The sequence below is a fragment of the Chlorocebus sabaeus genome, chromosome X (assembly GCF_047675955.1).
Source record: "Chlorocebus sabaeus isolate Y175 chromosome X, mChlSab1.0.hap1, whole genome shotgun sequence".
Taxonomy (NCBI): domain Eukaryota; kingdom Metazoa; phylum Chordata; class Mammalia; order Primates; family Cercopithecidae; genus Chlorocebus; species Chlorocebus sabaeus.
This window is the reverse complement of record NC_132933.1, coordinates 129,966,654-130,038,742: the sequence shown is the minus strand read 5'-3', so window position 1 is coordinate 130,038,742 and position 72,089 is coordinate 129,966,654.

Sequence of the window (72,089 nt, the reverse complement as noted above, 5' to 3'; positions counted from 1 at the left end):
TATATAGTATATATAGCACATATTGTTTATTTGAAAACAGGGTAGGTACTCTATGTGCTTCAAACACTTCAGTTGAAATCTTATTTACATAAATAATTTATCTTTAATGATCAGGGCAATTTCAGCCTAGCTCGTCTCAATTTATCACAAACTCTACATTAATGAATAGCATGCTAATTACTGATTATGTACAGTCATGTCTTGTTGAGTCAGAGCTACAGTTTAATATTCATTATTTCATGACACTCTGGTTTTGAGACTTTTAGACATTATTTTTCAGATCAGAAAAAAAATACATCTTGCCTAAAAAGAAAATTAAATTTAAATAAATAGACTTCATCTAATTATTCCATTATTCCTGAGTGATTTTTTTCTCAGTGTTAGAGACATCAGTTTGTTCACACATATTTTATTAGATCTGAACAATACATTTAATCTCTCTTTTCTGGATCCACGCAAACTCAAAATTAAGAGTTCATTTAGAAAATATATTTGAGTACCTACAAGAAACTGTGCAAGGTAAAGCAAATATGGTAGTCAACCGACAGTCATGGTTCCTGAATTTAGGGACTTCCTCTTTAGGGTTCATACTTACAAACAATACTAAGCAATGAGTGCTAATAACAAAAATACAAAGAGTTTTATGAGAGTGTATACCAGAGCAAACTAATCTAGCATGAGGACTAAAAGAAATCCTTCCCGAGAAAGGGGCATTTAAGCTTGACCCTGAAGGATCAGTGAGAGTTACTCAAGAAAAGAGTAGTGTGAGGGGTATGCCAAGGATAGACAGCAAAATGTGCAAAAGACCTATAGGGCAGGAAGAAACTTAGAAGATCAGTGTAGCTGCAGCATAAGGAAGGATGAAATAGAGAAGTATGAAAGAGACAGGTCATGTATTGTTCGTTTGTTTTTTATAAATTTTTTTAAATTTAATAATTTATTTTATTTCTTTTAACAGGTCATGTATTGTAAGTCATTTGGAGGATTATGTTCTTTGTTCTAAGGATAATGGGTATACACTGGAGAATTTAAAGAGAAGAATGAAACTATCATATTTTCAATTTAATAATATCATTGCTATTCTGTGGGGAGTTAATTTGAGAGGAACAAGACAAGAAATGGGGAGAAAATTGGATTTGGGGAGAGAAAATAAGACACTACTGTACTGGTTCAAGAGAGATATGATGGGAGTGGAGAGATTGAATTTGAGTCATAATTTGGAAGTAGCAGCAACAGAACATGAGGATAAATTTTATGGGGAAAGGGGAAAAACAGGTTGCTTCAAGAATGGCTTTTGGATTTTTGGCCTCCAAAAATGAGGAGACACTAGTACAATTTACAGATATTGGGGAGAGTAGAGAAGAAGCAGATTGATTGGCTAGAAGTGAGAATAAGGAGTGCAGTTTTGTATATGTTTAGATACCTATGAGATAGCCAAATAAAGATGTCAAGTAGTCAGTTGGATACATCGGCTTAGACTTCAGAAATTAATTTGTTTGACAGTCATCAGAATACAGAAGATATATAAAGATATGTGACTTGATTCTTAGAGAGAGAGTCAAGACTGAGACCTGAGAACAACCAGTATTTCAAGTTTGCTTCAAGAAGACAGTAGCCCATGAAGAGATGAAGAGGTAGCCAGAGAGGTAGGGAAAAAACAGAGTATGATGTCACAAAAGTAAAGGGAAAATAATGTTTTTATGAAGGAGGAGGAAGTCAATTGATCTATGCTCCTGACAAGTTAAATGAAGGGTGAAATAAACCATGTTTATAAGATCTAACCATGTGTAGGGTATTGTGACCTCAAAAAAAGTCACTGTAGCTAAGTGTGTGGACAGAAACTTGACTAGAGTAAGGAGAAAAATAAATAAAACCCCAATAAGACAACATGTACATCTAATAAATTCACCATATTATTTTGGTTGATTTGCTTTATGACCCCATTTTCTTTAATAATGGGAGACTCTAGAGTATGTCTGAATGGTGGTAGAAAGATCCGATAGAGAACATGAGTTTGAAGTTGCAGGAGAGAAAATGGAAAGCTGATGGAATCATGACTTTGAGGAGGAGAAAAAGTTAGAGTACACATGTAAGGACTGCTATTCACAGAAGAAAAAAAACTCTATTGTAACAGAAGAGGAACAGATGGGCCGCAAACATTTGCTTGTAGTAAAAATTATTTGACTTCCTAAACTAAGACATTAGTTTTTCTAAAAATGTAAAAAACTGAAAAGAAAATGCTTTAGCACCACTTTTACCTAAGTTACTTCATTAGGAGAAATTTCATTACCAGGTATGAAAGTCAAGCTTGTTCTCTGGCTTCACATGTCCCCAACCAGTTTCTACCTTGAGTTGTCAATTCTCTGAAAGATTTTTAGCCTCTCTACTTGCAAAGAAGGGATTTAAATAGATTGCATCTACTCTGTATGAATTATCTGAATGATATTCCCATTTCTTTTCATCAGGAACGTGGACAATGGTATTTAGGGACCCATTTCTCATTCCTCCTCCTACTACTATGAAAATAAGCCTGCAACACTAATATTTCCCTATGCATTTAAAAAAATTTCTTAAGAAGAGTAGAAAACTATAATAGAAACATTTTAAGGACTTCTCCCCTTGATTCCGACATAGCAACTTCATTTCATATCAAGCCCTGACCCACAACTTTGACATATCAATTGAAGCTAATGCAGCTACATTTATTCTTTCACTTCTTTTTGTTTCATTCTATAAAGCTCCCTCTTCAAGGCCCACTTGCCACTGCAGGTCCTACAATAACTCTTTTGATGAGCAAGCTCCATGCTAAGGTTTCCCACCAGACAATTCCATATCCTTGCATATTTCACAGTATAAATATAGAAGTTCCCTTTTGTTCCTTGCCATTAATAACAAAAATGTGAAAAACAGATTTCTTCTTAAGAACAATCTCAAGATATAAGTGGCTTCTATCCAATAACTTGGATTTCAGGGCACGTATTCTGCCACAGTGACTCATATATATCCTTAAGCTGGTACAGTTTCACTGTGATTGGGTTGGTTACATTTGTTATGACAGGGCCAAACCTTGAGTATGGTCTTTAGACATTTATTTTGGACTTGAGTATTTCCCAATATTTTTATGGATAAATGTATAAAAACTCCTAGCATTGATAAAATATAAATTTTAAAGAAGGGTGTAATCATGATTCTCACACAAACATGGGGTAAATATGTGTCAAAGATTGTATTTAACTCTTTACTTAATGCAGGAATCAGTAAGATGGTACAACCAGTTCAAAGTAAAATCCAAAGAAAAGACAAATATGTATGCTGTTTCCACTCATTTGGGTTGCCATAACAAAATACCATAAACTGGGTAGCTTATAAACAACAGATATTTATTTCTCACAGATCTGGGGGCTGGGAATTTCAAAATCAAGGTACCAGTACATTTGGAGTCTGCTGAGGGCACTCTTCCTGGTTTAAAAATAGTAACTTCTTGCTGCATCCTCACATGAACACCCTTGGGCCAACTCTATAATGATGGTAATAGCCATTATGGGGGTTCTGCCCTCATGATTTAATCACCTCCCAAAGACCCCACCTTCTAATACCATCACCTTGAGGGTTAAGATTTCAATATATGAATTTGGAAGAGATACAAACATTCGGACCACAGCATACACCAACCAAGATTGATGAATTGAATTTGCTTAATTGATACATACTTAGTCCATAATCACAGAGCAGTAATCAATTACATTACTCAATGTACAATTTGCATTTCTATGGACATGCATTATTTGCCTTATTATTAGCTTTCTACACTTTATAATGTTGGAAAAAAGCTCAAAGTAAATGAAAGACTGATATAACCACGTAGGGTGCTCTAGAAAGGACATTCAATAAATTACTTTCCCCCATTTCAAAGTCCTCTACAATTTTTTATGACAGGATAGTGGGTCTTATAACACTTTCTTATGTGCTCTTCTTACATTTTTTTAAACCTTGTCTCCAACTTTTAGGAGGATTTTTCAAAATCTTTTATACCAGCTAGAGAAAGCAGAAAAAAGAGAGTATTATTTTTAATTAAATATTTCATTTTGAAAACACTGCAGATTCACATGCAAGTGTTCAGGAAAAATAACTAATGGGTACTAGGCTTAATACCTGGGTGATGAAATAATCTGTACAACAAACTCCCATGACAAAACTTTACCTACATAACAAAGCTGTACTTGTAACCCTGAACTTAAAAGTTAAAAAAGTAACACGGAGATACTTTGTGTATTATTTACTCTTTTATCCATTGTAACATCTTTCAAAACTACAACACAATATCACAAACAGGATATTGACATTGATATAGTCAAGATACAGAACATTTCCATCATGACAACGATCCCTCCTGTAGCCCTTCTGTAGTATAGCCATGTTCACTTTCCTCCCACCGCCAGTACCTCCTTAAGACCTGGAAATCAATAATCTGTTCTCCATCTCTCTAATTTGTCATTATAATAATGTTATATACATATAATTGTGCAGTATATAACCTTTCAGGATTGTGTTTTTTGACTCAGCAAAATTCTTCAAGAATTGTAGAAAGAGGCACATTCCTACATGGATCAATAGTTTGCTCCTTTTTATTGTTTAACATCATTCCTTGGTATGAATGCACCCTGTTTATTTAAGCATTCACTCATTCAAAAACATCTAGGTTATTCTTGTCTACTACAAATAAAGCCACTATAAACATTCCTGTACAGGTTTTTGTGTGAACTAAGTCTTCATTTCTTTGGGATAAATGCCCAGGAGTACAATTGCTGGGCCATATGATAGTTGCAAGTTTAGTTCTTCAAGAAAATTCTAAACGTTTTCTGGAGTAATTATAGCATTTCACATTCCCAGCATCAATGCATGAGTGATCCAGTTTCTCCACATCTTTGCCAGCATTTGGTGCTATGACTATATATTTTTTAAATTTTAGCCATTCTCATAGGAGTGTAACAATATTTTATTGTGGTTTTAATTTACATTTCCAGAATGGATGCAGATGTTCAATATCTTTTTATATGGTTATTTGCCATGTGTATACCTTCTTTGGTGAAAAGTGTCATGTGTTTTCCTCACATTCTCATTGGATTGTTTGCTTCTTTACTGTTGAGTTTTGTGAGTTCTCTATATATTCTACATGCTAGTCCTTTGTCAGATATGTAATTTTCAAATGTTTTCTCCCACTCTGTAACTTACCTTTTCATCAAATTAACAGACTATTGCACAAAGATAAAACTTTAATTTTTACAAATTATGATTTGTCAATTTTTCCTTTTATGAATTATGCTTTTGGTACCCAGTCAAATAATACTTTTCTTAGCCCTAGATCCTGATAATTTTTACCTATGATTATTTTCCAGAGGTTTGAGAGTTGTTTCTTTTATCTTTATAGTTAAGTCTGTGCTCAATTTTGAGTTATTTTTTCTATAAGGTATGAAACTTATGGAAGACCAATTATTCCAGTACCGTTTGTTCAAAAGGTTATCTTTCCTCCATTAAATATACAACTATATTTTTCAATATCTAATAAAACAAAATAAAACAAATTTTTTTAAAACAGCTTGGCATATATGTGTTGGTCTATTTCGGAATTCTTATGTTCCATTGATTTATGTGACCTATACCACACAATCTTGACTACTATAGCAATATAGTCTTGAAATAGAATAGACTAATCCCTCTTACAACATTATTTTTTTTCAAAATGGTTTTAGCTATTATAGTACTTTTCCTTCCCAGATACGTTTTAGAATAATGTTATCTATATTTACAAAAAAATTTCCTGTATTTTCATAGACATTACATTCAATCTATGTATTAATTTTGAGAGAACTGACATGTCTCTCCATTTATTTAGATCTTTTCCTTCCTTAATCAGCACTGTGTAATTTTAAGCATCAACTCCTGTCAATGTTTAGTCATATTTTCACTAAAGTATTTCTTTTGGGAGTACTTACACATAGTATTATATTTTTAATTTCAATGTCCAAGTGTTCATTGCTACAATATAGAAATAAAATTGGCATTTGTATGTTTATCTTGTATCCTGTGACACTGCTGAACTCACTTATTGGTTCTAGTAAGTTTAAGCGATTTTCTATGTAATCATGTCATTTGCAAACGTAAATCATTTTATTTATTCATTCATTTCATATCTTTATGCCTTTTGTTGTCATTGCATGCCTTGTTGCACTGGCTAGAACTTTCATCACTCTCTTGAACAAAAGGGTGATAATAAACAAACTTGTCTTTATACCAATCTTAAGAGAAAAGCCTGTAGTCCTTGGCATCAAGTATAATGTTAGATGCAGGGTTTTGGTAGAAGCTCATTAACAAGTTGAAAAAGTTCTTTATTCCTAGTTTGTTAAGAGTTTTTAAAATCATAAATGGGTGTTGACTTTTGTCAAATGTTCTTTCGTATTGATATAATCATGCAATTTTTCTTCTTTAGCCTAAATTACATTATTGATTTTTGAATACTGAACCAGCATTGCATCTCTGGAATAAATCCCACTTGGTTATAGGATATAATACTCTTTATACACTTTGAATTCTATTCACTGATATTTTGTTAAGAATTTTCACGTCTACGGTAATGAGGGATATTTGTCTGTAGTGATATTTTGGTACTGTGCTTGTCTTCTTTTGTTGTCAGGCAGTATTAGTCTCATAACATTAATTGTAAAGTGTTTCCTACTTTTCTGTGTTTGGAAATCGATTGTAAAGAATTGTTCTTAATTCTTTAAACGCAAGGTAGAATTCTTCATTAAAGCCATACAGTCCTTGGATTCTCTTTGTAGTAAGTTATTTGACTACCAATTCTGTTTCCTTATTAGTTGTGACAGTTTGCGTTTTTTTGAGAAAGAGGTCTATTCTGTGTAATTTCTCAAATTTGTGTTTGCATACTTATCTGTAGTATTCCTTTGTAATCCTTTTGATGTTTTCAGTCTATAGAATTATCTGGTATCACTCCTGATATTGGTAATTGATGCCTTCTCTATTTTTTTCCTTGCTAGTCTTGTTAGATGTTTGTAAATTGTATCTTTCTTAAAAACTTAAATTTTGTTTCCTTTATTTTATCTATTGATTTTCTGTTTTAGATTCCATTGTTTTCTTCTAATTCCCTTATAAGGACCAATTGTGATTATATTGGGCTTACCCAGAAAGTCCAGAACATTCTCATCTCAAACGTCTTACTTTAACCACCTCTGCAAGTCCCTTTTGCCATGTAACGTGACATATTAACAGGTTCTTGGCATTAGAACATGGAAATTTTTGTGGGGTCATTATTTTGCCTACCATAGTCCACACTCTGGCCGACAAAAATGCATTTCCCTTAGCATGCAAAATGCATTTACCCTATTTCAAGGTTTCTAAAAATCTCAACTCATTACAGCATCAACTCAAGTTCAAAATTTCATCTAAGTCTTCTCAGCTTAAAAGTTCAATATTTCATCATATAAATCATCTAAATCAGTTATGAGTGAGTCTATGGGAATAATCCAACCCGGTATTTTTTTTTATCTGTACCCATGGGTGCTTCTAGGTTGCCAGGTTTTTCAGCTCCAACTCTGGGGTATATCAGTCAAAAAGAAAAGCAAAAGAACTCACTACTATGCCATTCCTGAGACTATGAGACTCCCAGAAGATCATCCTCCTTTCATTCTTTTAGATTCTTGGTATGTTTGTTTTACATATCATGTTTAGGGTTTTTAGTTGAATTTAATGGGAGGAAAAGAAAAAGTAGATCTACTTGATATTCTTGGAATTGTAATCCAAAGAAAGCATATTTCTAAAATCTATCTAAGATACTTTACGTATGATTATCTATTCTTGTGATTTTGCTGTCAAATTCTATGTAGCAATAATTTTCCCCAACAAGGAGTTCCAATTTTTTTCCATTAGTCATCAGTTTCTAAGTATATTTGAAAATTTTGATCAACAGGATAAAAAGACACTTATCCTGCTGCAAGTACACTTCAGAGTATTTTGAAAAGGATTCTGTAGATGGTAAGGAAATCATATTTAATTAATCTAGGTCTTTTAAGCATCTTGGTTAATGAAGATAAAATTAAATGTTTAGAAATCTATGTTATCTTTCAAATTTATCTGAAATTTATTCGGTAAATTTAATTTAAAAATAATTATGGTCAACGCCAACTAAAAGCTTCTCTAATCATTCATCACTAATTGAAAAGATGTAATAAATCTAAAATTACTGACCAAAGTAAGTTCCCCAATTTGGAGAAAGGTGTATTTTTTTTTTAATTTGACACACGTTATGCTCATAGGGTTGAGGAATAACCCTTAGTTGAGCACATATTCCAAGAATGTTATTCATGAGCCACAAAATTTAGCCAATTAGCGTATATTGGGTGCAAATTATTTTTCTAGTTCTTTAGAGACATGGAGTATGTGCCAATTATTGCAGAATATATTAAGTCTCAGGCATAGTGTTCTGTTATGCTTCAAAAAGCACTGGAAAAATTTATGGAAAAAGCATTTTAAATGTTAAATTACAGATAAATATGTATTACTGAAGCATTTTCTTTTAATTTTTATTTTGAAAACAACTTCAAATTTACATAAATGTTGCAAGAGTAAGATGATGAATTTTCAAATATAATTCATCTATATTTATTAATCATTAATATTTTGGAACATTTGTTCCCCCTTGTCTCTCACTCACTCTGTCTATATATTATATAATAAAGTAATAAACACCATATTTCACATTATAAATCATATACTATATATACCATATTTTGTAATATTATAAATGTACTGTATGTATTAAATATTTTATGTCATGAATAGTACTATTATTAGTTTTGCTGAGTTATTGAGTTTAATTATGTGCCAGGAACATAACCCTTTACTCCTAAATACTTTCGCATGTATACCCAAAGAATAAGAACATTCTCTTAAAAGTACTATCATAAATTCTGACACTTTAATGAAATATTATCTAATATATCATGCATATTCAATTATTATCGACCATACTAATAGCATTCTTTATGGTCCAGAAGTTGTCTAGGATCACCACTGCATTTAGTGGTCATATCTCTTTAGTCACTCTATATGGAAGAGCTCCTCACAGTATACACCAGTTGTTTGGTAAAATGATCCCCAACTTATGTCTGTCTGATGATTTCTCATTTTTTTTACTAATTATTATTTGTTATAGTAAAAACATTTTTTATACTATATTTGATTTTTAATTGACAAAACTATATATTTACAGCATATAATATGATGTTTGGAAATATGTATACATTGTGACATAATTAAATCAAGTCAATTAACATATGCATTATCTGACATACTTATTCCTTATTTGTGGTGAGAACACTTAAAATCTTCATTCTTTTTTATAGCTTCATAGTACTCCATTGTGTAGATGTGCTACACATAGTTTATTCAGCCATCTCACATAAATGAGCAGTCATTTCCCATACGTGCAGTTGTAAATCACGCTGCAATAATTAATCTATAACATATTTATTAATATATTGTTGGAAGTATAAAACATTTTAAGTTGTTTAGTTACAAAGTCTATAACAATAAGAAACCTTCAGTTGCGACCAATGGAATTTTAAGAAATTCAAACAAAATAACACCACCATCACGTACCCACCTGTGATCCTAAATCAAATCAAAAATAGACAAGGAGGAGTAAGGTCTGTGAAGATCAAAATAATCAGTATAACCATGTCACAAGTCGGTTCTCAAAAAATAGATTCTAACACAGAGATTAGCATGCAAAGGGTTTATTAGAGAGTGCCCTTGGGAATCAACATCTGTGGAAGGAAACAGAAGGCAAGAAGGCATCAATGGGCAAAGAGAAGTTGGACTGCAAGCCAGCCTCAAGGGAAAACCTCGATGACCTTACTGGAAATTCTGAAACAAGAATGACCCTTCAGAATTTTTACAAACTGGCAAGGGGGCCAGGTCCTTACATTTTCCCATCAATTGGTCATTGGATGTAGGCCACCTGCAAAGGAGGCTCTACCTTGGACAAACTAACTCTCTTTAGCAGAGGCATCTTTGTAAGGAGGTGACAGACGTGGATTTTCTGCAGGCAGCACTCTCAGCAGCTGCAGGATTAGTGTTTGATTTCTAAACCAGAATCTTAGTAGTACATCACAGTACCCACCACAGACCAGATACACTTGGATCAATGAAATTTAAAAAAATAACTATTTATTCCTTTTTGCCTTAGCTCTTTCTTGAGATTTTAAAACTTTTTACACTTCTCTATCATAACAAATACCATATTAGATTCATCTTCTTTACTTCTCTGGTCTCTCTGAATCCTTGAGCAGGCAAAAGACATTTTATTAGTTGTTGTATCCCTAAGAGTTACCAAGGTTCCTGGCTAAGCACAAGTATTCAATTATTATTTGATAAAAGAATAAACTCCAATCTGTAATGATTTGAATGATCTTACTAAATGATTAATGATTATAAACACCTGTCTGAATGGAGATTTTAGGGTCTAGCTAGAGGCTCTGACATGCCTATTCAAAACTACAGTTTTATCAGTGGTGAGGAGGAAGGTACAGCAAGTAAATGGGCCATTTGTGAAAGGCATGAAACTAAGGACAGCAGCTTCACTGGATGATAGTTAGGATTCAGAAAGAATGAAAACAGGCTAAGATAATGGTCTGAATATAATGAGATGAAATTTGAGGAACTAATATGAGGGACTGTCAGTGAATTCAACAAACCACCCAGAAAAGTTTTCAGCTGGCTATGCAGAAGTTTGTGAGAAAGACTAGGGGCTTTTGATGATTGCAAGACCAACAAAAGTCAACACCATTATGTAGCTATGTGTCTTCCTAGCCATTATCAGTATGTGTGTGTGTGTGTGTGTATATATATATAGAGAGAGAGCTTGTGTCATCTTAGCCACTATCAGTATATGTATGTTTTTATATATACATATATATATATATATATATATATATATATAATTTAAAGCGTGGAAGCAATGGCCCTCTTCTAGGTCAGATTGCCATGACATCCAAGATATCAATTCCAAGCACTGCCCTGGAGTATAAGGACCACACAATTTAGAATGCATTCGGAGGAATGCAAGTAGGGTCGTGGAAGGACTCTTAAATTTGCACGATGACTAATGGCTAAGGGGAGGTTGGGGGAAGTTTTGCCAAACCTTTTAGGCACAAAAATTAGCTTAAAGAAAACCTAAAAAATATAAAGAAAATGAGTTAATGAACATCCCTAATGAATGCAGCTAAGAAAATCTTAAAAGATATTCACAAACTGAATCCAGCAACATGTTGAAAGAAATACCATTACATGTTATTGCCTTATTGTAATGTGGTTCAATATTAGAAAGGCTATGGATCACATCACAATGTCAGATAAAATATATAATAATTCAATAGGAAGTTTAAAAGGCAACTGATGAAATGTAAGTTCATTCATGTTCCAAAAATTAAACAACAAAAACCCCTAAAGCTGATTAAATTAGAAATACAGGAGCAGATTTTTATCTGGGGGCCAGTGGCGCAATGGATAATGCATGTGACTACGGATCAGAAATACATGAGCAGATTTTAAACACGATGGTTTATATATTTGTCATATTGATGGCATAATGCTAACTGGTAAAGCAATACACTTTTTCCCACTCGAGTCAGGAATACGAGAAATATGATGATTCTCATTACTTTTATTTAACATTACTCAAGATAGAAGACCAGAGAAATGAATAGGTTATAAATACAGAAAAGAAATAGGCAACATTAACATTGATTAACAATGACAGCATTGCTTGTCCTATAACAGTAACAAAAAAAATTGAAAAATACTTGAATTATTAAAATATTGGTAAGGAAGTTAGTTTCACAATAAATATACAAATAAAATACAAACAACAGAAAATCTAGTGAGAAGGTAAAATCAAAAATATATTGTTTTCAGATTTAACAATGAAGCATAAAGTACCCCAGAGTAAACTGCATAAAAAATGTGCAGGGTACATAGGAAGAAAACTATACAACTTCACTAAAGGCCATAAAGAACGCTTAAATAAATCGAAAAAAGACAAATTATGTTATTGGTCAGAAAGACTAAATACTTTGAAGATACCAGCTACATCCAAAGTATTCTCTAAATCAAACGTAACATCAAAAAGCCAGGGATTTTTACTTCAAACTTTGGAAGATGTTCATTTTGACCAATAAAAAAGTAGGAATAAGAAAGAAAAGAAACATTTTAAAAGAAGGATATGTCTAACCAGATATCATAACGTGCTCTAGAGTACTTAAAATACTGTAGTAATATTTTGGGAATCTACAAACCAGAAAAAGAGCACAAAAATTCCAGGGGAAATAAATATTTAAGACTCAGTTATACTAATGTAAACTGAAACAATAAAGAAAAAAGACACTGTAATGATGTTCTAAAGAAGAACTGTTACAGAAAAGCAAGTTAACCTTCACTTAACCCCAAAATAATTTACAAGTGGGTAATTTGCATTTTAAATAGAGCCTTATAATTTCTAGAAAATCATATTATATTATCTTAGGTCTAGGGGATCTTTCTAACCATAAAAACAGAGAATCTATTTTTTAAAAGATATAAATTTAATTTTACAATATTCATGTTTAAAAGTTGCAAGAAATAATTAAATTAACTAAAAAGCAAAATTGAAGCCAGAGGACTATCTGAAAAAAATGTAAAGGATAAACAGTTTTATATATAAACAATTCCGAAAAAAGAAAAAAAATAAATAAACCCCCAGTAGAAAAAAAGGGACAAATGACATTAGTGGGCAAAGGAAAACTGTGAATGGTCAATAAACATACAAATTTGTTTCAATCTCTCTAACATTGAAAGTAATGCAAAAATATTTTACCTACATTCCTTAATTCATTCAAAATATATTTATTTATGACCAACTTTATGCCAGGTATTGTTGTGGGTCACCAAGAACAGGGAGCAGAATGAGACAATATCCCTGCCCTCATGAAAAAGGAGGAGATAGTAATCAAATTAAAAATAAATAAATAAAAAACAGGCCGGGCATGGTGGCTCACATCTGTAATTCTAGCAATTTGGGAGGCCGAGGTGGGTGGATCACTTGAGGCCAGAAGTTCAAGACCATCCTGGGCAACATGGTGAAACCCCGTCTCTACTAAAAATACAAAAATTAGCCAAGCATGGTGGTGCACACCTGCAATCCCAGCTACTTGGGAGGCTGAAGCAGGAGAATCGCTTGAACCCGGGAGGTGGAGGTTGCAGTGAGCCAAGATTGCACCACAGCATTCCTGCGTGGGTGACAGAGGGAGACTCTACATCAAAAGCAACAACACCAACACAAACAACAAACAAAAAACAGCAGCACATATAAAGTTAGTTATACAAGATGAATTAGTTCCAGTGATCTGCTAAGATAGTGCCTATAGTTATGAATAAGATATTCTATACTTAACCATGAGCTAAGAAGATAGGTTTCATGTTATATGCTCTCACCATCCACAAAAGAAAAAAAAAAGTAACCAAAACAGGAACTCAAGAAAACTTATGAAGGTGCTGGATATGTTTGTTAATTAGATTGTGCTGATGGTAACATGAGTGTGTGTGTGTGTGTGTGTGTGTATGTGTATATATATATACACATACACATATACACATGTGCAAACTTTCCAAATTATGTATTTTAATTATACATACTTTTTGCATACCAGTTATCTCTCAATGAGGCTGAATAAAAAATACAAAGGAGCATACAGGCAAAATAAGTAACAGTATGATTTCAAAGGATGATACTTACACGAAGAATATAAAATAGGATAAATGGATAGAAAGCAATTGGGAGAACTATTTAAATGGGAGAAACTGAACACAGTATTTTGAAGGCTAATCTGGCAGTGTGCATCAATAGTTTTACAAATGTCCATACCTTTAAAAAAAATTTACCTTAAAACAATTTAAGACTCACAAGAAACTGCAAAATTAGACATGTGGGACTACAACAAAGTAAAAAGCTTCTGCACAGCCAAAACAATCAACAAAGTAAAAACACAATTTACTGAATGTGAGAAAATATTCTCAAAAAATATATATTTAATAAGTGGTTAATTTCCAAAATATATAAGGAACTACTACAACTCAAATAGTTAGAAAATGAATAACTTAGGTAACAATACTGTATTGTATGCTTAAAAATCTGTTAAGAAGGTAGACCTCATGTTAAGTGTTCCTACATAAAATAAACTATTTTTTTAATTAAACAAGAAGTTGCAAATACAGTCGAACATTAATATGATTGCTTTGCCTGCTTTTTCTTAATGACAACATCTTACATAGTCATAGTAAAATACTGAAACCAGGATATTGACATAGGTATAATATTATTATAGTTATACATAGTAATATATAGTAATACTAAAAACTATATACCTTATTTCAGTAATATATAGTATATATAGTAATATTATAAACTACATACCTTATTTCAATTTCACAGTTTTCACATGGACTCATCTCTGTTTTGGGTGTGTACTACTATGAAATTTTATCACATGTATAGATTCATATAATGGTCATCACAATCAGGATATAGAAGTGTTCCATCACCACAAAAACTCAGTCATCATACCCCTTTATAGTGTATATTACCAACTGGATTTCCTGACCAGCACTGATCTGTTCTCTATCACCATAATTTTGTCACTTTGAAAGTATTATATAAATGGAATAGAGTATGTAACCTTATGAGATCGACTTTGTTTCCCCACTCAGCATAATACTCTAGAGATCCATCTAAGTTTTTGTGGGTATCAATAATTCATTTACCTTCATGACTGAGAAGTATTCCCATTACATGAATGAACAAGTTTCTTTGGATAAACTTCACCCGTTGAAGGACATGTGGGTTATTTGAAGTTTAGGGGATATTACAAATAAAGCTGCTATGAATATTTGTGTCCAGGTGTTTGTATGCATATATGTTTTCAAGTCAGTAGGATAAACATCCAGGATTGTGTTTGCTGGTTCCCATGGCAAGTATATGGTATAAATTTGTAAGAAACTGCCACACTGTTCTCTGAGGATTGTACCATTTTACTTTTCTACCAGCAATATATGGCAGAGCCAGATGTTCCACATGCTGTCAATATTTAGTGTTGCCACTATCTTCTATTTTAGCCATTCTGATAGATGCATACTGTTATCATGGTTTTAATTTGCATTTATCTAATGGCTAATAATGTTGAACATATTTTTATGTATTTATTTGTCCTCCACATATCCTCTTTGTTTAAGGGTATGATCAAGTCTTTTGCCACTTTCTAATGGGATTGCTATCTTACCTTTGAGTTTAGAGAGTTCTTCATATACTCCGGTTACAAGCTTTATGTTGAATATGTGATTTGTAGAAATTTTTCTTATAGCCATTGGCTTGTCTTCTCTTCCTCTTAATACTCTCACAGGGTGAAAGTATAAATTTTTTAATAAAGACAAATTTATCCTGTTTTCTTTTATGGATTATGCTTTAGTATTGTGACGAAAGACTCTGCTTAAATCATGAAGGTTTTCTCCTGTGTATTCTTACAAAAGTTTTATATATTTACTGTTTACATTAAATCTCTGATCCATTACAGTTAATGTTTGTATAAAGGTATGAGGTTTAAATTTAGGATTATTTTTGGTCCCTGGATAACCAATTTTCCAACATGATTTACTGAAAATATCATTCTTCCTCCATTGAATTGCTTTTTCACTATGACAAACATAAGCTGGGTGTACTTACGGTAAGTCACTTTCTAGACTCTTCATTCTGTTCCACTGACCTATGTGTTCACTCATTTTTCTATAAGATGTTGTCTTGTGTTCCCATCTTCCTTTTTCTTCCCGCACCCCCCCCCCCCCACCTTTTTTTTTTTTTTCAGAGACAGAGGTCTCACTATGTTGCCCAGGCTGGTTTTGAACTCCTGGCCTCAAGCCATCCTTCTGCCTCAGTCTCCCAAAATGCTAGGATTACAGATATGAACCACCACATCTGGCCTGTCTTTTGATTCTACAATTTCCAGGAATTTATCCAACAGAGATAAAAATAAGAATTCTCCATAAGACCTAGACATATGTGAAAAAATACACATGTAAGGATGTTCACTGCAGCATTTTTTTCACATTGAACTAGAAACAATATAGTGTCTAACAACAGGAAATTAAAGATTTCAGATTCTAGCAAAAATGGTTTACTCAGCTAATGCATAAACTCTCTCCCTATAAAATGTAGTGATGTTGAATAAACATTTAATATAACATATTCAAAACATAATATTCAAATTTTGAATATTCAAAACATATTCAAAACATAATACATTTAATACATAGTTCAACTATATATATTTTAATATATAGTTCTCAGGAATTGATGAGGTCCCTGAGAGCTAGAATCCAGGAGTATATGCTGATTTTGTTGTAGCCTTGAACATGTTACTAGCCCAATAGTAGGAGAGTTATTATTTTAATGCACACAAAGGCATGGATGACAACAGCTTTATGCACTCAAGACTGGACATAGGAACTAAGACCAGGGAATGAAGTTGAGAACTTTGAAAGACTTTGATCCCAGTGAAGAGAAAATACAAATGCTCCATGCACCTACCCATTGGGTTGACAATAAATCTTCAGAGGGAAATTAAATCCCTGTGACTGGGCCTCACATAGGTAGAGTCTGTGTATTCTAAACTCAGAGGCTAGAATCCACCAAGCCAATAAAGGAGCATTAACATTTGTTTTGGGCCTTGGATACCTAAACAGCCCAATAGGAACAATCGCAAACTCTCTGGAGAAATAACCGAGGCTACAAGGGATTCCTCCTAAAAAAAACAAGCTTCCCATTAGATGAGCTAACAACAAAAGTTAAAAATTATAGATGGAATCATCGACCATGGCAAAGACGTCAGGCACTACAAACAAACGAATTCACATTCCAGTAATTTCAGGAAAGGCCTATAGATTTTTCTGTTATGATTCTATAACCACATTGTTCAATATAAACATAATGTAAGTGAGCCCCAAGTATCAGTCGCCTATGTAATTTTAAAATAAATTAAGTTTTCACATTAAAAAAGTAAAAGCGCCAGGCACGGTGACTCACACCTGCAATCCCAGCACTTTGGGAGTCTGAGTCGGGCAGATCATTTGAGCCCAGGAGTCTGACACCAGTCTGGGCAACAGGGAAAAACCCTGTCTCTACAAAAAACGCAAAAATTAGCCAGGTATGGTGGCCTGCACCTGAAGTCCCAGTTACTCAGGAGGCTGAGGTGGGAGGATCCCTTAAGCCCAGGAGGCGGGGGTTGCAGTAAGCCTAGATCCTGCCACTGCACTCCAGCCTTGGAGACAGAGCCAGATCCTGTCTTCAGGAAAAAAAAAAAAAGAAAAGAAAAGAAAAAGTAGGTGAAACTAATTTTAATAATATAGTTTAACTTAATTTTTATTTTTGATTTTACCTTTATTTAACATGTTTCAAAATATCAAGTCTTTGATATCTAGTGGCTATGGGCTATCATATTGGACAGTGCAAGTCATGACATAAGTATAAAATGAGTAATATGATTCATTCATTCAATCATGATCCATCAAGCACGCACTATACGCCAGACACCAGGAGACTTTGGTGCACTAAATAAATAAAGTGCTTGCCTTCATTGGGTTTAAGTAATAATATAAGCTCAAAAGGAGAAAGAGGGAACATGGAGGAACAGATAATTAACGAGAAAATATATATTATGCTAGATGGTGATATGTGTAACAGAGAAAAATCAAGTAGGGTAAAACTCACAAAGAAGATGTCGGCCGGGCGAGGTGGCTCACGCCTGTAATTCCAGCACTTTTGGAGGCCAAGGCGGGTGGATCATGAGGTCAGGAGATCGAGACCATCCTGGCTAACACGGTGAAACCCTGTCTCTACTAAAAATACAAAAAAGTAGCCGGGCGTGGTGGCGGGCGCCTGTAGTCCCAGCTACTTGGGAGGCTGAGGCAGGAGAATGGCGTAAACCTGGGAGGCGGAGCTTGCAGTGAGCCGAGATCGCGCCACTGCACTCCAGTCTAGGAGACACAGTGAGACTCCTTCTCAAAACAAAAACAAAAACAAAAACAAAAAAAAGATGTCTCTGTGTGTGTGTGTGTGTCTGTGCATGTGTATGTGTGTGTGGTGCGATGGTTTGTGGAGGTATTATTTTATATCAAGTGATCAGTAAAAGTCTCAAAAGTAAGGTTATATTTGAGCAGGGTCTTGTAAATCAAGAACCAAATACTGTAGAATGTCTTAAAAATATACAGTCACCGAGATTTTTCAAAAGAGCTCAATGCATGGATTAAACAGAGGATTAGACAGAGCAGAAGGAAGGATTAGATCTCAATTCAGAAAATATAGCATGATAAATATTTTGAAAACTTTCCACTTCCAAAATAACTACATTTTATACAATTGACCAGAAACAGCTTTTTAAATTTATGACTCTATTTATAAAATATACCACCTCAATCAGCACTGTCTAATCTAAATATAATGCAAGCCACATATATAATTTTGTGTTTTCTAGTAGCCACATTAGAAAAGTGAAAACGAATAGGTACAATTAATTTTAATAATATACTTTCGCAATTGAATAATATATTTAACCCAAAATATCCAAAATATTATTTTAACATGTGGCACTAGCCACATTTTCTGTGCTTAGTAACCTTATGTACTAGTAGCTACCATATTACACATTGCAGTCTTAGATACTTCATAAATTCTTGCAGACAGCCTTTTAAATGCTTAGCTAAAAATGAGGTGGATTATACCAAAAAATGGAAAAAAAAAAAAAAAAAAAAAAGAAAAAAAACAACCTTGTGGGCATTCTAGGGAATTTTGCCTTTCTCAGAGATTATGGCAGTGCTGGGATCGAATTATATACCCTTTGACTAACCCAGTCAATGGGAGGATTACTATTTCTATCCTGAAGACAGATATACAGAAAGAAACAGACATAAAAGGAAACACAGTTGAAACACCAAGAGAGTAAGAGGGACAGACCCTGTCTCTCCTTGAAGCATAGGGCCCTCCACTTCAAGTTGTGCCTCCAGAAGCACTACTTAGTGGTAGAAGATACCATTGACTGCAGTGACTGAAACTCACAAACATGAATTCATCAATTTCAACCTTACTCAAGCCTCCACTTGTCCGGAGACAGCAGACTTGAAATCAATGACTCTAGAAAGTAAATGAAGGAGCTGAGCTCAGCAGAAGCATAGAGGCGGCTGCAGAGGTACGCTCTCCGAGAATTTTAAAAATATAAAGTGTAAATAACTATTTTTTCCTCAAAACTCTCTAAATATACACTGCATGTACACTAAATATATACTACATGTACAGTAAAATAATGGACATGAACATTGTACAGACCTGTTTTTAAACTCAGTTACATTTGACAACTATTGATTTAATTGGCAAGTACATGTCTCTGATATAATTCTAAACTGTGATGTGGGTCTGTTTGGTAACCCTAAAATGCTTTAACTCTAAGCAGGGACCTTGTTTGAAGGGGAAAAGTAACACTATAATAAAAGCCCCATGGACTGTGAATCTAAAGTGTGTATCCTGAGTCTCGTTATATTTTTAAATAGCAACACGACCCTATCAATTATCTTCTCAGTTTACTTGCATGTAAAATTTTCACATTGGATGATAAGACTTGCTCTGGTTTTATAAACTATGATTCCACTTTCTATACAGAAAATAATGATGAACCAAAATGTTTATATATTTTATTTCACATAGAATGAAATAGAATAAGAAAGGTTTGATTCATAAGGCCATTCTAGATCTTTCTAGGTCTGTCCTCTACAAGGTAACTAGACAATTTCACAATAAATAAATTCTCAAGAAACAAAATGAACTCCAATTTCCCCACTTCAATCCACCAATTTCCACATGAGTGTAGAGTCTGTATATGTTGAAATTGTAAAAATGGCAGTTATTAAACAATGTATAAATTTTAAAAATTACACTTTACCTTTGAAATACCAGTGGTCAAGTAACTTCATAATTAACCTCAAGAAAATTAAAACATATGTATGTTCAGAAACAGTTTACCAACAGTTCTTTCTCAGGTTTCCAACACCATTCACAGTGGCTATTCACCCTCATTTCTAATGTCACTTTTTCAGAAACCACTTGCCAGCAGGTCATGCCTTGCAGATAAGTTATTCCCAGCTTCTTCCTTACATCTGACAAGTTTTGTACCTCAATGTCTCTAACTTGTATTGATGGATACTTGATCATAGAGGGGCTTTGTTTGCCACCTTCCTAGGTTACAAAATCTGTGATGCATATTTCATATATATTATTTTGTTTGTGCAGCTGCTCAACACAAGTACAATGATGTATACAATTTGGTGGCTTGTTTCAATGTGCAAACTTCACAGAAGCCTCTGCCCAGAACCAGCAATCAGCAGGACCAGCACAACACTGCCAAAAATTTTACAAAGGCAATTCAAACAACCCTATAATTTAACTTTTATTTTTATGTAATAATGTTTGTATACTATTTCAAATTGAAATGTAATCAGTTTAGAGTCTTATAATGAAGATTTTTGAGTAAGCATCACTAATTTTACAAAGACAGGCAAAGGCCACCTAATATTGTCCAGTACAATTAGTTTTCTGATTGACAGCTAAACCTTCCCATTTATTCAAGTTATTGACACTTTCACGTGTCAAGCTGAAATACTATTATTCTCTGAACTGTGAAATTTCAAAGAGATTGTTCCATTCTGGAAACAAATAACCATATGAGGGGAGAACACTTGAAGACTAATACTATTAATTCTAATACTCACAAATTCTTAAGTTTGATTCAAATAAATGTCCTGATAATGGGAAATAATATCGAAAATATTGTGACTTTCCACTGTTGAAAACCAGTATGATATATATGAGTTTTGAATTAGGCAGCTGAATTTGAAGTTTGGCTCCAACCCCACCCTGCACAATGCCTCATAAAGAGTAGATGCTCATTAAATATTACTTTCCTTTTCTCATTGGTTTTCCCTAAAGTCAAGTAGAAAAATGAATTTTGATGTAAATCTATGGGCAATGAGGAGTTACTGAAAATGTTATTTTAACGTGAAAAAATCAATATGATATTTTAGATAAGAGATAAAGAGTGGAGTCAAGGAGATTGATTAATATAATCTGGACTGGGATGGGAGCAGAAAGCTTTGCCTACCTACCTACCTACCTAGTTATTTATCTATCTATAACCATTTGTTTGTTTAGAAAGAACATTCCCATCTCCAACAAGAAACTTGTGAAAGAGGTATTATTATTCTGTTTTCCTAGATGAGAAAAGTCATGTTCAGAGGTCATTTGTTTTTCCCAAGACCAATATAACTATGTAACTAAGTGTTGGATTCAGAGCTTTTAGACAAAAGATATCTATGCTTATTCCTATAATATACTCCATGTCATGAGAATATCAAAAAGCATGAGGCTGACCCCAGATATGGATGGGGAGTTGAGGGATAAATCAAATCATATTCAAAGTTTTGTAGTAATAACAACAAGGGAAAAATTAAAGTCAAAGAAATAATTAGGATGATATGGGGAATGTGACAAGGAGATCAGTGAATAGTTACTTGGGATACACTGTTTTTAAAGTGGGGTTGGGCATCCAAATGGAGCTTCCACTAGGCATTTGGACATGTGGGGTTGGCAGAGTATCAGGCTTGGCTCTGTAGAGGGATCCAGTGAGACAGAATGCTATAAAAATGGACATAAACTGTGAGAGAGACACGCTCAAGTAGAGGGCAACCAACAGTACCTACATAACACCCATATTTAGGCAAAAAGAAGAAGTAAAGGAATTATCCAGAAGGATGGTGATGAAGCAAGAATAGATATGAAAAAGCATGTTCAGCACAGAAACCAAGAGATTAATAGGAGGATTGTTACTTTTTGAGCATTCACGAAGTGCCAGGCACTTCACCTATAGGTTAATTCAATTCTAAAACAACTCACTCAATTCATGTGCTGCATTATCTATATTATTTAGAAGTAGAAACTATGGTCAAAGAGGAAATCTGTCCTGTTCAACAACACACAAAAGAAAATCCTGACAAATGTCAGGATTTCAACTTAGTACTCTGAGATTCCAAATCTCATGTTTTTTCCAATTTGCAGAGGAGGGAATAGTCACTAGTGATTAAGTGCTGCTGTTTATCAAGAAGCAATGTCACAATGAGTTCCCAGTTACGGGTATGTCTTTATCAGCAGTGTGAAAACGGACTAATACAGTCTCCAAGCAGCTTCCTATGTTAGGCCAGGGGCCCATGATTCTTGAGGAGACATTCCATTGGATGGGCAATTAGAGTATTGGGGATGGGACTGAAATTTCAAGTAGATAGGGTTTAGTAGGGTATAAAAAAGTGAAAATATGTTGGAAATCACTCTCTGAAAAAGTTAGACAATGAAGGCAAGAAGAAAGAGATAATAAATACAGGAGAGCTCTGATCTGAAGATACCACCTCTCTCTTTACTTTCTATACTTGTGATTCCAGTCCTTTTGTAATTTCATCGCTGAATGAAAGTGCTAAAACTACAAGGTCCCTGCCAATCATCTGGTCCCTTTGGTTGATAGATAAGGAAACAGTTTTATAGAGGTTAAATGGCAGGCCCGGACAGTCAGGTCCCATGCAAAGCTGGGTAGACAAACCCAAGTCTCTTGACTCCTAGTTTAATGCTTTCGTGGAAAGTATTGACTATAGCACAATACTTCATCCATGCTTCTTTCTCAATCTAGCTCACACTTAGATAGCATGGACTTTACCTAACAATATTCTAACCCATATCTCCATCAACCTGTAGTCCAGATAGAATTTGGAAGATTTCCTGCAGGGAGAAGTAGCAAGGGAAATGATTAAAAATATATACCATTAACAATGCATAGAACATGTATTAGTTCATTCTCACATTGCTACAAATAAATACCTGAGACTGGAAAATTTATAAAGAAAAGAGGTTTAATTGGCTCACAGTTCTGCCAGCTGTAAAGGAAGCATAGCAGCACTGGCTTCTGAGGAGGCCTCAAGAAGTCTCCAATTATGGCAGAAGGCAGAAGGGAAGCAGGAGTCTCACATGGTAAGAGAAGAAGCAAGAAAGAGTGTGGGGAGGTGCCACATACTTTTAAACGACGAGATCTCATGAGAACTCATTCACTATGACGAGGACAGTACCAAAGGAATGGCACTAAGCCATACATGAAAATCCACCCCGACCCCTACCATGATCCAATCACGTCCCACCAGGTCCTACCTCCAACACTGGGGATTACAATTGGATTAAAATTCAACATAAGATTTAGGTGGGGACATAGATCCAAACCATATCAGTACATATTTTAGTTAACTTTCAGAATTTCAGTTTTCTTTTTGTATTATCCACCACTTGTTTTACTTATCAGTTTTTTTCCTTCTTCCTTAGAATTTGAACTTCCTTGAAAGTAGCAACTGTTTTATGTGTTTATATATATTTTTTACAAGAGCTAGGACAATACAGGATACAAGTTGGACAATGAATACATACATTTTGAAAGACTAATATTAATACATAGATACATGAACTCCTTGGAACAATTTTCCAAAGGCATGTTTTTAAGCAGTCATGAATCAATTGTCCCATGAAAAATATGTGAAATCCAATTATTGTCACATTTAGGTACCTGGTTCTTACTTGATGATACAAATGGCCAATTCTGAATACAGTGAGACAGGGTTAAAGAGAAATTCAGGTAAAATTCTAAGTATGATATCTATTTCTTTAGTTTGTCATTTTTCACTAGTAAAAAATAAAACATTCATTACAAATAACACAAGCAATGCAAAGCTGAAACAAAGAAGAAAATAAAAATCACAAATAGACCCACTATCCATGGATAAATGCAGCTTGTATTTTCTTTCCTTTTATTCTTTTAATACCTATAAACACACATGTACTTTTATAGAGGAGGACAAAAAACATATAACCATCTCAATAAACTAATAAAAAGCATTTCACAAAATTCAGCATTCCTTCATCATAAAAACTCAACAAACTAGGCATAGAAAGAACATACTTTAACATAATAAAGGAATAAAGACCACATATGACAAGCTCAACTTAACCTCATATTTAATGAGAAAAAATTGAAAGCCTTTCCCCTAAGAACTGAAACAAGACAAGGATGCCCACTTCCACTATTCCTATTCCACAGAGTACTGAAAGTCCTAGCCACAGCAATTAGTCTAGAGAAGGGAATCAAAGGTATCCAAATTGGAAAAGAAGGCAAATTGTCCCTCCTTGCTGATAATATGATCTTATATCTGGAAAAATCTAAAGACTCTAACAAAAAACTCTTAAGTCTGATAAATAGATTCAGTAAAGTTGTAGAATAAAAAATCATCATACAAAGATCAGTCATACTTCTATATAACAATAAACTAGCCGAGAAAGAAATCAAGAAGGCAATCCTATTTACAATAGCAACACCAAAAAAAAAAAATCAGGAAAAAGTTTGACCATGAAAGTTAAAGAATTCTACAAAGAAAACTACAAAACACTGATGAAAGAAATTGAAGACACAAACAAATGGAAAGACATCCCATGCTCATGGATCAGAATTATTAATATCTTTAAAACAACCATATTACCCAAAACAATCTACAAATTTAATGTAATCCATATCAAAATACCAAGATCATTTCTGAAAAATAGAACAATCCTAAAATGTGTATGAAACCAAAAAAAAGCCCAGATAGCCAAAGCAATTCTGAGCAAACAGAACACAGCTACAGGTATCACACTCCTTAACATCAAAATATATTACAAGGCTATAGTAACCAAAACAACACGGTATTGTTTAAAAAAAAAAAAAAAAAAAAAAAAAGACCACAGACCAATGGAAAAGAATAGAGAATCCAGAAAGAAATCCACATATTTACAGACAACTGTCATCTTTGACACTGACTCTCCATCTACTGAGGCTCTCCTTCTTCTATCCCTTTCAGAGCAACATAGATCTAATATTAGTCACCTATACAAAGCACGATTATGTTTCAAAGCCAGAGCTGAACTGGCTGAGAGATACCTGTTTCCAAGGTCATGGGTCTTCTCCAAATTCAGTGCTAGTTCAGAGAACTCTTTGGGAATAGCTTCCCAGTCTCCTCTCTGTTTTGGGAATCACCACTCCTTCTCCACTAATATGGTTACTATATAAGGGATCCCAGCACACATCTGTTCACACAATGAAGACACAGCTAAGAGAATGTTAAATTGCGTCCCCCTCAAAAAAAATGCATGTAAGTTCCAACCTGCAATATTTGTGAATATGAACTTATTTGGAATTAGAATCTTTGAAGATATAATTAAGGATCTTGGGATGAGATCATCCTAGGTGGATCTTAACACCAATAATTAGTATATTTACATGAGAAAGTACAGGGATACTGTATTTGAGACACAGAGACACAGAGAGAAGGTGCCCAGGGAGAAAAGGAGAAACTGGAGTTACACAGCCACAAGTCAAGGAATTCCAAGGGTTGCTAGCAGCCACCAGAAGGTACTGGAGACACACAGAACAGATTGTCCAACAGAGCCTTCATAAGGAACAAATCATGCTGACAACTTTGTGGACTTCTGGTTTCCAGAATTGTGAAAGAATAAATTTTTCTTGTCTTAAGCCACCAAGTCTATGGTCATTTGTTACAGCAGTCTTAAAAAACTAACACACAGCCCCTGGCAGAGCTCACTGATCTAGCTCCAGATGCTACCATTGGAAATCTGTAATGGTGGCCAAGAAATTCCAATTACAGTCTGGCTATCTCTTATACGTAAGAAATATTAACTCAGCCCTACAAACTAGGAAGCAGATAAAGTCATTCTATAGCAAGAGAGAAAAACACATACAGCCTGTATCCCATTGGTGTCTGAGGCCCAGATGCACACTTATTCTTGGGTCTTATGAGACATCCCTTTATCAAAAAAACTGAAAATCATCCCTTTATGTTCAAACTAGCACAAGTGGATTTCTGTAAGTAGTAGCCCAAAGGGTCCTAGTGCACTCAGGAAACTGCTGCCAAAAGTCCTCCAACAAAGATCAACTAGAGCAATTTTTTCTTTGGTGGGCGTGGTGCCAGGAAAAGCTGAATTTACTCAAGAACCCATTAAGGGAAATCAAAGGAAACTTCAGAACTTAGACACAACCACAATAGCCAGAGACAATGCAAAAAAATAACCTCCATTTTCACTGGGCGTAACAGCTGAGACCCAGATCTCATACAGGTTGAACATTCCTTTACCAAAAATCCAAAATCCAAAATGCTCCAAAATCTGAAACTTTTTGAGTGACAATATGATGTCACAAGTGGAACATTCCACACCTAACCTCAAGTGATGGGTCACAGTTAAAATGCATTCAAAATTTGTTTCAGGAACAAAATTATTAAAAGTATATACAATAAAAATGAATAATATAGCATATATGATGTCATTTAAAGTATTTTGCAATTATTGATTATTTAGGTTGTTATGAAGTTTACATTGGTAAAAACACTTACATGAATAAAATATCTCTGTATAAGTCTCTTGCTAACATTTCTGGCCATTTCTTCAGACCAGATTCTGAAAAATTGAATTACTAACTACTAGGTCATTGAAGCTTAAATCTATTTGCTCTGTTTGTGTACAAATCTAAAAACTGAGTTTATATGTTCAAACACTTCCTACACAGATGAAAGGTCAAACACAATTATGTCAACAATATTCCCCCAATTAACATGACAAACCTGGTAGTTCATTTAGCACTTAAACATAGAGTAGTATTTCCAAACTCATTTTCTTTTTAATTATAAAACAATGATGATAATAACAAATGACTAATCCATTTTCTTTCAGCTGTTTTGCTGTCAGCAATGGGAAGGGCATATGTAAGGTGATGGATTTCGGTTGGTTCACTCTTTTCATATGTATATTATAGGACTATGAAGTTAGGGAGCTAGGCTGTGACTATGAAACTGTCTCTCCATATACTTCATGTCAGATTCCACAAACTTCACCACTCTACTTTCTTCAGAGCCATTCTTAATAATTTATTACTGTCTATAGTGTTTGCAGTACTGAGATGAGCTAACATAAGAAATAGCATATGCTGCATACAAACAGGTCAATAACCCACTTGTTTTGATATATGTCAGAAGCCTATTTTATGCAGGGACACAGTTTATCGGCCTTCAAAAATCCATTTTCAGGGGAATCCTACAGACTAAATCACAACATCATTCTGGTTAGGCAGAGAAAATAACTTTAGCTACAATCTGTCTTCTTGCATTCTAAGCACATACATGTTTGCAATCAAGTCCTCCCAAAGATTATACATATTTCTACTCTGTCTGAGGAAAAGAAATGTGAGATACTCTTGGTGTAATTGCTAGATTTAGAATCTAACTTGCAATTACACATAAAGAAGCAATGGGTTTTCAGGTTTGAAAATGTCAATATTAAAAAACGTTAATTTTGTTTTAAAATTGCACCTAATGATCTTTCTGGTTATAAAAATAACATTTATTGCAGAACATTTAGAAAGGAATCAATAAAAAATTAAATTGCATCTAATCCTAAAACCTAGTGACAACTAGTGTTAATTATTTTATATAATATTTCAGCCATTTTTCATTGCCTCTGTGTATGTGAGTGTTTAATTGGGCTTATACAGAATATACTCTTTGACAACTGTTGTATCCTTATTAATACATCACAAATATTCTACATATGTTGCACATATTATATATGCTCTTAATTATTCATAATTATGTTTTCGATTGGCTGCATTATAGTACATTATAAGAATATATGAAACTTATTTAACCAATAACATATTTTTAGAATTAGGTTGTTCTCTATTTTCTACAATTATAAATAACACGGCAAGCTAGCATTTTGCCTATCTCTATTTCCTTAAGATAAATTTCTAGAAATAAAATTGTAAGGTGAAAAGAATATAACCTGTTTAAAGGATTTTGAAAGATATTCCTATATTGCCATTTCAATGTATATTAGATTGTCACTCAAACTATGTAGCAGTCAGCTGTAGCAGATGGTATTGGCACCCCACTCATAACCTGTGGCGTACACCAGAGACAGTTTCCATACTTAGCTTCTTATATCTCTCTGCCCAGGGCTTTCTCCTGCCTCAGAATTCTGATTAATCCACTGGTGGGAAAGGCAAAAAATGTGTAGATGGTAATGCCCCAAGAAGTACTCTCAACAATTAAGGGGCAGGGGTAAGGATTTAATAAATACCCTAGATCTCTATTTCTGACTTCTCTGTGGGACAACTTCGAGTTGTAGTCCACAGTCTCTTAATGGCTCCCCAGCAGGACTGTGCTCCAGTTGTCCACAGAAAACTACTTATTAGCATTCCCAATATTGTCTTTATTCTCTTCCCTGTAACATTTTCTCATTCCCTCATAGTGCTTCCTGGAAACACTTTCCAAATAAACTACTTGTATACAAATCTCTGTCTGTCTCACAGTCTGCTTCTGATGAAATCCAAACTAGAATAACCTCCTATTCCCTTTTACTTCAGGCTTATTTTGAAACTGGAAAAAGATTAAGATAGAATTGATAATAGCTGCAGAATATATAAAAAGACTTGATTGTAAATTTCTAGAGAACTATTTGGTGATGAAGATGGGAGAGGCTTGAAAGACAATAAATAGGCCAGGCATGGTGGCTCACACCTATAATCCCAGCACTTTGGGAGGCCGAGGAGGGCGGATCATCAGGTCAGGAGTTCGAGACCAGCCTGGCCAACATGGCGAAACCCCAGCTCTACTAAAAATACAAAAAATAGCCAGATGTGGTGGCGGGCACCTATACTCCCAGCTACTCAAGAGGCTGAGGCAGAAGAATTGCTTGAACCCAGGAGGTGGAGATTGCAGTGAGCCGAGATAGCTCCACTGCGCTCCAGCCTGGGTGACAGAGCAAGACTCTGTCTCGGAGGAAAAAAAAAATTGAAAGAAAATAAATAGTATAATTTAAAAAATAACTCCAATTAGCCTAAACCTGAACAAAAATTGCCCTTTATTTTCAAACCAAAAATTGAATTCAAGTATTTATATCATAATTCTCTGTTTTTTAGAAAATAGAAAATCTAACACCTTGAATATCTAGGCAATATTATAAGAAATATCAGGGCCCTTTCTTTGCTTGGAAGAGGGGTTAAGAGAGTCCAATTCAAAAAGAAGATATCTTGCTTATGTTCAGCAAACAGATGTCTTTATCATGTGAGTAATTCTTAAATGACTAATATGTTGTGAATTGAAATGAAAAAGAATTGCAGGGGAGGAAGGTGGGAACAACTAGGGATGCTCCTTGACTAGATATGATAAGGTAGATAGAACTGAGTGGCACTGTTTGTTGTATGAGAGGAAAGAACACAAAGTAGAGCATCAGATTTTGATCATTAGTGCTGTCAAAAATAACTTTCTGTGTTGATGGAAATATTCTATATCCGTACTGCCCAATGTGGTAACCACCTGCCATATGTGACTATTGAGCAGTTGAAATGTGATTAGTGGGACTCATGCAACCAAGGAACTAACCTTTTAATTTTGATGAGTTTAAATTTAAATAACCACATTTAGCTAGCAGATACTCTATTGGATAGCACAAATTCCGGCTCTACACTGACTGCATTATACTACAGTTACTTTCCAAAGGTTTAATGTGGGTTGTGAACTTCATTATCCTAAACTACTAAAAAGAAAGAAAAAATCTTTATATTTTTAAAGTTCTGGTCTACAAAGGGCTACTTTAAACTCTTTTATTGTGTGAGTGGGAAACAAAGGAGCTAAGATGGCGAGTCAATCAAAGAGAAGACATCAATAATATCAAATATTTACATGGTGCTATGTATCAGCTACTCTTCCATGCATTTGATGTATTTTAACTAGTTTAAACCTATTACAACTTTATGAAGTATACGTCATTATTATTTCCATTTTACAGTTGATGAAACTGAAGTATGGAGACTTTAGGTGATTTGCCCACAGAGCTAGGAAATTGCAGAGCTGGGAAATAAGCTAGAGTCTGGGCTCTCAAGCACTAGCCCGTACTTGCTGTTAGGACTTCAGAATTATTAGAGAGACTATTTCTTGTCATCCAACGTGCACTAAAAAGTCACTGGTAAATCATGTCTCGTTATAAGAAAAGGAAGTATTTATGAGTCTTTTCTGGTGTAAAAAAAGAAAAAAAAATCTGGGAAACACTGGGTCCTTTGGTATTCTAAATACACCAGTTCTACCTAAAAATATTCTCCAGCATCAAATGTGAAAGAAGTCTTTCTTTCTGATCCCAAGTGATGTGTTCCTGGATGAATTATAACTATTTTTATTACTCTAGTTGAAAAAACATAACTTTGACATGAAGTTCTCTCTCTGGTCTCTGCTCTGTTCCTCTATCACACACTTTTTGTTTGAACTTTGATTAAATGAGTACAGAATTAGCAATGGAAATCCATGAAGAGATAAACAAAGAGGAAAATCTTACATTTCTTAGTGGGAGTGAGAGAATGGTGACGTGGTAGGAAAAGTATATTCCAATTTACAAGAAAATATAATGTCAGAGGTGGAATACTAGATGAGCAGAATTGCAACAGACGTGTAAAATTTTCCATTTTACTGTTGAAGACATTATGGATTTTAGTGTTTGAACCCCGACAATATTTGTCTTAACTAGGTTAAGAGAGAGAAAAAATACTTTCACATAAGTGTAATGAACTTGTTAGCTATAGACACTCAGGCAATCCTACTGATTAGCTGTATTTTCAACCTGGAGGTGTGAGTATGCAGTGATGAGGCACAGAATGATTTCACTTCGAAATGTTAATTCTGTGAGAATCAGTCAATTTTTGAAAAATTTAAAACATGATATCCTGGATTTTTAAGCAGTCACTCAGCTTGACATTAGCAAGAGAATGTGGATCCATGATTTGACTTTGATCTCCAGACCAATCTTTCCAAGAATTTTGATAGTACCTGCTCTTTGGAATATAACGTTAGACCTGCTTTCAAGCCTGAGCATTTGTTGATCATGAAAAGAAAAATCACAGGACCACTGATACACTAGATTTTCTTCAGTATCCTAGTGTTTGAGAATATTTACCAACCCATACCAAATTCATTATTTTTAAAAAAGTATGACTAACCAAGTTCTAGTTTGTTGATAACAAAATATTCTTGACAAGCAGATGAGATAAAGAGAGGAGGAGAAATAGCATAATGATATGACTGGACTTTAGAGTGTGAGATTGGGGCCATGTGGCTACAGTTGATACTGGAAGATGTAGACTGAGGCCACTTGATGGAAGTTGTTCAGACCCATATTTAAAGGTTTTCATCTTTACCCTGAAGATGGAGAAAACACATCAAAAGGTGTAAACAGGATTAAGTTTATTCAGATTCACAGTTTGGAACATATTTCTGGTAGAATTGTGAAGAGTAAATTTGGAGAGCTTGCAGATCTGATTTGGGGAAATGAATTTTAAGAGTTTTGCAAATGAGAGTTGTTTAAATACAGTGTTCTGCTATTAAACTACTAAAATTGAAAGCCCTTGTCTCAAATGAATACATTTGGGTCGAGGTGATACACTTGAGCTTAATTTCTAAATAAGCTTTACCATCAAACTCATTTTTCAAATACAAGAATCAATTCTTTTAAGTCAATTAAATATACAAAATATTGGTCTAATATAATTGTTAAGTTAGATAACAGATTCATTTAGGAAAAAAACTTAAAAGGTCTCAAATATAAGAGGCATTTTATCTAGATTATATGTGTTTGCTGTATTTACTGTGAAAACAAAAATTCTGACCAAGTATATATAAGACACTAAGAAAACCTTGGCACTAAAAGGACCTGCCATTTACTCTCAGCCTCTTCATTTAGGGTAACATAAGGAATTTCTGTACAAAGCTGCCAGCTGCCATGAACAAGGATTAAGAAGGTGATTTACAGGAGTTAATAGAAGATAAACTCTGCATTAGATGAAGAGAATTGTAAAAAGGTTCTAGGACACAGTGTATGACTGATCAAAATGGATTTTTAAAACTTTAAAAGAAATATCACTATATTGAGAGGCAAGTTAATATATATTCATGTATGTCAGTGAGAAAGTAGGACAAGAGAAAAAGGAACGTGGTCAGTCACGGGAGGTGGTCTGGTGGAGGAGATTTGGCATAAAGAGTGAGCAATAAATAGTAGGAGAAGACTTTTTAAAAATATATTATACAACTTACAGGATGCTTTATTTTTGTCAAATTGAGGGCAGGCCATAACCCTTCCCATCTACTACAGCCCAGATGAGAACATGTAAAGACAGAGAACAAGCAGCAGGCAAGAAATATAGAGAGGAAAGAGCCCCTCCTGGGGTAACAAACAATAGATGTACTGTCAAGGACACAATGGAAGATCCAGCAGTGAATGAAAGATCTGTAGATTAGGAAATTCAGAGCAGCAGTAGCTGGAGCTACAGAAAATGAGTAGAAGATATGTGTTAAACAGTAAGCTTTGAGAACAAATTAGATTTGGATATTGAGAAGTTTTGCAGTTAGTACAAACACCTGATAAAAGGAAGTAGCAATGTGATGCAGACCAGTGTGGATACCAGAATGGCAAAGAGAAGAGAATCGGTACAGCACTAGATCAAAGACATTTCCCTTCAACTACTTCATTAAGGATTTTTCCCAGAGCTTGGTGGGATTGATTTAAAGGGAATGCCAGAACTAAAAGGTATGCTGTCTTTGGTTTGTATTATATTTTAATATAATCATGTGGTTATATTCATTAGACATACATACATGCATACATACACACACTATTTAAGTCACCGTTTCATGGACTGTCTCATTCTCATTCCACATTATAGACATTCTCATTTGAAATTAACCCTCTCTGTTGTCTTTACCTGGTCCTGCATCAAAAGAATATGACTAAGGGTTGTTCAAGGCAGATATTCAAACTAAATTCCTTCATTAATTGTTGCCTTCAAGATTCTATTGTCCAAAGAGGACATACAAGTTGAGCAGTAAACTTTTACTTCATTGACGTTTCTCGAGTGTCTCTCACATGGTAGGTTCTAAAGATAAGTTCTCAATTAATGAATGAAACTGCTAATGAATGGCATTTTAAAAACCTTATACTTGGATGATCATGCCACATCTGTTATTTATGCATGTTTCATTACAACCAGCCCTAGGGGGAGTTCCAGAGATTATTTTATTCCTCATTTAAATGAAATTCATTATTTTTATCTTCTTAAGGGACATGCAAGTATTCAAGTCTTAGACGTCATATGAACGTTACTGCAATGTCTAATCCGAACTTATACCATTATGCTCTTTGACCTGGAAAGTGTATTTTCTTCTGTTTATCATAAGACATCACAAGGGTCAAGACCACTGAAATCTTCAGCGTGAATTTTTCATCAGGGATGTAGGATCTTCCTGGGGCAGTATAAAGCAAGAGTGTGAAATGGCTTCCAAGAAGATAATGATACTTTAAATTCTATTAATAAACATAGTGTCTGTATCAACATTGTCTCCACTTCTGAGTAACACACTTTAAATGGGAAAATGGTAAACTGGAATATTCAGGAAAAATGCAACCAGATTGTCAAGGTGATTTTAGATATTGTCATACATGGAAAACTTGGAGGAACTGATTATTTGACTCCCTCCGCTCAAAAATGTTTTATCAGTTATCCAAATTTCAGTGACTGACACAACTATTCACCCAAATGTCAAAAAGCCTAAGAGTCTATCAGGATCTCTTTCCTTTCTTCACCTCTCTGAATTAAATATAAATATTAATACCAATTATAATATTAATGCTAATTGTAGGGACATGGATGCAGCTGGAAACCATCATTCTTAGCAAACTATCACAAGAACAGAAAACCAAACACCTCATGTTCTCACTCATAGGTGGGAACTGAACAATGAGATCACTTGGACTCGGGAAGGGGAACATCACACACCGGGGCCTATCATGGGGAGGGGGGAGGGGGGAGGGATTGCATTGGGAGTTATACCTGATGTAAATGACGAGTTGATGGGTGCAGCACACCAACATGGCACAAGTATACATATGTAACAAACGTGCACGTTATGCACATGTACCCTACAACTTAAAGTATAATAATAATAAATTAAAAAAAAATTATTGCTAATAGTAGCTAAAATTCACCAAGTATTTATGCTCTGTCAGACTCTATGCTAGGAGCTTCACATTCTCTCAGTCTCCATAACAATTATTTATACCTTCTATCTTTCAGTTGATGAATTTGAGACCTAGAGCTATTAATGTAGTTGCACATAGTCATGAACGGTAAAGTCAGGATTTACACCCAAGTTTGTCAGATTTCACAACCTGATTCAAGTCCTGTCATGCCTGTCTCTAAAAATGTCTTATCTCTGTCCACTTCTCCTCTTCTATGATACTACTAATCTCACTAAAACCAGCATCATCTCTTACCTAGACTATTCCAGTAGTCTCCTAATTGAAGTTAGGTGTTTATATATATTATATGAACTAAGTCTGTCCACAGGTCCATGAGATAAATACCGTATCATGCAAAGGTGAAGAAATTTAGACCAGAGAGGTTAAGTGAGACGCCCAAAGTAACACAGTAAATAGAAGAAGGATCAAATTTGTTATATAATACTCAATAACATAAATTTACATTAAAGAAGGTCAACTGGATCAGCAGAGTGGAATGAAACTAAATCAAAAGTATTCCCCTCTAACATTAATAAAATTAATGAAAATAGTAATAACAGCAGCAGAAAATAATACTTAATATTTGAAATCAAACATACAACAGAACATGACTCAAAGAACTAAACTTCAACAACTGACACCCTAAGGAAAAAGGCACTATCTATCAGAGTGGTACTGAAAGTTTCCAGACTATAGACCTAATCACGAACCAGACTGATGAACTGGCAAAATCATAGGAACTCTAACAAATATCCATAATCTGGGATAGAAAACAAACTTAGTCAATGTTTCTATCTTATTCCTCTTCTGACTTGGAATGAGTGGTAAAATGCAGAAAATGTAAAATAAAATGAAAAATTCTTTCTAAGGGAACTAAAGGCTCTACTGTCTACACAATTGGGAAAATGATTTAAAGCCAGACTATATCCCTCCACAGAAACAGGACACATCCTGACTGGAGAGAATTAACCCTGACTCAAGAAATTTAAGGTTTTCTCAAGAAATGGAAACAAACCACATATTGTAACAGAAGCTACAAAAAGCCCCAATTGAATTTTCCTGCCATCCCGGATACCACACACTTTCAGTATCTATTCCCAAAACTTATGCTCAGATGTTATGAAAATACTTGAGGATAGTCAGGCAAAGAAAAAATAGAAGTGCTCACTACATGCTAACATATGGGCAAGATAAATTAAAACACACAAAAATTCCAGATATGTAAACATATTACAACGATACCGAAAAAGGAAGACCAAAAAAAGTAAAGACAGATGAAATATCCACTCTTAGAGAAAACATAAAACAATAAAACAGAAAGAAAACCCCTACAAGTATTTTACATTGTAGAACAACTTAATAAGGACTTGGATTCATGAAAGCAAAAACAAAAACTTAAGATCACAAAAAAGTAGAATTATATGAAAATAGAGATAGCAGATCTAAGGAACTAAATTAAAAACAAAGAGAACATAATTTCGCAATTAATAGAAATCAGAAATACCAAAAAACATTAAAGAAAGATGGATAAAAGTTGAATTACCAACATCCACCATGAAGGGATATTTGAGATAATCAGGATGAGAGTTATGGATAAAACAGTAAAGAATAACACAATCATGGAGAAAAAAAATTAAGTATTGAAATTATACAGCTCTTTTAAAAATGAATGAGAAAACTTGGAAGCAACCAAAATGACCTTCAGTAGGTGAAAGGATAATTAAACTATGACAATCCAGATAATGGCATATTATTAAGCTCTAAAAAGAAATGAGCTATCAAGCCATGAAAAGAAATGGAGGAAACTTAAATGCATATTATGGAGTGAAAGAAGCCAATCTGAAAAGGCTGTGCAGTGTATGATTCCAGCTACATGACATTACAGAAAGGCAAAACTGTGGAGACAGTAAAAAGATCAGTGATTTCCAGGAGTTAAGGAAGAGGGAGGGATGAATAAGCAGGGCACAGGACTTTTAGGGCAGTGAAATTATTCTGTATAATACTACAATGATGCATACATGTCATTATACATTTGTCAAAATCAATGTAATGTACAACACCAAGAGTGAACATTAATGGACTTTGAAAGATAATGACGTACCAACGTGGGGTTCATCAGTTGTAACGTATATACCACTATGATATCGGACGCTGATAGCAGGGGAGGCTCTATGTATTGGGAGGAGGGGGGTTTACAGTTACTCTCTGTACTCCTTGCCCAATGATGCAATTAACTTAAAACTAGCCTAAAATAGAATCTATTTTTAAAAATATAATAAAACTCAACAAATGGGGTAGATACGATTATTTGTTAAGATAATAATATTTCTCTTAATTATAGAAACAATTGAATCGGTAGATTGAAGGTGTAATAAATGCTCTAGGAAAATACCAAATGATCTTACCTTGTATCTTAGTCCATTTTCTGTTGCTATAACAGAATACCTAAAACTGGGAAATTTATAAAGAAAATAGGTTTATATGGCTCATGATTCTGGAGGCTGGGAAGTCCAAGAAGCATTGTGCCAGCATTTGCTTGACTTCTGGTGAGGGCCTCTTGCTATGTCAAAACATGGCAAAGAAACAGAGGGAGAATTGTGTGCGCACAAAGACAGCAAAACATGAGAGGCAATTTCACTTTATAACAACTCGTTCTTGTGGGAATGAATCCATTCCCCCGAGAGGGAGAACTCACTCATTCCCAAGAGTGACCTTTCATGACCCAAATGCCTCTTGATGGTCTAATCAGTTCTCAACACCATTACATTGGACACCACGCTCAATATGAGATGTGGTGAGGACAAACCATATTCAAACCATAGTATCCTAGTAAAATTATTGAACTTCAACTATAAATAAAGAATTCCCCAAATATCCATCAAAAGCAAGTCATCTACGGGGAAGAAAACAAGGTATTCTCAGATTTCTCCACAACAGTCTTTAACGCTAAAAACCGATGAGGACAATAGCTACATATTCCTAGTAAATGAAATTATAACCCAAGAACATTACAATAAGTAATGATGTTTAAAAAATATAGAGGGAACAAACCTTAACTTTCAAATAGGAAAGATCTAGGGAAAACAGTATTATAAGCCCTTCTTGAAAGAACTAGTTGACAACAAAATCCAGATAATTAAGAGATTAATCAGAACAAAGTACTCAGTAATGGCCATGGCAAAAGCCCAGGTGATGAGCATTAAATTCAGGTAAGTATAGAATAACACTGAGGAGATGCCAAAATTAATGGCATAGAACAAAATCGAATTGTTATTATAACCCCAACTATATAACAAGTAAAAAGTTAACTAAAAACAAATTAGAAAGGAGGGGTGAGGTGGGAAGAACTGTAATAGAGCAAATGATCTTTGTTTTTACATGCTGTGAATTCAACGAATCCTGCCTAAAATTTAACCACATAGTTAAACGAAAATTCACAGCTCCAACCTCTTAATAGTATTCAAAATTCATTTAAATTGGGAGAGGGTTCAATGAGAGTCAGATACTAAAAATGTTTTCAGTCTACAAAATCACAATCTAGTAAATTGAGAGTTAAGAACAGCTTAAGAAAAAAAGAAAGGGTTATCTATAAAAAAGAAAATTCAAAATTATATCAATACCACTCCAAATAAATAACCACAATATTTTCTTCATTAGGTTATTTAGTCCCAGGTAATTAATTGTTCTGCTGATCAGCAATATGCTTTCATGAAACATGTTTGCTTTCAGACTGAAAAAATTCCTAAAATTCCTAACAGTCCATAATACAACCTGACAGCTTAGCCAGCTACAAATCTTAGCTAAGAGTCTATTTCCTAAAGTATCAATACTTTATGGTACACTGGAAAGTCATTCCCTCAAGATTTTGAGACTATTTTCTTTTCTTGTTTTTGTTGTTTGTTTGTTTGTTTGTTTGTTTTGAGACAGAACCTTGCTCTGTCGGCCAGGCTGGAGTGCAATGGTGTGATCTCAGCTCACTGCAACCTCTGCCTCCTGGGTTCAAGCGATTCTCCTGCCTCAGTCTCCCGAGTATCTGAGATTAGAGGCAGGTGCCACCACACCACCTAATTTTTCTATTTTTGGTAGAAACAGGGTTTCATCATGTTGGCCGGGCTGCTCTCGAACTCCTGACCTGAAGTGATTCACCAGCTAAAGCCTTCCAAAGTGCTGGGATTACAGGCGTGAGCCACCGTGCCCAGCCCTGAGACTGTTTTCTTCACAAATTTTAACCTGTAGCTTATAGCAGAGCCTTCAGCAAGCATCAAGTGGAAGGATAAAAGCAATAATGCAACTGGATGGTTGTGGTTAATTTATCACAGTCACTGTAGCCAACAGTATAGAGACATAGAAGGGTAGATTTCTCTATTGGGATATAGTAATAACTGCTTCTGAAGGGTTTGATCAATGAGTCCCTTAAAAATAATAATATATTATGAACTGTGAAAGCATTGACGAACCTCCAGGGCCTTGCCATAAAGCTCACAATCTCCAAAATATTTATATCAATAAAAATTTACCTATAAAAACTTAAGCTTAAGAAGGTTGAGAATCTCTTCTGATTTGGTAATTCTTTCCATGAAATTTTTACAATAGTGTTGAGTTAGTTAAGAAATATAGAACTATCAAAAAGACCCTTAATTATTTCTGGCATCCCTTTCTGATACAGTAAAATAGCTTTTTTTTTTTTTTTTTTTTTTTGCTTTTCTAGGGACTCTTTGAGAAATCTCAAAGACAGTTGCAGATAATCTAAAAATGTTATTTATTTGTTAATGCAGGATTTGATCTTGAAAGGCATAATTAAAAGAGATTTCAGAAAGATTTGGTCAGTTTATTAATATAGAATCATGAATGCTTGAGAAATAATGCCTGTTAATGAAAGAGTCAGAAGAAAATAGACATAGAGAAAAGTAGCATAATTATAGAGAACCATAGCTCTTTCACAAGTGAGGAACATATTTTTTGTTGTTGTTTAGAAAAATTATAATTGTTTCCATAGTCTCAAACCATTCCTCTGACTCCAGCAATGTGCCTTGAATGGTCTTGCAGATTACATGGGGTAAGCCAGTTCTCACTGATAGGGGACTATACTGTCTTCCTTCCTTCCTTCCCTCCCTCCTTCCCTCCCTCCCTCCCTCCTTCCCTCCTTCCTTCCTTCCTTCCTTCCCTCCCTCCCTCCCTCCCTCCCTTCCCTCCTTCCTTCCCTCCCTCCTTCCCTCCTTTCCTCCTTCCTCCCTCCCATCCCTCCCTCTCTTTTATTCCCTTTATTCCTTTCTTTCTCTTTCTCTTAGAAGCGCTATTTTGCACAGACACAGAAAAATAGAAATCGAAAATATAATCAAATCAACAAAAGCAGATAATCCAATTATGGTGAGACATGGAAACTGTCATCTGGGCAGGTTACCAGGAAGGAAAGGAATAACATCTTCCTACCCCTTGTAGAAATTCTAAGACAAATTTATCACTTTTACAGAGAGAAATCTAAGTTCTAGTTTCAATTAATATGTTATTTGTTTATTAAACCAATTAAAACCGATCCAATTTTGTCAAAATATAAACACATTTTGTTGTTTCTTTTCAGACTCAGTATTTGAAACTATTATAAAGAAAGACAATTAAAAAATCCCTTTTTACAAACTTTTTCAACTTTCTATATACCTTCTACATCAATTAAGGATAATAACACTTTCTTTTCTTCTTGCAGAACAAAATCGCATTCATTTACAACTGCAAATAAGTGGTTGCATTTCTCTGTCAACATTGCTCCTTGTAGAGTCTGAACCACAGACTCTAAAAACCACAGACTTTGTCAAAACAATTGAGTTTTTACAGAAAAATTTAAAAAGGGGTCATATATTTCAAAACTATCATAAACAAGCATTCTGGGAGAGTAGCAAAGCTCATAAACACAAATAACACAACTTTTTGTACCAATCAAACCCCTTTTACACATAGTTAAAATGACAAAAAGGAACATGTTTTCTACCATGACTCATAGAGAAGGCTACTCTACAACATATTAGAAGGAAACATATCTAAATAAAAGCATATAAACTTAGAAATCAATGTTACAGTATCCAATCATCCTTAAGAATTATATTGGCATTTAATAATTATCCATAAATTAATTTTAGTCCAGGATCTTAAATTAACTTAGGATGTTTAAAATTATATTTAAGCTACTAGAATGCAAAACATAATTACTGTTAGTATAAAGTTTGTTAGAATGACTCAATTTAGCTGATCACAAATTTATATTTTTTAATAATTTTAAATATACAGGAAAAACTGTGAGCTTATTTGATTGTTAAACCAATATTAAAAGTTTAGAAAGTTGAAAGTAACTATTTTCTTCATGAAGTATGGTAAGTCAAAATCTTATTAAAAATATAAAATGTGCACTTGTCCTATGCCTCCTTCTGATAAATTCAAGGAAAATATATAAATTATCATTTATTTTAAACCAAAATTACTAATTTAGGCTAATGTGCCAAAATACTAATCTTTATCATATAAACTTGGATTTTAAAAACATTTCTAAGCTAGTAGTTTTTAAAATATTAGAATTTCAATTTCCTTATTTCCTGTGAATTTTGGGAATATCCTATTTATATAAGCATAGATCCTTAAAAACAATCAGAACAGAGCTTCTTTAAGAGATGTAATAATGTAATATATTAAAACCCTCTGTAAGTAAAAAAATATTTCACACTCACATAATGAAAGGTAAAGGTCTTTCTCAAGAACAGAGACACAGAGATACATGAAGGGCTTATACCTATAGTTCTACAACCTTAGCTGCAAGTCAAAAATAAACATAGAATCAAAAAATCTCACTGGTGCAAATCTCAAAGGGATTTTCTCCTTCCCAGATGGCAAGGAATTCTCAACTGATTTGAGTTTACAAGTAGACAAACAGACAAACAAACAATAAAGACCAACACTTCAGATTTTCTGTTGTCTTTCATCCAACAAAATAGATATCTACCATCCTTCCAACAGGGATTGCCACACTGGTCAGGTGGTATAAAGAAAATCTCAACTATTACTGCCACCCATGGAGAATAATTTTTTGGCCATACATTCACCAGAAATAAAAACACAAAATCAATAGGAAAAACAAAAATAAGGCAAAAACAAAAATAGAAAATAAACAAAGTTTAAGTTTTATTGTTGCTTTAGATTTATTCTGAGAGCCAAGCAAACATCTAACTGGGCTGAAACTGTCCCTGAGGTGCACTTCCACAGCACTGCAATTTAGCTGGCTCCGTTGGGTAAGGCCATGTGGATATTTAAGTAGATGACCTGCAAAACTGTGAAATTATAATTTTGCAAAAGACCATGTCAGAGCTTTCACGCATACATAAAATAAATATGTGTCATATATTCCATGTAACTCATTAATTAATTAGGGAAACACTAAGATTATAAAAGAAGTCCAAAGAACATTTGAGAATTTAGGTATTAATAGGCAGTGTTACAATGAGATTTCTGAATTAGATACAAAACTGGTCAATGACCTACATGACCGTAAACTGGAACTTCTGGGGTAGGGATGCCAGATAAAATATAGGACACTCAGTTAAATGTAAATTTCAGATGAACAATTTTTTTTAAGTATAAATATGTCCCAAATACTGCAGGCACTTTTTACTTGCTAAGTCTGGCAAATCTACAATGGGATTATCTGTTCTATGGAACAGAAATGATTTGCATTTCTTCTGGACAAAAATTTACAAATTAAACTCTGCCCCTCCAGAAATGTCAAATAGCCCAGACAACAGAAAGTCAAGCACACAACCACACTGAAAGAACTGCTAGTAATCTTTTTTAGCTATTTCCAAATTTTTGATAACTTTTCCAATGAATAAAGAATAGCCGGCTGGGTGAGGTGGCACACGCCTGTAATCCCAGCACTTTGGGAGGCCGAGGCAGGTGGATCACGAGGTCAGGTGTTTAATACCAGCCTGGCCAAGATGGTGAGACCCTGTCTCCACCAAAAATACAAAAAAATTACCCAGGTGTGGTGGTGGGCAACTCTAATCCCAGCTACTTGGGAGGCTGAGGCAGAGAATTGCTTCAACCCGGGAGGCGGAGGTTGCAGTGAGCTGAGATCACGCCACTGCACTGCAGCCTGGACGACAGAATGAGACTCGGTCTCAAAAAAAAAAAAAAAAAAAATCCTAGAGTGGAAAATACTATTTATTACAAAGTAACTTTGGAGATTAAGATATAAACAACAACCATATATATTATTTCCTTAAGTCTCTTTATATTCAGTCTGAGAAAGCATTAGTCATTTTTCCCAGAGTACTATTTGTATTCAGGAGGTATTCTGATCTTTGAGACTGCGTATCATAGTCATGAACGCAGATTGGAAAGGTTATTTTTAGCCTTCTGGCTTTCTCAATTGCAGAACAATATTTTCCTCCAGAAAAGAAAACATAAAAAAACCTCACAATCAGATAACAAGGCAAAAATTGTTCACAAGTATTACTTTAGCAAGGTCTGTAACTGTATCCTCCTGCTGTGTTCATCTCTGAAGCAGACAAAGATAGCCATTCTACATTTCTACACTATCAGTCAAGCCCTCAAGGAATTTTCCAAGCCAGCAGGAAACTATATCAGAACTATATACATTTGATTTTAAAGGAAAAGTTAATGAGTAAATGATGTTAGTTGCAAAATTTCAGCAAAGAAGAAATCTCCTCAATAGCTAGACAATTAATGTTCACATGATATCTATATAAAACGATCCTTCCAATGCAATCTGGCTATTTTTAGGTATTCATTCATTCATCAAAGATTTATTGAGCTCTACGTATGTGTTAGACTTGGTGATACCAATAAAAACAATAAACAAATTAGATACTTACCTTTACGAGCTTATGTCTAGTCTGTTTGAATGAAAAGATGGAGAGAACAAACAAGAGATAAACTGCTACATAAAAACTTAGTAACCAAGCTTTAATAAACATTTTATACAAAATAATTTTTGAACTTAAGGTTTAAATTTGTTCTGTGAAATACTGACAGTTTAATGAAAGACCAATCTTAGCTTGACAAGGAAATTATGATTTTTATTTGTTGCTTTAAACTTTTGCAATTCAGGAAGCGATGTCAAAAACAACAACTCAGTCAAAATGCCATTTGGGAGAGGCAAAGAATGAAAATCTGAATTTAAAAAGAGAAGTAGAATTGTGATATTAGAAAGGTACCAACATATCTATTTATAATTATAAAAGTAATGATTAGTACTGAATGGTCTTATAAAATAGGCAGCTTCATAAGGTAAGAATAAGCTCTGTTCAGTTACCATTATTCAAGCAATATTCAATTTGGCAACATGGGAACTTACCGGAATCAACGGGGGAAAATTTTCAGACTACACAGAAATACTCCATCCTTCAGATCTGAGTATTCTTTTGGTGGTTGTAACCACCAGTTGCCTATTCAGAACAGATTCTCTTCTTATGAAAACACAGATTTTATTGAGAGCACTCTGTGTCTGTTAGTGCTCACCTCTCCAGACAACTAAATTTGACTCTGACTCAATCTAACTAATTAGATAAAAGTGGAAATTGATTGCATGTCCATAGATTTCTGTAGAATATCATGGATGGTAAACTAGGCTGTGATATAGCCAAGGATCAGTGGATAACAAAGGACTAGAACAAGAGTAGAAGAAAATTGCAGATTGCTGGAAAACCTACAGTTTTCTTGGGAAAAAAAAAAAAAAAAAAGGATACAAATTTAGCTTCTCGTTACCACTGTCCCTTTCTTCCTGCCTGAAATGGGGAATGACAGCTAAAGGCAATACCAATGTCTTTCCACCATGAAGAGTCAAACTTTCAGACTGGAGGATTAGAAAGCAAATAGGAGGCTGCGTCACAATTATTTTGTTGAGCAGCTACACTTTACGTGGGCTGCTTATCTCTTAACTTCAGGGTCAGGGAGGAAAAAATAGGGAAACTATTGAGGCAAGTCATGTAATTTGGTTTCTCTCACATGCAGCAATATCCCATCCTAACAGTGGAACAGAAGTGGAGAGAAAAGAGGAAGGGGGAACATGAATATTTATATTTTAAACTTGCTCCGGGAAATTCTAACGTGAACTTCTTTGGTTTTGTAAGGAGGAACTGTTCACGTGCTCCATGACATCTAGACTAGGGCTTTGCAAACTTTAATGTAAGGACAAATCAGCCAAGGTTCCTGTTAAAATGCAGACTCCAATTCCATTGGTATGGAGTGGGGCCTAGGATTCTGAAATTTTAGAAAGTTTCCATGTGATGCTAATCATTCTACTCCTTGTACCAAACCCTGAGTAGCAAGGAGTTAGACACAAAACTGAACATAATCTTAACTGCCATTGTACACAGTGTCCATTCATTTCAGATGGCTCTCCTTAACTATATCTGAAAGATTTGTTCTAACCCAGAGCCTTATAATGAAAAACATAATGAAATCTACCATATGGAAATAATTATACATATTTTACTGAACATTAAACATTCTCTCTCCCTCCGTCTCTCTCTATTCTATCTATACACACACATGTATTACTAAGGTATATTTTTTTAATTATAATTAAATTTGTATGCTGAAGATTTTATTCAAAAATGTAATTAATGAAGGTACCAGTAAAATGTTAAGACTGATTCAAAGAACATTTGAAAAGACAGATATTCGTTGAAAATTCAATAAAGAATGTTAGCAGAAGATTGTTGGGTTAAATATAAAACTGATAATTGTCTACAAGGCAATAAACTTAAAGCCATTGAGTTCTCTTTTCTGTGAGATAACTTATTTGCATCTCTACTGGATAAAAAGTTTCCATTTAACACGTAACCTCACTATGTCTATGATCTTTAATCAATAGCCTTGATAGCATATTTGTATATAAGATAAACACATATATAAGACATAATAATTACCAAATGTTGCTGTGATATAAATGCTATTAACTCCAATCCAGACTTGCTGGGGCAAGAAAATGGCTTAGCTATGAGTATTTGGAGGAAATGTTACATCCACATTTTCTTCTACTCTTGTTCTGGTCCTTTGTTATCCACTGATCCTCAGCTATATCACAGCCTAGTTTACCATCCATGATATTCTACAGAAAACAGTTCTCTTTAGTTGCTTCAGAGAAAACTCCACGGACATCTCAGTTGTACTGTGAGTAACTACTCAAAGGGAAAGCTAAAGAGCAGAAACTATGCCCCTTGTATTTTAAATAGCTCAGGAGCTCAAATGCTAATTACTACTTAGCAAATACATTAAAATTCTGGTATAAGAGATACATCTCTTCCAATACACAGACTGTAAAACAGGCTATTGCAGTTACATTTTATGCATCGATAGATAACTTTTTCTCTCATCAGTTGGGGCAAAACTTGAAGTGCCTACTCTGGATTTTGGAGGAAGAAAATCATTATTATGTTTTTTTGTTTTATTGTTTTATTCATTTATTTATTTATTTATTTAGAGATGGAGTTTTGCTCTTGTTGCCCAGGCTGGAGTGCCATGGTACAATCTGAGCCCTGCAACCTCTGCCTTCCGGGTTCCAATAATTCTCCTGCCTCAACCTCTTGAGTAGCTGGGATTATAGGCGTGCACCACCACACCAGGCTAATTTTTGTATTTTCAGTAGAGACGGGATTTCACGTTGTCAGGCTGGTCTTAAACTCCTGACCTCAGATGATTCACTTGCCTTGGCCTCCCAAAGTGCTAGGATTAGAGGCGTGAGCCACTGTGCCTGGCCAAGAAAATAATTTTTTAAGAGAGTACTGCCTCAAAAATTTTCCACATATTGCTTAAAATGTCATAGTCCACAACTGAGTTCCAGCTATGGCTGAGTGAGGAGGTTGGCAAATTCTCCTCCCAAAAAGAAACTATGAAGCTGATCAGAACCGATAAAAACAACCATCTGAGCACTATGGTATAGATTAAAGACATACAACAACGTAAGAAACATTTATGCTTTAAAAATTCTAAATTTTTAAAAAGAAGACTACGAATCTGTAGGATTTTTGCCTGGGGTGCCTGGGGCTGCTGCCAACACCTCCCAGCTCTATTCTCATGGTGGTTCTGCCAGAGCAGGGAAGACCATGAGGACTGAGAGCTTCACTGATATGGTCACTCTCGGCAGCCTGTTTGCACAGTGACAGAATACACATTTGTTCCAAGCATACAGGGAACATTTATAAAGACAGACCATATTTTAGGACATAAGATAAGTCTCAATAACAGTAAAATGATTTGAGTCACATTAAATATATTCTCTGACTACAATGGAATTAAATTAGAAATCAACAACAAAATGATCTCTGTAAAATCCCCAAATCTCTGAAAACTACCATATTTCTAAATAACCCAAAGATCTAAGAGATAAAACAAAAGTAAAATTACAAGCCTTTATAACTTAATATAAATCAAAATACAGTCTGTTAAAACGCACGGGGTGCCTCTAAAGAGGCATTAAAAGACAGAATTCCAATATTAGAAAAGAAAAAAGTTCTCGAAAAAATTACTGCAAGTTTTATCTTAAGAAACTCGAAAAAAGAAGAGTAAATTAAGCCCAAAGCAAATAGAAGAAATCAAACAGGAAAGATCAAAGTAGAAATCAGTAAAATGAAAACATAAACAATAAAGAAAAATCAATGAAACTTTGGAAAGTTTGTTTAAGCATTGTATAAATTTAAGGGGTACAAGTGCAGTTTTGTTACATACGTATGTTGTGTAGTGTTGAATCGTGGTCTTTTAGGGTAACCATCACCTAATTAGTGTACATTGTACCTATTAAGTATTTATCATCTCTTACTAGCCTCGCAAAATTGATAAACTTTTAGCCAGGCTAGTCAGGAAAAAAGTACACAAATTATGAATATCAAGCATGGAAGAAGTAGCACCATTACAGATTCTAGAAAATATAAAAGGATAATATAAGAGGATTATGAGAAATTTATGTCAATAAATTTGAAAACTTTGATAAAATGGGCATATTACTGGAAAGCATGAACAACAAGGCCTCACTAAAGAAACAATAGATAACCTGAATAATCCTATATATAAAAAAGAAATTGAAATTTGTAGTTAAAAACCTTTCCACAAAGAGAACTCCAGGATCAGATGGCTTCTTGTGAATTCTATCAAATAGTTAAGGAAAGAATAATACCAATTCCACACAAACTGTTCGGAAATTGAAGTGGAAAGAATACCTCAACTCACTTACTAAGACCAACATTATGTTATTAACAAAACCAGTCAGAAAATTGATAAGAAAACAAAACTATGGACCAATACTACAGTTTAAATGGGTCGCCCAAAGTCTATTGTTAGAAACTTAATCCCTAATAACATGATGTATAGAGGGTGAAACTTTAAGGAGTGAATAGGTCATAAAGGGTCTGCCTTCATGAATGGAATAATGCCATTATTGTGGGTGGGTTCATTACTGTAGGAATGGATTCTTTGTAAAAATGAGTTGGTCCCTTTCTTTCTCTCTCACCATGTAATACCTACCATCATGTTATGTCACAGCACGAAGGACCTCACCAGAAGCAGGCCCCTTGCTCTTGGAATATCCAGACTCCAGAACAATGAACCAAATAAATTTCTGTTCATTATAAATTACCCAGTCTGTAGTATTCAATTATACCAGTTATGGCATATGAGCCTCCACTTCCAGCCTATAACAGGCTTATTTGTAATAGCTAGAAGCTAGAAACAGATTCAAATGTCCATCAACCACTGAATGGAATAAAAGCAAAAATATCTGTGTACAGTCATACAATGGGATTACCTCTCAGCAATAAAAAAGGAATTGCTATGGTCTGAATGTTTGTGGTCCCCTAAATTCACATGCTGAAATCCTGACCTCCAAGGTGACGGTATTAGAAGGTAGAGCCTTTGGGGGTGATTAGTTCATTAAGGTAGATTCCTAATGAATGGGGTTATTACCTTTCTAAAAGAGACCCCAGAGTGCTATCTAGCCCCTCCCATCATGTGAGGGCACAGCGAGAAGCCATCTCATATCAACCAGAAAGTGGGTCACCATCAGGCATTAACTTTTCCAGCACCTTGATCTTGGACTTTCCAACCTTCAGAACTGTAAGAAATAAATCTATACTATTTCTAAACTACCCAGTTTATTGTATTTTATTAGAGCAGCACAAACAGAACAATACAGAAATGAACCATTGATGCACACTACAATATGGATGAATCTCATAGTAAATATGCCAAGTGAAATAAATCAAACCAAAAAGAGTACATAGGCAGGAGAACTGGAAAGATGGCCAAATAGGAGCAGCTCCGGTCTGCAGCTCCCAACAAGATGAACACAGAAGGCAGGTGATTTCTGTATTTCCAACTGAGGTACCCAGTTCATCTCATTGGAACTGGTTAGACAGTCAGGGCAGCCCACAGAGGGTAAGCCGAAGCAGGGAGGGGTGACACCTCACCTGGGAAGCACAAAGGGTCAGGGAACTCCCGCCGCTAGCCAAAGGAAGGTGTGAGGGACTATGCCATGATGAACGGTGCATTCCGACCCAGATACTACACTTTTCCCATGGTATTTGCAACCTGCAGACCAGGAGATTCCCTCAGATGCCTATACCACCAGGGACCTGGGTTTCAAGCACCAAACTGGGTGGCCATTTGGGCAGACACTGAGCTAGCTACAGGAGTTTTTGTTTTTTTTCATACTGCAGTGGCGCCTGGAATGCCAGTGAGACAGAACCATTCACTACCCTGGAAAGGGGGCTGAAGCCAGGGAGCCAAGTGGTCTAGCTCAGCAGATGTCACCCCCGTGGAACCCAGCAAGCTAATATCCACTGGCTTGAAATTCTTGCTGCCAGCACAGGAGTCTGAAGTTGACCTGGGATGCTTGAGGTTGGTGGGGAGAGGGGTGTCTGCCATTTCTGAGGCTTGAATAGGTGGTTTTCCCTGCACAGTGTAAACATAGCCACTGGGAAGTTCACACTAGGTGGAGCCAACCACAGCTGAGCAAAGCCACTATTGCCAGAGTGCCTCTATAGATTACTTCTCTCCGGGCAGGACATCTCTGAAAGAAAGGCAGCAGCCCCAGTCAGGGGCTTATAGATAAAACTCCCATCTCCCTGGGACAGAGCACCTGGGGGAAGGGGTAGCTGTGGGCACATCTTCAGCAGACGTTCCTGCCTGCCACCTCTGAAGACAGAAGCTGATCTCCCAGCACAGCTCTGGAGCTTTGCTAAGGAACAGACTGCCTCCTCAAGTGGGTCCTTGACCCCCATGCCTCCTCATGGGAGACACCTCCCAACAGAGGTTGACAGACACCTCATACAAGAGAGCTCTGGCTGGCATCTGGCAGGTGCCCCTCTGGGATGAAGCTTCCACAGGAAGGAATAGGCAGCAATCTTTGTTGTTCTGCATCCTCAGCTGGTGATACCCAGACAAACAGGGCCTGGAGTGGACCTCCAGCAAACTCCAGCAGACATGCAGTAAAGGGGCCTGACTGTTAGAAGGAAAACTAACAAAGAGAAAGGAATAGCACATCCCAAAGACCCCATCCGAAGGTCACCAACATCAAAGACCAAAGGTAGATAAATCGATGAATATGGAGAGAAACCAGCACATAAAGGATGAAAATTACAAAAACCAGAACTCCTCTTCTCCTCCAAAGGATCACAACTCCTCGCCAGCAAGGGAACAAAACTGGACAAAGAATGAGTTTGACAAATTGACAGAAGTAGGCTTCAGAAAGTGGGTAATAACAAACTCCTCCAAGCTAAAGGATCATGTTCTAACCCAATGCAAGAAAGCTATGAACCTTGAAAAAAGGTTAGACGAATTGTCAACTGGAATAACCAGTTTAGAGAAGAACATAAATGACTTAATGGAGCTGAAAAACGTAGCACGAGAACTTCATGAACCATACACAAGTATCAATAGCCGAATCGATCAAGCAGAAAAGAGGATATCAGAGATTGAAGATCAACATAATGAAATAAAGGGTGAAGACAAGATTAGAGAAGAAAGAATGGAAAGGAACAAACAAAGCCTCCAAGAAATAAGGGACTACGTGGAAAGACCAAATCTACATTTGATGAGTGTACTTGAAAGTGACGGGGAGAAAGACACCAAGTTGAAAAACAGTCTTCAGGGTATCATCCAGGAGAACTTCCACAACCTAGCAAGACAGGCCAACAATCAAATTCAGGAAATACACAGAACACCGCAAAGATGTTCCTCGAGAAGAGCAACCCCAAGACACATAAATGTCAGATTCACCAAGGCTGAAATGAAGGAAAAAATGTTAAAGGCAGCCAGAGAGGAAGGCTGGGTTACCCACAAAAGGATGCCCATCAGACTAAGAGTGGATCTCTCTGCAGAAACCCTACAAGCCAGAACAGTGGAGGCCAATATTCAACATTATTAAACAAAAAAATTTTCAACCCAGAATTTCATATCCAGCCAAGCTAAGCTTCATAAGCAAAGAAGAAATAAAATCCTTTACAGACAAGCAAAGGTTGAGAGATTTTATCACCACCACGGCTGCCTTACAAGAGCCCCTGAAGGAAGCACTAAATATGAAAGGAAAAACTGGTACCAACCACTGCAAAAACATACCAAATTGTAAAGACCATTGACGCAATAAAGAAACTGCATCAACTAACAGGAAAAATGACCAGCTAGCATTGCAATGACAGGATCAAATTCACACATAACAATACTAACCTTAAATGTAAAGAGGCTAAATGCCCCAATTAAAAGATACAAACTGGCAAATTGGATAATGAATCAAGAACCATCGGTGTACTGTATTCAGGAGACCCATCTCACGTGCAAAGACACACATAGGCTCAAGATAAAGGGATGGAGGAATATTTACCAAGCTAATGAAAAGCAGAAAGAAAGCAGGGGTTACAATCTTAGTCTCTGATAAAACAGGCTTTAAACCAACAAAGATTAAAAAACACAAAGAAGGGCATTACATAATGGTGAAGGGATCAATTCAACAAGAAGAGCTAACTATCCTAAATATATATGCATCCAATACAGGAGCACCCGGATTCATACAGCAAGTTCTAAGAAACCTAGAAAGAGACTGAGACTCCCACACAATACTAATGGGAGACTTAAACACCCCACTGTCAATATTACATCAACGAGACAGAAAATTAACAAGGATATTCAAGACTTGAACTCAGCTCTGGACTAAGCAGACCTAATAGACATCTACAGAACTCTCCACCCCAAATCAACAGACTATACATTCTTCTCAGCACCACATCTCAATTATTCTAAAATTAACCACATAATTGGAAGTAAAACACTCCTCAGCAAATGCAAAAGAATGGAAATCCTGACAGTCTCTCAGATCACAGTGCAATCAAATTAGAACTCAGGATTAAGAAACTCACAAAAAACCACACAACTCCATGGAAACTGAGCAACCTGCTCCTGAATGACCAGCAGGTAAAAAACGAAATTAAGACAGAAATAAAGAAGGTCTTTGAAACCAATGAGAACAAAGACACAACCTACCAGAATCTCTGGGACATAGCCAAAGCAGTGTTTAGAGGGAAATTTATAGCACTAAATGCCCACAGGAGAAAGCAAGAAAGATCTAAAATCGAAACCCTAATGTCACAATTAAAAGAACTAGAGAAGAAAGAGCAAACAAATGCAAAAGTTTGCAGAAGACAAGAAATAACTAAGATCGGAGCAAAACTAAAGAAAATAGAGACACGAAAAACCCTTCAAAAAAATCAGTGAATACAGGAGTTGGCTTTTGGAAAAGGTTAACAAAATACATAGACCACTAGATAGACTAATAAAGAAGAAAAGAGAGAAGAATCAAACAGACACAATAGAAAATGATAAAGGGGATATCACCACTGATCCCACAGAAATAACAAACTACCATCAGCGAATACTATAAACACCTCTATGCAAATAAACTGGAAAATCTAGAAGAAATGGATAAATTCCTGGACACATACACCCTCCCAAGACTAAACCAGAAAGAAGTCGAAGCCCTGAATAGATCAATAACAAGTCCTGAAATGGAGGCAGCAATCAATAGCCTACCAATCAAAAAAAGCCCAGGACCAGATAAATTCACAGCTGAATTCTACCTGAGGTACAAAGAGGAGCTGGTACCATTCCTTCTGAAACTATTCCAATCAATAGAAAAAGAGGGAATCCTCCCTAATTCATTTTATGAGGCCAACATCATCCTGATACCAAAACCTGGCAGAGACACAACAACAACAACAAAATTTCAGGCCAATATCCCTGATGAACATTCATGCAAACATCATCAATAAAATACTGGCAAACCGAATCCAGCAGCACATCAAAAAGATTATCCACCATGATCAAGCTGGCTTCATCCCTGGGATGCAGGGCTGGTTCAACATACACAAATCAATAAATGTAATCCATCACATAAACAGAACCAACGACAAAAAACACATGATTATCTCAATAGATGCAGAAAAGGGCTTCAATGAAATTCAACACCCCTTCATGCTAAAAACTCTCAATAAATTACGAATTGATGGAATGTGTCTCAAAATAGTAAGAGCTATTTATGACAAATCCACAGCCAATATTATACTGAATAGGCAAAAGCTAGAAGCACTCCCTTTGAAAATCAGCACAAGACAAGGACGCCCTCTCTCACCACTCCTATTCAACATACTCTTGGAAGTTCTGGCCAGGGCAATCAGCCAGGAGAAAGAAATAAAGGGTATTTGGATACGAAGAGAGGAAGTCAAATTGTCTCTGTTTGCAGATGACATGACTGCATATTTAGAAAACCCCATCGTCTCAGCCCAAAATCTCCTTAAACTGAAAAACAACTTCAGCAAATTCTCAGGATACAAAATCAATGTCAAAAATCACAAGCATTCCTATACACCAATAAAAGTCAAACAGAAAGCCAAATCATGAGTGAATTCCCATTCACAATTGCTGCAAAGAGAATAAAATAACTAGGAGTCCAACTTACAAGGGATGTGGACGTCCTCTTCAAGGAGAACTACAAACCACTACTCAAGGAAATAAGAGAGGACAAAACGAATGGAAAAACATTCCATGCTCATGGAAAGGAAGAATCAATATCATGAAAATGGCCATACTGCCCAAAGTAATTTACAGATTCAATGCTATCCCCATCAAACTACCATTGACTTTCTTCACAGAACCAGAAAAAACTACTTTAAATTTCATATGGAACCAAAAACAAGCCCACATAGTGAAGACAATCCTAAGCAAAAAGAACAAAGCTGGAGGCATCATGCTGCCTGACTTCAAACTATACTACAAGGCTACAGTAAACAAAACAACATGGTACTGGTACTAAAACAGATATATTGACCAATGGAAAAGAACAGAGGCCTCATAAATAATGCCACACATCTACAACCATCTGATCTATGACAAACTTGACAAATACAAGCAATGGGAAAGGATTCCCTATTCAATAAATGGTGTTGAGAAAACTGACTAGGCATATGCAGAAAACTGAAACTAGATGCATTCCTTACACCTTACACAAAAATTAACTCAAGATGGATTAAAGACTTAAACATAAGACCTAAAACCATAAAAACCATAGAAGAAAACCTAGGTAATACCACTGGACATAAAAACCCTAGTAAAACCTAGGACACAGGCATGGCAAAGACTTCATGACCAAAACACCAAAAGGAATGGCAATAAAAGCCAAAATTGACAAATGGGTTCTGATTAAACTAAAGAGCGTCTGCACAGCAAAAGAAACTATCATCAGAGTGAACAGGCAGTCTACAGAATGGGAGAAAATTTTTGAAATCTATCTATCTGACAAATAACTAATTTCCAGAATCTGCAAGAAACTTAAACAAATTTTCAAGAAAAAAACAACCCAATCAAAAAATGGGTGAAGGATATGAACAGACACTTCTCAAAAGAAGACATTTATGTGGCCAACAAACATATGAAAAAAGGCTCATTATCACTGGTCATTAAAGAAATGCAAATCAAAACCACAATGAGATACCATATCGCACAAGTTAGAATGGAAATCATTAAAAAGTCAGGAAACAACAGATGCTGGAGAGGATGTGGAGAAACAGGAATGCTTTTATACTGTTGGTGGGAGCATAAATTAGTTCAACCATTGTGGAAGACAGTGTGGCTATTCCTCAAGGATCTAGAACCAGAAATACCATTTGACCCAGCAATCCCATTACTGGGTATATTCCCAAAGGATTATAAATCATTCCACTATAAAGACACATGCACATGTATGTTTATTGCAGCACTATTCACAATAGCAAAGACTAGGAACCAACTGAAATGCCTTTCAATGATAGACTGGAGAAAGAAAATGTGGCACATATACACCATGAAATACTCTGCAGTCACAAAAAAGGATGAGTTCATGTCCTTTGCAGGGACATAGATGAAGCTGCAAACCATCATTCTCAGCAAAGTAACACAGGAACAGAAAACCAAACACCGCATGTTCTCACTCATAAGTGGGAGTTTAACAATGAGAACACATGGACACAGGGAGGGGAGCATCATGCACTGGGCCTGTTGTGCGATGGGGGGCTAGGGGAGGGATAGCATTAGGAGAAATACCTAATGCAGATGATGGGTTGATGGGTGCAGCAAACCACCATGGCACGTGTATAAGTATGTAACAAACCTGCATGTTCTGCACATGCATCCCAGAACTTAAAGTATAATAAAAAGAGTACATAATGTATTACTCAATGTATATGAAATTCAAGAATTTAGAAACTAATCTATAGTGACAAAGAGTATATCAGTGTTTCTGGAGGGACCTGAAGTGAGGAAAGGGCAAAAGGGAGGCATTAGAAAAAGTTTGGAAGTAATGTACCTGTTAACTGTTTTTATTATGGTGAAGGTTTTATTGGTATATACACATGACAAAACTAATTAAGTTGTTGAACGTAAATATGTGCTGTTTACTGAAGCAAAATAAAGCTGTTTGAAAAAAAAATGTCAAGTCCCACAAAGAAAATGTCAGGTTAATAAAAACAAATCAAATGCCCATCAATGACAGACTGGATAAAGAAAATGTGGCACATAGACACTAGGGAATACTAAGCAGCCATAAAAAGGAATGAGATCATGTCCTTTGCAGGGACATGGATAAAGCTGGAAGCCATCATCCTCAGCAAACTAACACAGGAACAGAAAACCAAACACCACACGTTCTCACTCATAAGTGGGAGTTTAATATTGAGAACACATGGACACAGAGAGGGGAACAACACACACCAGGGCCTGTTGGCGGGTGGGGGTGAGGGGAGGAACGTAGAGGATGGGTCAATAGGTACAGCAAACCACTATAGCACAGGTAGACCTATATAATAGAGTTGCACATTCTGCACATGTATCCTGTTTTTGTTTTTAGAAGAAATTAAAAAAAAAAAAAAACGTCAGGTTCAAAATGTTTCATTGGTGAATTTTATCAAATACTTTTTAAAATTTAAAAGATTTTTACAAACTTTTTCAGGAAATACAGGAGGAGGGAACACATTTTGCAAATCCTTCTGAGGCTAGTATCACTCTAATATAAAAACTAGACAGACATCATAAAAAAAACCTACAGACGAGTATCCCTCACTAATATAGATACAAAAAATATTCTTTAAAGCAATTAACAAATCCAATCCAGCAACAAAGAAAAAGGATTATACACCATAAAAAAATTGAAATTTATTAAAAGAATGCAAGGGTAATTTGACATAAAAAATTAAGTCAATTTAATGTCATATTAGTAAAGGACAAAAACACATACTCATCTGAAAAGATACAGGAATTTAGCAAAATACAACACTCAGTCATGATAAGAACACTCAAAAATCAAATAGAAGGGAATTTACTGTTCTTCCTAAGATCAGGAACAAGACAAGGATGTCTACTTTTGCCACTTCTATTCAACATTGTACTGGAAGTTTTAGCAGAGCAATTGGGGAAGCAAAATAAATACAATTTATGTGTACTTGCAGATATCATGATTTTGTATATAAAAATCCTAAGAATTTTTTTAAAAAAACTATTAGACCTATTAGAACTAATGAAAAAATTCAGCACTGTTTCAGGATACAAGATGAATATACAAAAATCAATTGTATTCCTATATACTAACAAAAAAAACTTGAAAATGAAATAAGAAAATGATTTTATTTTGATAGCATCAAGAAGAATAAAATACTCCGGAGTAAATTTAACAAAAGAAGTGCAAGACTTGTACACTGAAAAATATAAGCAATAAATAAATTAAATAATATCTAATTAAGTAGAAAGACATCCATTTTCATAAATCAAAAGATTTAATATTGTTAAGATGGCAATAATCCCCAAATGTATCTAAAGATTTAATATAGTCCATATCAAAATTCCAACAGGCTTTCCTACAGTAACTGAAATTGTAATTTGAAAATTTACACGGAAATGCAAATAATTTAGAACACCACAAAAGTACTGAAAAATAATAAAGCTAGAGAATGCATACTACCCAATTTCTAACACTCATAAAGCCACAGTAATCCAGACAGTGTGGCATTGGCCCAAGGATAGACGTGTATATCAGTGGAAAAGAATTTAAAAACCAGAAATAAATCCTTACATTTATGATCAACTGATTTTTTGACAAAACAGCTGAGACATATCAACAGGAAAAGAATAGTCTCTTCAACAAAATAATAATAATAAAAGAAGAGGAGGAGGAAGAGGAAGAAGGAGGAGGAGGAGGAAGAACTTTGGCTCTTAACCAACTACATACATTTAAAAAGTAATGGGAGAAAATTTTTGCAATCTACTCATCTGACAAAGGGCTAATATCCAGAACCTACAAAGAAATCAAACAAATTTACAAGAAAAAAACAAACAACCCCATCAAAAAGAGGGCAAAGAATATGAACAGACATTTCTCAAAAGAAGACATTCATACAGCCAACAGATACATGAAAAAATGCTCATCATCACTGGCCATCAGAGAAATGCAAATCAAAACCACAATGAGATACCATCTCACACCAGTTAGAATGGCGATCATTAAAAAGTCAGGAAACAACAGGTGCTGGAGAGGATGTGGAGAAATAGGAACACTTTTACACTGTTGGTGGGATTGTAAACTAGTTCAACCATTATGGAAAACAGTATGGCGATTCCTCCAGGATCTAGAACTAGATGTACCATATGACCCAGCCATCCCATTACTGGGTATATACCCAAAGGATTATAAATCATGCTGCTATAAAGACACATGCACACGTATGTTTATTGCGGCACTATTCACAATAGCAAAGACTTGGAATCAACCCAAATGTCCATCAGTGACAGACTGGATTAAGAAAATGTGGCACATATACACCATGGAATACTATGCAGCCATAAAAAAGGATGAGTTTGTGTCCTTTGTAGGGACATGGATGCAGCTGGAGACCATCATTCTTAGTAAACTATCACAAGAACAGAAAACCAAACACCGCATGTTCTCACTCATAGGTGGGAACTGAACAATGAGATCACTTGGACTCGGGAAGGGGGACATCACACACCGGGGCCTATCATGCGGAGGGGGAGGGGGGAGGGATTGCACTGGGAGTTATACCTGATGTAAATGATGAGTTGATGGGTGCTGACGAGTCGATGGGTGCAGCACACCAACATGGCACAAGTATACATATGTAACAAACCTGCACGTTATGCACATGTACCCTAGAATTTAAAGTATAATAATAATAATAAATAAATAAATAAATAAATAGGAATGCTAAAAATGATATAACCCAGATAACCAAATAAAAAAACATATGGGCATTTAAAAAAAAAAAAAAAGTAATGAAATAGATAACAGACCTAAATGTAAAAGCTGCAACTATAATACTTCTGGAAGAAAACATAGGAGAAAATATTCATGACCTTGTTTTAGGCAGTGTTTGTGATACGATCTCAAAGCACTATTCATAAAAGAACGAATTGACAAATTAGACTTCATCAAAATAAAAACCTTTTGTACTTTATATTATTTAGAGAATGGCAAGACTCATCATCGATTGGGAGAAAATATTTTCAAGTCATGTATATGATAAAGAACCTTTACCCAGAATAAAGAAGAACACTTCAAATTCAATAAAAACATTAACAGCCCACTTGAAATGATCAAAATATTTGAACTGACATTTCACAAAAAAGTACAGCCACTCTGGAAGACAGCTTGGGAGTTTCTTACAAAATTAAATATTCTCTTAACACACGATTCAGCAACTGCCCTCCTTGGAATATACCCAAATGAGGTGAAAACTTACATCCACACAAAAGCCTGCACACAAATGTTTACAGCTTTATTCATAATTGCCAAAACTGGGAAACAACCAAGATATCCTTCAATTGGTGAATGAATAAACAAACTGTGGTAGATCTATACAATGGAATATTATTCAACGATTTAACAAATGAGATCTGAAGCCACAAAAAGGCATGGAGGAAACGTAAATACATGTTGCTAAGTGAAAGAAGTCAGTCTGAAAAGGCCACATACTGTATTATTTCAACTACATGAAATTTTGGAAAAGGAAAAATGATAGAGACAGTAAAAAGATCAGTCTTTTCCAGGCAATTGAATGGGGAGGGAGCGATGACTAGGTGGAGTATGGGGGAATCATAGAGCAGAAAATCTATTCGGTGTGAAACCGTAACGGGACACATGTCATTATATATTACTCAAAACTGATAGAATGTACAGCACAAAGAGTGAACTCTAACGTAAACTATGGATTTTAGTAAATAATAATGCATCACTACTGGCTCATGAATTGTAACAAAAGTACCATACTAATTCAAGATGATAATAACAAGGAAAACTGTTGAGAAAAGGGTGAGTGGATGTGTGGGAACTCTGTTCTTTCCACTCATGTCTTTTGTGAACCTAAAACTCCGCAAAGAAATAAACTCTAATCTATCTATCTCTCTATCTACACACACACACACACACACACACACACACACACACACATAAATATACATATATATATTTATTTATCTAAACTATTATGTAACCCTTGAGATGTCTCAACAGATATGGTTTCCTATTTATAATTGTGGCCAGCACTTAAAAAGTCAAGTTAGAGAGGTTGTCAAAGGAATAAATAAAGGTAGATTCCTTTCTTCCCATTCTCAGGATCATTCTGCTGCGTTCATTCATTCACTCTGCTGTACTAAACCATACTGAACTTTTAATATCTAATTCATCTAATGTTTTAATACCCTCATGGATCTCATTATTCTTATAATACACTGAGTCTGTGTCATATATTTTAGGCCTTAATCATGCTATCTTGTTGCTTGAAGTGCAACATTATCTTCTCAACTATTGCTTCTTATCCTTAGGGGCAGAGAACGTGAACCCTTCTCCCGTGTTCGTCACACACCCCAGTATCGTGCAGAATATAAAGTAGGTTTAAAAATATTGCTTCATTTTCATGCTGAGAACAAATGTATTATACTTTAAGAATGCCTGTATAGTATGGATTTACTATTGATTTGCAACTTAGAGCATTTGAGTTAGAAATGCTTCTTCATAAAAGTATCCTTTAAAAACATAAAAGATATATGATTCATCATTTTTCAAAGTTATATAAACCCCCAAAGCTTCTATCATCTTCAGCTGGGACCATGAAACTCATCACAGCTTGACACACAGAAGCACCACTAAGATTGCTCTTCATCTTTGTCTCTTCTGCTCGGCCTTACCTTCCATTCTCTCCGAGGATGGATGAGGTATAGAGAAGAAAGGATAAGGTGTGTCAGCCTGGGGAATAACATAGAAAGGAAGGAAATCATACTTTAAGTGACAATAGGCCTGGACATTGGGAGAGATGACTTAGGATATCTTTGAAGTGGGCGCACCAAGGGGCACTTCTGTGTGATGAGCATAAGCAAAGGATTCACAACCTGGACAAGGAGGTGGAAGGACTATGTTGGCAGAAAAGGAAGAGATTTGAAAATGTTAATTTGCGACCAGGTTATATAAAACATTGCTATAGTTGCAAAGTCAAATCTATAAAATAAGAAATCTTCTGGAAAGTTCAGCTTCTATCTCTGTCCCTTTACCTTATTCCATACCTTCAACATAGTAGGGCTTTTAGTTTAAAATAGAGTCTGACTAGCAGCCTCTGTTGAAACTTAACCTGCAGTGAAAAGAGCTTTGATGATATGAAAAAAGACAACTCAAAGCACTGAAAACTAGCCTTAATGTCAGTCTGTTTTCAGAATGTGAGAGGAATTTCAATGAAAACAACGCTGATGGAAAGAGATTTAAAAACATTGTTGCTGGTCCACTGTGCTAAGCTCCCTTACAAGTCGGTTGGAAGACTCTTTCTCTCAATCCTTTATTCAAGAACTCAAAGCTTATACTAACCAGAGAGTTGGGCATTTATCCTTCTACTTGATGGGGCATCATTCTACCCCCACCACTTCCACCAATTTGAGACTGAAATTTTCATAAAGCCATAGGACTAAAAGTGGATAGGAAGCTTTCTGCAGTATACCGAGTTCTAAAATGTAAGCTACTCACATATAAAACACCACAGGTAGAAATAGATAAATTAAAGGCCCAAAGGCAGTGCACAAAGGGAATTGTGGTATTTTTTAAATTATCTCTTAATTCCTCCAAATAATGAGGATAAGAGACTATTTCAGATTAGTTCAATAATCCTGTGTTACAAAATAGTATGATAATTGCAGAGAATTGGTTTGTAAACATCTGCCAGTCTTCCAGCTATTGTTATGAGAAAGGGATTAGATAAAGACTGAGGCCAAAGGCACTCACATATCTTACCAATCACAAACATCAGTTCAGGATATTTCTTGACTTGTGTGAGGACAGAAACAGAAAAACACAAGAGCATGGTATCTATTAAAAACAGAGAAAGGCACAGCATCTGAAAAACTCAGGAAGGGCAAAGCTCAAATCTTTAAAAGATCAGAAGACACCTTAATGAAATAAGAGTACAGGCAAAAAGAAAAGATAGTAGGACTATATATAAAGGAAAATGATTTAAAAAGATTACATTGAAATTAAAAACAATACAGAATTAAATCCTACTGGAGGCAGTAAAGAGCAAAATTCACTCTGAATAGTATCAAATTAGTGGAGTGGAAGTCACATTTGGGAAATTCTTACAGAAGGCAGAGAAAAAAGAATAAAAATTTAAACTAGTTTACAATATATACAATAGAGTATGAGGAGTTAAATTTAAGAATGAAAGTCTTTTTCGGGAAAACAGGGAACTAGAATACAAGCAATAATCAAATTCATGATTAAGAAAATATCATTAAGAGTAAAATTGCACAAAGCCAATTGAAAGGGCTCATGATACCCCAGGCGAAAATGATTAAAAGAATCTCAACTTTAGACACATGCTGACAACATTTTAAAATATTAGGAAAAATAGGTTTATAAGTACCTATGTTAGAGAGCAGAGATTAACTACACAAATGATACAATTTAGGCTGGGCTCATATTTTCGCAATATACATAATACAATGCATGGTACTTAGCCAAAACTCAATAAATATTCATTGAATAAATGAATAAAATGATGAATGAACGTGTAATGGCAACAGAAAACAAGAGTGAGAAAATAAAAGATCCATGCTCTTCTAAAAACAACAACAAAAAATTTTTTGAAGAATGAACCAGTTTTCTAAGAAATTATCGAAATAAACTCATCACATAGGGGAAAGTTTTGGTACAGGAACCCTGCTAGACTTAACCACGGGACTATGAGTTATAAAAAGTTAATAACAAGTGTTAAGGACACAGAAGGCACTGCAGAAGAGAAACATATTTACTTTAAATATTGTCAGTTTACATTCATGGCTACTAGGGAAGAGGGAACTTTAGGATTGGAGAACATGATTAATTCCAAACTAAAATAGAACTCCTGTACTAAGAAGATAACTATAAATTATTTGAAAATTTCAGAAAGAAATTCTAAGGAAAGGAGTTCACTAAAATATGTGTATATATCCCATATGCCTGCTCTCTTAGGAAATGTTTCCTTTTCTCTTGGAGATATTGGATTTTGAGCATGTTTTTCCAGTACGTATCATGGGATGAGTAGAAGGATGATTACAAAGATACTATTAGGAATACTTAGAATAGAAGAGACTGAGGAACTTTTAAGTCCTTACATGGCTTGTAAGAACTTGTACAGCTCCTTTGCTGGCTGTTCACAAGAGGCAAATAAAAGTAGCATCACAAGCCTAGAAAGACTTAGTCTGGGAAAAAGTAGGTACACGGGGCTGACGCTATCATGGAAGTCAGAACTATATATTTATTGCAAGGGACATGAGGAAATTCTAGACTTCTGCCACCCAGACCGAAGAAAACATGTAGTTTGTTAAAGGTATTGGTCAGTCAAGCATAATCACATCTTAAAACTGCACACTCTTATAGGCGTAACATGTTTTTATGCATCATCTATTGCCACACTAATGCTACATAACAAACCATCTCAAGACTCATATGTACATCAAAACATCTTGCTATATACTTTAACTCTATACAATAAAAATAAATAAATTAAAAACAGCACAATGGCTTTGGAAAAAACCATTGATTATTTCTCGTGAATCTATGGGTTCACTGGGTGGTTCTGCTGATCTGATCCAGGCTCAGCTGAGCTTTGTGTCTTTGGTCAGCTGACAAGTTTGCTACTGTTCCATTAAACGAATTAAGTCATATGCCAAGCCCAAAGTCAGTGTGGATAGACACTACCAAAAGGTAAAACTATAGAAAAGTGTGAAATGGGGCCACAATAATCCTACTATATTATGGAAATGGACAGAAGGTATTCCTATAGTAAAATCTCCTCCAGAGTTCATTGAGAGTAAACTAAAAGCAATTAAACTAGATTATAGCCCATGTGAACAAATATCCAATGTCTAGATATAAGGCTAAAAGGAAGCACAAGAGAATGTTGCTATGGTTTCTAGGGGCTGACTTTAATTCTTTCAATGTTTTCTTGAGGGTTTTCAAACTTTCTTTCTAGATAAAATATATTTTACAATAATACATTTATTTTCTCAGGTGTATCTATCTTGATGTGGCAAGTGTCATTAACTCTATCTTTTTTTTAATCACACAGCTTCTTTTCCCCAGTACTCCTTATTACTGCCAAATGCCCCAAACACACAGACATACACACATGCCCACATATATATACACACTCCCCTTTCACAACAGTGCCCCTAAAACAGCTATATTTTTCCTGTGGGTAAGCTCATCTTATGGAATAGTTAGAGAAGTGGTTCTCAATCTTGCTTCCTTATTGGAATCACGTGGACATTTGAAAAAGAACTGATTACTTGGCCCCACCCACAGGGCTTCTGATATAGTGGTCTGAAATGTGGCCTGCACATCAGAATTTTAAAAGCCAACCCCACCCCAAATTCGCATATGGAGATTAAGTGAAGAACCGCTGATGCAGTGTTTGCCACCACTCCTTGTTATCTGATATTACTATAATCATGCATTCTTAACTGACAATTTGTTTGTCTGTTAAAACTGGTGGGGGTGATGGTTGGTGGAGAGAGAGAACACAGAGAAGAATTTTTTTACAAAAGTAGAATGAAATGTTTTCATAAGGTATTTTAAAAAGAGAGTCTTTAAAAAATATTCTATTATTATAATGACTTATGCTACAAAATGATGACAATGGAATCAATGAAGTGAACGCAAATCTATCCTTATAGTTAGCTTTCTCAGCCAAACATAACCATAAGATTAAGAAAACTTTTGAGAAGTTAAGAGATACATGAAAAGGTATGAATTAAAACTTTTATAAATTGAAGATTTTACTGAAGACAAGACCTACAATGGAGAGTAGATTATCAACATCTTGAAGACAGACAGACAATGTATTCATCATATAATGGATCAGTGAGTTGCTTTTAGCTGAGTAAGATTCAGTGAGATATCAACTGGACATAAGGTAAATGAATCATTCTATAGCTTGCAAATACTCAGAATTCCATGAGTACCTAGGAAATGTTTTCAAATAACTAAAGAATATTTTGTTCTCACTCGTAAGTGGGAGGTGAACAATGAGAACATATGGACACAGGGAGGGCCTGTCGGGGGGTGGGGGGCAAAGGGAGGGATAGCATTAGGAGAAATACCTAATGTAGATGCTGGGTTGATGGGTGCAGCAAACCACCATGGCACATGTATACCTATGTAACAAACCTGCACGTTCTGCACATGTAACTCACAACTTAAAGTATAAAAAAAATATATTTTGTATCAACATTCTAAAATATTTATCTTTTAAAACTGAAGACTAAAGGAGGACATTTAGAAAAAATTAGTTAGGGTCATATCATGCTGGTATAGGATTCAGGTTAGTTGATCTACCATCATCAAAGGTATTCTAACTAGGGTAACCGCATAGCTGACTATCCTAGGACTGTCCCTGTTTATACCTGTTGTAAATCAACCAATGCCTGTTACTTACATTTAGTTCTCCATTTCATTTTCAAAAGTGTTAGTTCAGTTTGAACTAACTAGAATTCATATTTAAATAATATATTAAAACTTCTACAAATGTAATTGAATTTCACACAATTTGCAGCAGGATCTTACGTTTGCTTATGAATCCCACTGGCTAGATTTGTAGACTTATTTATAAGCCAATATGTTAGATTACACACACCAGCGGGTATTTGGAATGTCTCTTTAGCTTTTCAAAGAGCATTTCTATCTAGCATCTAATTTTGCCTTTGTTAATGTCACAAGAATCATATGAGATTGTGGTGTAGATGTATAGGTTTTCATGGGACTTTCTTTAACTTCACAGGGACAAATCTGTAAAGCACGGTCTCGATAATTAGGTTATTTTCTCCCAGAAAGCAGAAGGCAGTGTTGTCTATGTCAGACATTAACCTATTCAACCACAGGGTAGGTTACTCTGATTTAGATGGTATCGTCTTCCTCCTTGCTGAGCCATTTTGAAAGCTGCTACCAGGTGGAAAATTGCTCTCTAGAGCAATTAAGAGCAATTAAGACATTTCATGTGTGCCTATTTAAAAGGCAGAAGCTTTAGAGCACATACAACTGCCAGTTATTATCTATACAATGTCTTAAGGACTATTTCAGAGAGAAGGGAAGCCCAGCAGCTGTTTCTGAGCTTCCTGCTAAGATTTCATCTGAGACTGCAATTTTATCTGTTTATAGGTTTGGTTTTCTTGTAGGCTTTTATTGAGAGAAATATTTGAAAACAAGAAATATCATCCAAACTGTTCATTTCACAGGTAAGTAAATGAATTCAGAAAGCTTGCATGCCTTTCAAAGAGTAATTAAATATTGTTTTTCAGGTTTCAGCCCACAGCAAACCCACTAGAAAAACAATTCGTCTGGACGCCAAATGTTAAATGTTGTCCTTAGTTAACTTATTCTGAAATGTTTTCTGGGCAGTACTTTCTCAAACTTTGATTATAAAATAATCATCTGTCCACCTGAACTGGGATGATTGTATCATAAGAGAGAGATGCACTTTCACCTACCTGGCTCCAATTATGCAAAACAGCATTTCCTTTAATTCTATTTATCTTTGTGGGAAGGACAGAGGTCAACCAAATGCAAAATTTTCCTTTTATTTCCCATTTTCTTATTTCCTTTACTTGAGAAAAATCTGTAAGGAAACATGGCCCTGTGTAGTGTCTTTGGCTATTTTGACATCCAGTAGGAGAAAGTGTTATGAGTTACCATGACAACCACATTTTCCCAGAGCTCCCTGCTGCAACTCATTTGCACTAAACAAGAACAAAACATTATTATTCAATGAAGGCTCTTATCAAGCTCTTTTCTTTTTAGTCATTTTCAATACTCCTTGAAACCCTTCTTTCTACAAAGTGAAATGGCTCTCTAGGGAGAATACATTGAGTTTTTCTAAGAGAATGTCACCTTTACCACTTATTTACTAAGCAAGCATAGTGTATGAGTACAGTCCGTCTCTGGGCACTTGTCAGAGATTTCTACTATGAGTAGACTTTGATTTAACTAAAAGTTCAAAAGATGTTTCTGATATTTCTTAACTTACCATTTCTTCAAATTCTCATTTCTCCATATGTATTGAAAGAGGACTAGCATCATCAAAATTTTCTCATTCAAAATTAACATAAAACTTTTCAAACTGGCTTACACAATAAGAACTTTTAAACTTCATGATATCAATAAGATCAGAGATGGAGTAAGTTTCAGATGGGGCCTGATCTAAAAAACATTCCATTACTTTACTTTTTTTCTGCTTTCTGCATCTACATCCTCCTAAAGTTAGTTTTCCTTATCCACACACAATGTCAGCCTAAGGCTTCTAGGAACTCCATGCTTTCTTATTTGTGTCTGGCATAAAATAAATATATCTCATGTAGCTTCCAGAAAAATCTCTCCTCATACTTTTTGTCCTGAATTGGGTCCTGTGCCCTAATCCTGGATCAAGTATTGTGACCAGAACGATAGAATATGCTGACTCAATTGAGTGTCAACCCTTGGAGTACTAGTGTGGTGAGGGGGTACAGGTTGAAGGATGGAGAGGTTTCCCATGAAGCACATGGAGGAGAGGAATAGATATCTAAATAATTGGGCAACTTTTACCAATATGAACAAGTTGGCACTCAGTGTCTCAGAATAGCAAATATTCACTACAACCACAGAGCAAATATTCTAGAGTATTCTAGTCTTCCTAAGCCCTTCCACAACAACACAGTCTCTCTCTATCTCTTTCTCTCTCTCACATAGATGCACACACACACACACACAAACACAACGCCTTCACTAAATCATGAGTCAAAATGTTGCCTTGGATTTTTATACCTACGATATTAATAAAATAAATCTTCTGAGAGAAGATTGAAATGCCTGGTATGATCATTGATATAGAAGATTAGAATCTTCTATATCGCAGGCTGGCAAACTATAATATTTTAGGCTTCATGGGCCATACAGTTTCTGTCCCAACTACTCCACTCCAACATTGTAGTAAAAAGCTGGCCATAGACAAGAAGTGATCAAATGGGCATGGCTGTGTTCCAATACAACTTTATTTACAGGACCAGGTACGGAATGGGATTGGCCCATGGGCCCATTAGACCCCAGGTTGCTGATCCTTGCTCTGTATAATAAACTAAAATGAAGTGAAAAGAACTTGTACATTTATTTTTAACTGATAGTGAAAACTCTAACTCATCTTATTTTGCTCTTTTTTTATGCTACCAGGAAGCTCAGAGCTAAATTTACTGTTCCCCTTAATAAGTACTGCTTCTCATTTTCTTCGGTATATGAATATCTTTCTTTCTATATGGTCTCATATCTGTGCTTTTATATTGTAAAACTTTCTTACTCTGTGTCCTTTTTAATATTGTGAAGTATTTATGTTTGACGATGAAGCGCAAATTGTATTTACAACTTTCAGTGCTCTTTCTCTCTCCACCACACACACACAGGCACGCACCCCGCCCCCGACCCCACTCCCCCCACTCCGCCATGGGGTCTCAATCTCCTTCAAACCTTCAATCTCCTTCAAAAGTTTGTCTATACAAATAGACAAACTGATACCCAGGTATCACCATAATCATGAAGCAAAGAAGTGCTAGTCCCTTGACTATCATCTTGATCTCTTGAGTCTGAACTCAGCTTATTCTAGAAATATAATAATAAAAATAACAATACAAAGGAATATTTTCTAGAATTGTCACATTACCACAGTGCAAACTGTTCCCAGTTTTACCTTAGATAACATACCACTAGACCTCTCTTTCTACTCTTTCAACCTCTCTCTCCGTCTGTCCCTCTCTCCCTCTCTCAACCTCTGCTGCCTATTTTCCTCTTCCTTCTGTTCTCTCACAGCCTGAACTCTTACAGGCTCCTCTTAAATCTTGGTTTTCACCTGTGTTTTTAAAGTCCCTTTGTGTCCCTACCACTTCTTCAATTCTATAAGGATCTTGTGGCTTTCTCACCTTTGCTGCTGCCCTTATAGGGTTATTGTTTCTTTGTCCTTTCCAAGAATCCTCCCTAGTCTATCCTCCCACTTTCATTCCTGACTTGCTGGAATCCCTCAAATGTTCTTGAATATAGTTTCTTTTCTGGTCTTTGGCTTTAATCTCTGGCTGTCAACATCATCTTTTCTTCTGTTCTTTTCTACAGCAGCTCCAGTCCAGGAAGCATATTTTTAATAGCCTTAGGCTAAAGAACCATCACAAGCAACTCTCAAAATTGGCCCTTAGTTGCCTTAGAAGATAAAATGTAAGGACAAGAGAAAACAACTAACAGAAGAGTAAACCAAACAAATGCAGTCATGTTAGTGTGCATAGAGTTTAGTTTCATTAGCCTCTGCTCACTACCATGTCAGCTGAAAACTGTGCATAAACCTCCCAAGAAAGGAACCGCAAGCCTATAACACACTAGGCATTAACGTGCAGCTAGAACAGATTTAATGGAGAAACTCATCATCTTCTCCCTATACTAGGCTCTATGAAATTATCCAAAAAAATAATTACAGAGAAAACAATGCACTTTAATTTATCTTTGGAGATTATTATTGGAATGTTCTTCAACTCGATGATTTGGACTTTCTCACTAGAGATATTTTATTTTGGTTTTAAAAATAACTGGAGTCAAATATTTCTTTTTAATTCCAAAATTTTCCAAAACACTAAGCTTATTCAAGTACAAATTTCATTAGGGACCAAACAAGAAACTGAGCACATATTTCACTGAAATTTTCTCCTTCCCACTGAGACTAAGAAAATAAATTAGGTTAAAAACAAACACTTAGAAAAGCAAGTATCTTGGAAGATGTACTCTGAAGCTTTGCTCAAAAAGTTGAGGCAGAGGTTTCCCAATATCTGGTTCGTTTTATTAAAATCGAACAGCTTTGGATATCTACATGCATGCAATACTATGCGCTTAGGGCATCAGGAAAGCAAGACCTTATTAAAATATTTATTTAAAAGTTATGAATTAAATTTCAAAGCAAGCATTAGAATACTCATCATCACAGAAAAATCAGAGTTTTCTATCATTTGGTATTGTTTTTGACATTATTCATCAGCAAATGCGGGCCATAAACTTTTAGGGATAGGGTCTCCAACAGTTCTATTTTCACCCAACCCACATAGATGCATACATACACACACACACCCCACACCTGAGCTAAGTAATTTTTGACTCATAAGAATTTAAAATTAAAAGTCATCCTATTAAAAGAAACACATTTCTAAATTTTCTAGTCCAATTACAATGTAACTCAATTAAAAAATAAACACAGTTCTTTGGCAATGCTTCTATTACGTGAAGAAACAAACATTGATATTATAGTTTGCTTTATTAGTAACTTTAATCCTATTGAGTATTTGACATCACATTTTCAAATTGCTTGTAAGTTTTTCTTTAAAAAATAAAGCCATGAGATGAGTCAGGTTTATTACCAGCTATTTGGAGAAGAGGAATGGACATTTAAAAGAGCTGAACCGACTAAAATTCACACTTGTAGAACCATGACTAAACCAAGATTACAAAGCATTTCTTTATCCATGGAACCTAAAACCCATTTTAAGATACATTTAAAAAATCATCATATTACCTATATGCATAAAAATAATGAATTTCTGATATTAGATGTGGAATCGAAAAAGAGAATCTCTCAAGATACTATTTTGGAAGTGTATGAAATGAAAATCCAAGTAGCTTTATGTTATTTTGACATTAAAAACTTTCTCTAGTTTCTATATTGTAAAATGTTCTGTCTTTAAAGATTTCTCAAAAGAGAATAGAGAATCCAGTGGTCCAGGACAAGTTACCAGAATTAATTTTTATACCTGGTTCTCCCATCGTAAGAAATCTGGCAAATTACTAAAATCAGTTATATTGCCACATTAAGATTATCAGTATCTGATAGTGATTTGTATTTTATTATGGGGAAAAGAACTTCTAAAATAGCCATCTGAAGGGTTTTTACTCACAGCACTTCTGATACCAAATGTGTGGGTTTTTTTTTCATACCAACAACCAGTTATCCAACAATTCAGACACCAACTGCGTGTCCTACAGTTCAACTCAATTTTGGCACAAACTACCTAGAGTTAGCACAGGCCCTGCAGGTTGAGGGCTCAGTCCCACAAGACTGCCCCCACTTCAGATGCAAGTCACAAATACCAAGTTGTCACTTGTCACCAATCAGCTATAAATTGGGGATTCCCATGATCCCCTCCAATGTTTGATAATTTGCTAGAGCAACTCACAGAACTCAGGAAGGTACTTTACTTACTGTTACTAGCTTATTATAAAAGATACAATTCAGGAACAGCCAAATGAAAGATATATATAGGGCAAGGTATAAGGGGTGGGGAAGCTTCCATACCCTTTCCAGGTGAACTACCTTCTCAGCACCTCCATGTGTTTACCAATCAAGAAGCTCTCTGAACCCCATTCTTTAGGGGTTTTATAAAGGTTTCATTATGTAGGCATGATTGATTGGCCATTGGCAAATACTGGAGGCTAAGGCTGAAAGTTCCAACCTTCTAATTATGCTTTGGCCTTTCTGGCAACCAGCCCCCATCCTGAAGCTATCTATGGCCCACCAAGAGTGGCATCTCTGGAACAAAAGATGCTCCTATCACCCAGAAAATTCCAAGCAGTTAGGAACTCCATGTCACGGAATCAGCGACAAAGACCAAATATATGAATTTTATTATATCATACCCTCTGATTAACATAATTAAGAATTTTGTTTCCTTTTTTAGTTTGATATATGATGATAATAGAGTCAGAAGCGATATTCATTTTAATGAGTATTTTGATAAAATAATGGATCCACAGAAGTGGAGAGGTCTGACAAATTATGGATCCCAGTGTTCAATATCTCACGGTTATATGAGAGTTACAATAATTTCAGATGCACTTACATTTCTTGAACATATACTAAAACCATAAATTATGGATGACATGCTGAGAGAATCATAAAAAAACCCATGGTACATTCAATCCAACTTTTTCTCTCAGACAACAGTACTAAAGCATGTTAATTCTTTAAACAAACACCTCAAATATTTACTCATATACTCTCAAATATCTCCATTTATTTATATTTCCTGCAATAGAATATAAATTCTCCTGATAACAGTTATATATTCCAAAGGCTGCTCTCTATTATTTTTTAAACCCATTGCAATGTTTTCTTTCATGACGTTTAAAATGAAAACAGTGGGGCAGGGAAGTGTTACCTTGCACGGGACTCCCTGTTTCCTGGTGGAGGTCTTTTTCTCCATGTGAAAAATATTTCCCTTCTCTTTTTCTTCTCTCTCTCTAAAATAACTCTCCCAACTCCATTTCCCTGTTAATAGGATGTTCCTATAATTGAAAAATGGAATGACTAAGCTTAGTGACCCAGGAGCTGCCAGCTGGTTCTCAAAGGGTAGGACTATCAAGGGAAAGAAAAGAGCAACATCCCTCCCTTTAACATTCTCCTCTACAATTTAAGTGCCTCCTCTTTTTAATTTCCCTGCCCAGATGAAATACTAGATAGTACTTTTTACTCCATGTTCTGCTTCTGTTGCCTGGTGCTTTTACTTCAGCTGGGGTCAAAGAGACGAATGCCTGGGCTATTAATCTAGCACAGGAGGCCAGCAAGTC